Source organism: Pituophis catenifer, unplaced genomic scaffold (genome assembly GCF_029215685.1).
Source record: "Pituophis catenifer annectens isolate HBS135680 unplaced genomic scaffold, rPitCat1.0.hap2 SCAF_11, whole genome shotgun sequence".
Taxonomy (NCBI): Eukaryota; Metazoa; Chordata; class Lepidosauria; order Squamata; family Colubridae; genus Pituophis; species Pituophis catenifer.
In genome coordinates this window covers 26,169,757-26,241,162 of record NW_027256891.1, presented here as the reverse complement: position 1 = coordinate 26,241,162, position 71,406 = coordinate 26,169,757, and the positions used below count along the sequence as shown (strand labels likewise).

Below are 71,406 nucleotides of genomic sequence, written 5' to 3'. Positions count from 1 at the left end.
TGGAGCAAAGCTTCTGGGAAAGATATCACTGGGATATAATTCACTGGAAAAGATAGCTTTTTTTAAATGGTGATGGTATTTAGCTTCCTTTGTGATACTTGCCTTGGTCTGCTTCTGAAACCACAGGCAGATCCTAAGGTGGTCCACAGGAAGCCGAATGCTAATAACATGAAATTAGCACAAATCCCCGACCCGATAAGAAGAGAATCTATTTTGAGCGAAATGTGTGGGCAAACCCATTGCAAGATAGAGATGGAATTTGTGGGGGCAGCCAAGATATAATTACCATGGAGATAACATTTGTATCTCATTGAAAATTGGGTGGCCACAGGCATAACAACGTTCTGATTCTGTCTCACTTGTTATCTGTCTACATGGAGTCCCATGATCTTCATGCTCTACATGACATTTGAGTGCAGTAGGCAAAAGTCTATGCTTTTGGAGAAGGTTCTGCAGTTGGTTGCCACAAGGGTCTGGTGAGTTGTTGAGCTGTCTTTCAAAATGGATCAGTGTTGGCCAACGTCAAGCTATTTTCCAAAGCACCTGAAGGCCAGACGAGGAACAATGGATGGAAACTGACCAAGGAGAGATTCAACCTGGAAATAAGGAGGAACTTTCTGACAGTGAGAACAATCAACCCATGGAACAGAAGTTGCCTTCGGAAGTTGTGGGAGCTTCATCAACTTGAGACCTGGCGCAATCCCATCCTATATCGCTGTGTTTTTGATGCCACATGCATGTGTGGATGGTGCGCACGAGCGAATTGCCGTGTTGTTTGACATCGTACGCAGGCGCGGAGGGCGCGTGCATGAATTGCCATGTTTTGTGATGCTGCACACATGCGCAGATGGCGTGCGCCCTCACATTTCCGGTGCTGGGGGAACTAGTTGTAACAGAATGTGAATCCCACCTCTGGTTGCTGAAGCCCGAGTTTTCCATGAGCATAACTAACTTTTGCCAAAGAGTTGCATAACAGAAAGACTGCATTGGGTGTTAAACTTTCCTGTAGGATTAGCAAGAGTTCCGAACTAGCTCAGGAGCCTTCCGTGCAAGTTAAGCTTCCAGACAGGAGGAGGATTTGGGCTGGCAGCTGTAAGACAACTTTTATAACCCTATTCACAATTAAAATAATCAGGGTGCTCAGAAGGATGCTCAGTCAAACTATACCTCATCTCTTGATGTTGCAAGGCCCTCAGGTGGAACTAGCCCTAAAACGGTGTCCTATCTCCTGAGCTTTTGCTCCTGAGAGCGAGAGTTCTGATTTTTGGTCCACCGAGCATTCCAGGACCTCAGTAACTCTTCTTCTGAAAACGGGACTTCTGAACTCAGCCTCTACTTGATGGAACATCAGCTTGACAGGGTTAGCTGAGAAAGGTTAGCCTTCAGTACTTGCTTGTGAGCTTCTAAGAAGTGTTAGTTCAATCAGGAAAGGAAGCAGAACGTTGATGTAGACCAGGGATGTCCAACCTTCACAGGTTTTAAGACTTGTGGACTTCAGCTCCCAGAATTCTGGGAGTTGTGGCCCACAGGTCTTAGAGTTGTCAAGGTTGGACACCCCCTGATCTAGATTATAAATGAGCAACCTATGGCCTGCTGAACTGCATGTCTCTTCAAGATCCACAAATCTCATAACAATAACAATAACAATAACAATAACAATAAAAATAACAATAACAATAACAATAACAATAACAATAACAATAACAATAACAATAACAATAACAATAACAATAACAATAACAATAACTTTATCGTCGTTGTACGTGTATACACAGTATACCCATACAACGAAATTCACTTAACACCCAAAGACCAGGTCCAGCACACATAACAATCCCCAAACACACTCCCACCCACCACAAATTCCCCACCCCTAAACCACCCAAACATTCACACAACAGACCAAGTAATGCTGTCCAACAGCTCACCTATGGTGGCCCTTTAGTTCATTGTTGAGTGCAATTATAGCTCTGGGATAAAAACTATTCAGAAAACGTGTGGTCCGAATTTTAATTGTTCTGTATCTTCTGCCAGAAGGCAACAGTCCAAAAAGATTGTAAGCAGGATGGGAAGAGTCTCTGAGAATGTGATGCAACTTTCTCTCCCCCCACCCTCCTCACTGTCCGACTCGGCTGCCATCTCCACAACACCAAGGAAGAGAACTGCTGCTTCCAACTTTTAGAATTTGTGTTTGTGAGGGTTTTTTTTTTTTTGTGGAGTCCTTTGGTTGGTCTCCATGGATGCTTCATCTAATTTAGCAATGTTCTTCTTCAGATTACATAGAACATTTCATTATATTCAGGTGAATAAATATTCCCAAAGGGTTTTTTTCCCCCTTTTCCAGCTGCCATTTCTTCATTGACTTGAAGTCAAGAGAAAAAAAAAAAAAAGCTATATTCTATTGTGGGCAAAATTCTATTTATTTGTTACCTTCTATCTTATTATTTTAGATTAGCACATCTGAGCCCGGGGGACTGTCCTACATGGAATATTAAAGAAAAGTGGTGGATTTTGCAAAAAGAGATGGGACGAGATGGTTGAACTGTTTCTGTGAATTTTAACACATGGCAGACTGGTGCTTAATAATGCAAACGTTCAGAACTTCTGTAATATAAAAAGAACATTCAGAATATCCTATTAAAGGTTCCGGAATCTCATTTAAAACTCAATTATGTCTAATACAAAGCTACAGTAGGCTTGTCTTGAGATAAAGAGATGGAGTCGCCTAATGTTTCGCCTTCCTTCATTAAAATGGCCTCTCTCTCTCTTTTTTTGATAATTTTCCTTTTTTTTCTCTGAGCTAATGAGCATTAGATGAAAAAACATAAAATGCAATAATAATAGACACAGCCAGTCTCCTTTTAGATAAAGCATCTTTCAGCAATATTAAAAAGTGGGCACAGGTTACCATGTTTCCATTCTATCTGATACATAATTAATTCAGGATAACCCCAACCTTTACTAGATCACTCTCTGTCTCTGTTTCTCTGTCTCTGTCTCTCTCTGTCTCTCTTTCTCTCTCTCATTTCTCTCTCTGTTTATCATCTCTCTCTCTCTCTCTCCATCTCTTTCTCTCTCACACACACTATATCTATCTATCTATCTATCTATCTATCTATCTATCTATCTATCTATCTATCTATCTCCATCTCTCTCTCTCTCTCTCTCTCACACACACACACTATATCTATCTATCTATCTATCTATCTATCTATCTATCTATCTATCTATCTATCTATCTATCTCCATCTCTCTCTCTCTCTCTCTCTTCATCCCTCTCTCTCTCTCTCTCTCTCTCTCTCTCTCACTCACTCACTCACACACACACCCTGCTTCTTTATCTTTGTATGTTCCAGGTGTCGTGTGGCCTATTTTGGAAAAGATGTTTTCCCCTCAATCTAACTCCCTCAAACAACCACCCTGTGAGTTGAGTTGTGTTGAGTAGAAAGACTATGAATTCAACGAATTCCATGGATTTGAATCTAGATCTTCCCAGCCCTGCAAAACAGAAGTGATGGATTCTAGAAGACCAACGCCATCCAAATGGAATGCCATCTAGAAGACCAATGCCATCCTATCCCCTGGATGGGCTGTTGCCTGTGCCCAACGAAAATGGATCCTATTTGTCTTAGTTCCACAGCCACACCTTCTGTCATTTTGGTCTTCTATCTTCTGTAGGATTCTCAATCTACAACACTCTTATGAACTAACTGATTTGGTGTCTAATACAACGTCAGAATGAGTTTTAAATGACTTTCTTCTCCCCCACCAACCCGGATTCGTTGGGAAACTATAAGGGCATGGAATAAGCCTTGAGTATAAATACAACAGCGGGGTTTACACCCTTTCCTACAACTACAACTTTACAATCTAGCTGGACTTTTCTGCCTACATGGCTGGCTTCCATCCTTACGTGGGACTGTGTTCAGAAAAAAAATAATCAATATTTCTTGGCAATACTTATTTTCCAAAGAGGAAAGACAGATAATGTCTCCTTAAAAGGCTGATCCACCTGTCTTTTGATAGACTTAATTAGGACAGTTAATAACGATAATGAATGAACAAAATGACAAAGGAAGTCAACCTAAGACTTCTATCTATTGTGTGCCAATGACATGACCCAAGTTTTATTTTCTATATTTTCTTTGCTTTTGGCTCTTTGTGAATCCTCTCTACAAGTTTTTTCCTTCTATTTCTTTTTTCCATTCTTCGCTTTCCCCCCCTTTTTACCCTCTCTAGCTTCCATTTATCTACTTTTTGGATCAATGGGAAATGCAGCTATGGTTCCTTTTATGGCCTTACAGAATATGTGTCAGATAAAACCACAACACGGTAATTACGGAGACATTTTGAGCTGAGAGAAAAGAAAACCTATCCTTAAAAAAAAAAAAGAAACAATCAAACCTTCCTAGATTATTTGATTTGGTAGAGTGAGATTTAAGGTTTGTTTTATGCCTGAATTCTTCTGCATGCTGATGGAGCTAATTGAAATTTCAGAGAACTCCTTTCTAAGTTACACCATTAAGTGAGAAACAAGCTGGTTCTTGTTACTGGAATCAACAAGGAATCAAATCAACCAACCAACTATTTTTCTTTTAAATAAAAGCTTTAAGCTTTCCTCCCTCCCTTTTCCAAAAATGCTAAAAATGCCCCTGTCATTCCCAAGACGAATGGACTGACAAGTGAAAAAAAGATGGTTTTGAATTTGCAGAGGTTAACTTATTTTCTGATAGTGTGGAGCACATAAATAGTTACAGGCCCCCAAAATTGGATTGCTTGCCTTTCTGATAACCTCTTGAAGCAGCCCCTGGCAAATCTAGGACCTCCGTTAGATGCTTCTTCTCTCTCTTCTCATCTGTCCCTTCCAGATAAGGAAAACTGTTGCTATCTTCATCCTTCTCTGTCCTTACATAGACACGTCTACGTGGGCCTTTCTTTCCAGAGACAGATTTTGTCCATTTGTTCTGACAATCCAAAAGTCAACCTCGACAGAAGCCAGAACTTTTCTTGAGGGACTCATGCAGAACTTGAAAAGGCTTATGAGAGATTGTTTTGGCACGTGGTCACTGCAGTGTTGCATGCACGAAAGAAGGAAAGACTGAAAAACTCACCATGGAAGGAAAGCTGGATGAAGAGGACAGAGGTGGCAGAGATGGCAAAATGAGGTTGCTTGCTTATGAAGAAGACAATAGCTACAGTTGTGGTTTGCCAGCAGCCTGTGGAGCTAGCAGTGGAGTTGGATAGTGAGGAGGCTGGGGAGGACCATGGGCCAGTCCTGGAGTCTGGGGAAGACCCGGACGAGGGCTCTGTGTCGGAGGCAGAGATGGGGCCAGGGCCATCTGGGAGTGATACGCGGACTCCGGAGCCTCCAGAGGCTGACAGCAGAGAGGCAGAGGAACAGGAGGAGCCTGTTCCTAGTGCACGCATGTACAGACCTGCCAGAAGGCAAGAGCAGCTTCAATTTTTTTTCTCTCACAACTATGAGTTAGCTGGGTTTAGGGATCCAGTCACCGAAGGGACTTCTACGGCTAAGTCCTCAGTACCAACCCTCTCTAGCTGATTTTTGCATGTCCAGTTGTGTACACATTTCTATTTAACCGCTAATCTATAAGGTGGAGGTTGTGCGTTGCCTCACCTGATTTTTAAAACAGGCACTTGATGATCTGAAGATTTGTTATTTTTACAGCTACATTTTGAGCCCCAGAAATGGGATCAAGTAAATAAAATGAAAATGAATGAGAATGAGGATGAGGGGAGGGGAAAAGGGAAAGACAGACATTTGATCTTTTAAAAAATTCGCAATGTCATGATGTACCCATTAAGTGTCTCCTCACATTCTGTTCTCAGATTGAGTTGGAAGAATGTCAATACATTGTAAATGTCAAAGATGGAATGTAATCTGAATGAAGGAGAGTGAAATAAATACAGACACGTGGATACATGCATCGCAATGACAATGTTCAGTCAACTCCTGTTAGGGGTGGGAACATCGACATTCCTCAAACACAACTGACATTTCATCCCTGGTTGTTGATTTGTCTCATGTTAGGGGCTGATACAATACATGGATGGATGGATGGATGGATGGATGGACGGACAAACTGATTATGTGCCATCAAATCTCTCTCTGTCTTTCTCTCTTTCTGTCTCTCTCTCTCTCTCTCTCTGTCTCTCTCTCGCTGTCTCTGTTTTCTCTGTTTTCTTTCTTTCTCTCCTTTCTTTCTTTCTCTCTCTCTCTTTTCTCTCTTCTCTCTCTGTCTCTCTCTGACTGTCTCTGTTTTCTCTGTTTTCTTTCTTTTTTCTTTTTTCTTTCTTTCCTTTCTTTCCTTTCTTTCCTTCTCTCTTTTCCTCCTCTTTTATCTCTCTTTCTCTCTCCTTTTTCTTTTCTTTTCTTTTCTTTTCTTTTCTTTTCTTTTCTTTTCTTTTCTTTTCTTTCCTTCCTTCCTTCCCTCCCTCCCTCCCTCCTTTTCTCTCCCTCCCTCTTCCTCTCTCCATTTCTCTCTCTCTCTCTCTCTCTCTCTCCTGTTTAATAAACATGTCCTTGGGGTCGATCAGAGTATATAAGAAAAAAGCTGATCTAAATTTAAACAAGATCACGATTCTTGTCCCACTAGGACCAGTAGGCTGGAGGAAAGAACATAGATTTAAGGAAGGGACATTCTGGAAAGATTTCAGATCTTTCTCCTTTGTGTGTGTGTGTTTTCCATTGCGGTGTTCAGCTGCACATAACTTGGCAGCTAAAGACATTGCTGAAACTCTCCAGAGACTCATTAAAAACCTAGATAATTCTACAGTTGAGCAAAAGATGACTACTGCTTGGTTGAGTGTGCCAATTTTACAGATGCATGAAGGGTAAATCTGATTAGGATGTCGTGTAACAAAGAGCTGCTAAAACGTTCTGAATATATCTATCTGTTAAATTACATTTCTTGACATGTTAGTACATCCTACCTCTAAATGCATTTCAGCCCAACTTTAAATGAAGAAAAAAAAATCATTTTTCCATGTAGTGCAACTGGCCTTGGCTGTTATAAATGGATAAAACCGAAACTTGAGCCTAGCGTCTAATTACCGTGAATAGTCTTCTAGCAATCAATAATTACAAAGCTTTGGGAGAGGAACAGGAAGAAATAATCTATGGTGAAGGTGCTGGCCTAGAAATCAGGAGACCGTGAGTTCTAGAGCAGCCTTAGCATGAAAGCCAACTGGGTGACATGTCTTATCCCATCTCATCTCACATGTTGTTGGGGCAAAATAGGAGGAGGAAGACGTATTAGTATGTTCGTCACCTTGAGTTATTCATACAAATAATAAAGGTAAAGGAAGCACATATGTGCTAGGTGTTCCTGACTCTAGGGGGCGGTGCTCATCTCCGTTTCAAAGCTGAAGACAAAGCGCTGTCCGAAGATGTCTCCGTGGTCATGTGGCCAGCATGACTCAACGCCAAAGGCGCCACGAACGCTGTTTCCTTCCCACCAAAGGTGGTCCCTATTTTCCTACTTGCGTTTTTTACCTGCTTTCGAACTGCTAGGTTGGCAGAAGCTGGGACAAGGAACAGGAGCTCGCCCCATTATGCGGCACTAGGGATTCGAATCGCTGAACTACCGACCTTTCGATCGACAAGCTCAGCGTCTTAGCCACTGAGCCACCCCGTCCCCTTCCTTACAGTCCTCTGGTCATTAGCGCTCTCTCTGAGAGTTGCTGAGGCCACTTGCAGGTTTATCAGGATGCAATACTGAATAGTGCAAATGGCTGTGGAACCTTCTTGGAACTGCTGGAAGGATCGTGTTGTAGATAGGTAGCGTCATTGATCTTCCATGGTTTTTGCATGTTCATGGGGCTTGATTTCTCATGCCACCATGTTTTCCCCACATTCAGAACACTTGGTATCCCACGCCCCATGTTGCTCTGACCTAGGCTTCCCCAAGAAGCACGAAGCAGATCCTGGTCCCGACAAAACCCCTTCTTTTAAACGAACAGTGAATTCCTCTCATTCGCCTTCAGCAAAGTCTTTCAAGGGAGAATTTACAGTCACTGACCTTATCTGGCTTGGGGAGCTGCCAGGCTGATATCTTCAAAACTTGGCAAAGAGTCTCGGAGAGTCACGAACCAATTAAGCGAACTAATTGTCTCCTGCAAACTCCACTCCCCTGTCGCTCCTCTTTTATTCCCTCTGGGAGGGGCCATTCATCGTCCACCTATGGTTTTACTCCTGAGTCGACCCTTGTTCTTTAGCTGTTCCCTTCGTCTGGCAACTCTGCACATGCGCACACTGGGAACAGGATCCAGTTATTTGTCTGCCTCACTGATGTCTGACTCCAAAGGCAGCTGATAACTGGCATACGGCCCTGGCCCCCTCTCCGCCTCCGACGCACAGCCCTCATCAGAGCCCTCCCCAGACTCCAGGACTGGCCCATGTTCCTCCCCAACCTCCTCACTGTCCGAATCTGCTAGCAGCTCCGCTGGCTGCTGTCAGGCCACAACTCATGTTTCCCTATCTTCACGGTCCCTGATTTCTAGCTATCCTTTTCTTCCTCCCCTCTCCTTCTCTCCTTCCCCTTCTCAAACGGACCCCCAAAGAAAAATGTAAGACAAATCAGGTTTCCCACCTCTAATCATCATTAATCTCGTAAACCACGACAAGGCAGAGCTCAGTGTTGCTCTGCCATCCGCCCGCAGTTCCCTATCCGTGGAAACCATGCCAGAAGACTGCAGACTGTTTCTGTCTCCTCGGCCAGCTCCGTCGCTCCGTCTTTCTTCGAATGTCTGATCAAACAGACAAAATATTTAATTGCAACGGAGGGAAAGCAAATGGATTTTTCCCCTCCCCTCCCTCCTATTAGGAGCCCCCCCCTGATAGCCATCTGCTGCTTTCCTCCATCTGCAAGTGGATATCTGAGGTTCTAATTGGACTTCACTTTTGACACCTACCAAGAGGAAATGCGGTTTTCTACAGCCTATTTTAGACTGACACATTTCTGGCAGCTTCTCCTCCAGGCGCCTTGTGGAGGGGGTCATGGAGAGGTGAGGTGAGGGGACAGCTAATGAGGTTCCTGTTGGAGCCGAAAAGGAAGGGAAAAAAAAAAAAAGCAATTATCCCTCAAGTCTACGGGGTGCACCTCACTGCAAAGAAGACTTGCTTTGCTCTTGAAAGGGTGGAGGAGGACTCCGACGGCGTGGCCCAAATCCTTCTAAGATGGCCAAACGTGCTTTTCGACTTGTCAGTTGGCCTGAAGTTTTGGCTCTTCGCAAAACAAACCTGCCAGTCTGTGAAAAAGCCTTTTGGGAAGGGAAGGGATTTTGTGGGAAAGGAATGCCAGCACAGTTCAGATGTGGCCTCAGAACGGTTGTCCAGGCTACATAGTAGATTAGAACAGGGAACATAGAACAGGCATCCTCAAACTACAGCCCGCAGGCCGGATACGGCCCGCCAATGCAAAGTATCCGGCCCGCGGAGTGGTGTGATTAAGCCCCGCCCCTTGCCCTGGGCCTTATCATCCAGCGAGCCATCTGGAAGGCCAGCTGAGGGCCAGCTGAGTGGTGGTCTCGCCGGTGCAGCCTTGAAAAGCTGCTCTGGGCTTGTAAAGTACTGCTTTAAACTAAAAGTCTTCGAAAACAATTTAAACAGGAGCTTAGGAAGGAGAAAGGCAAAAAAATATGGACTGTTAAACTGGCCACGCCCACCCAGTCACATGACCGCCTAGCCACACCCACCCAGTCACATGACCGCCTAGCCACGCCCATCCAGCCACATGACCGCCTAGCCACGCCCATCCAGTCACATGACCGGATGGGCGTGTTTTAATGTTTGTATTATCTGTATTTTATCTTGGCTGTTCAGCGCTCTGAGTCCTCCGGGAGTAGGGCGGTATAGAAATTTGATAAATAAATAAAATAAATAAATAAATAAATAAATGACCGCCTAGCCACGCCCATCCAGTCACATGACCGCCTAGCCACGCCTGCCCACCCAGTCTGCCCCCCGCCCCAACAGTCTAAGGGACTGTGAATCAGCCCCCTGTTTAAAAAGTTTGAGGACCCCTGATCAGAGTTGGAAGGGACCTTGGAGGTCTCCCTGCTCAAATAGGAGACCCTATATCCGTGATGGCGAACCTAGGGCACGCGTGCCCGAAGTGGCACATGGAGCCATGTCAACTAGCATGCGCAGCGTTGCCCGTTCCTCTTCCGGGTTCCTGGCGCGCATGAGCACACGACGATCAGCTGGCCTTTGTACGTGCGGCAGTGACAGAAACCGGAATAAGTGGTCTTCTGTTTTTTGGTGTGAGCCAGCTGATTGGCATGTGCACACGCACGGCAGTAACCGGAAGACTTCCTGGCTGGCGTGCGTGCGTGCACCGGAAACAGGAAGTACCTTTACGGCACGCGCATGCCCCCTGGGCAGCTCCTCTTCCTGTTCACGGTCCTGATGAGCATGTACAAAGGGCTCCCTTTTTGGCACTTGGTGCTGGGCGTGTCCACGCATGCTCCCTTTTTGGCACTCAGTGCTGAAAGGTTTCACCATCACTGCCCTGTCCAGTTTCTTCTTAAAAATGGAGCACTCACAACTGGAAGAGGAAGAGGAAGGAGGAGGAGGAGGAAGAGGAGGAGGAGAAGGAGGAGGAGAAGGAGAAGGTGGTCCTTGGTGCTCTCTAAGATCAGATTCCATCTGTTGGGATGCAGAAGTCTACTAAGTAGAACAACCGTGGCCAAAGAAAGCAAATGTAATATTAATAGTAGTAGGTGCCTTGGGTGCAATCCCCAAACCTCTGGAGAACCACTTCAACGCCGTCGGCATTGACAAAATCCCCACCGGTCAATTGCAAAAGGCAGCTTTACTTGGAACAGCTTACATCCTGCAATGATACCTTTACAAGTATTCTCCTTTATCGGTACAATACCTTTAATATTATTGAACAATAGCTACTGCCTACTCCCAGGTCCTTGGGAATGACTCGAGAGGTGGATTAAAATGCCAAGTCCCGTCTAAACATCAGGCTGGCTGTGCGATGAACCACAATCATAATAAATCCGACCCGCCTGCACAATTTTGACCTAATCATTTATTTAAGTGATCCAGACTGCCGCTCTTTTGTACCGAAGGAGGAAAAGCTCATACGGGAGTTCAAAGAAGGAAAATGCACGCTTGCTGTGATTTGGTAAGTCATCCGGATCTTAGATGTTTTGTTTCTTCTTGTTCTCTCTGAAATCAGTGCCTGGAGGTGTTAGCAGGAGAGAGTGGAAGGAAGACAAAAACATTTGTGGGCCTCTTCAGTCTTCCTCTCGCAGCTTTGGGAAAGAAAAAAAAAAAGATTTGTTTTTGCAAGGAAGGGGGGGAAATTATTGATCAACCATTGGCCGCTCTAAATCATTACAGATTAACAGAGTTGGAAGGGACCTTGTAGGTCATCTAGTCCAACCCCCCACCCAAGCAGGAGACCCTACACCATTTCTGACAGATGGCAGTCCAGTCTCTTCTTGAAAGCTTCCAGGGATGAAGCTCCCACAACTTCTGAAGGCAACTTCTGTTCCATGGGTTGATGGTTCTCACTGTCAGAAAATTTCTCCTTATTTCCAGGTTGAATCTCTCCTTGGTCAGTTTCCATCCATTATTTGTTGTCTGGCCTTTGGATGCCTTGGAAAATAGCTTGACCCTCTCCTCTCTGTGGCAGCCCCTCAAATATTGGAAGACTGCTATCATCTCTCCCCTGGTCCTTCTCTTCAGTAGACTCTCTCCAGGTCATGGAGGACTGTGTCTCAGATTGCCCTCTTGGCCATCCTTCTTCCCTCCACTTCCCAAAGTCACAACATTTGAAGAACGCAAAGGCTATTTTTAAGTCAGAGCTCTCTGACTTTGAAGGAGAAGGTCCTTGAGACCGGGACCTTAGAAGATCATCATACAGGTAGTCCTTAACTTATGGCATTTCAGAGTTACAACAACACTGGAAAAATGACTTGCAACTGGTCCTCACGCTTATGACTGTTGCAGCATCCCCACTGCCATGTGATCAAAATTTCAGGACCTTGAGAATCGGTGTTGTGGTCTCTTGGCCGCCAGCCCCTCCAGCAGCCGAATCAGAGGAAGAGGAGGAGGATGTGTGGGAGTCAGGGCCAGAATCAAGGCAACCTGAGAGCTCCAAGGGGGAAGAGGGAATGGAGCTGTTAGAGAGAGAGAGAGAGAGAGAGAGAGAGAGAGAGAGAGAGAGAGAGAAAGAGAGAGAGAGGGAGAGAGAGAGAAGAGAAGAGAAGAGGAGAGGAGAGGAGAGGAGAGGAGAGGAGAGAGAAAGAAAGAAGAGAGAAGAGAAAGAGAGAAGAGGGGAGAGGAGAGAGGGAGAGGGAGGGAGGAAAGGAGGGAGAGAGGGAGAGAGAGAAAAGAGAGAGAAAAGGAAAGAGAGAGAGAGGAGAGAGAGAGGGAGGGAGGGAGGGAGGGAGGGAGAGACGCAGAGCCTGGGCCATCCGTCAGCCCTCAGATGGAGAGTCAACAACCCCCAGGTCTGGAGGTGGCTGATGAGGAAGAGGAGGAACAGCTGGGTCCAGTGCCTGACACGCGGATGCACAGAAGGCAGAGGAGAGGAGAGCAGTGGAAATCTATGGGCTGGTCCTTGGGACGGAAGAGCCACTGCTGCTAGCGAAGCCCCTAGCTCTGGGGATAAAAGGCAGGAGGTGGAGATGAATAGGTGTGGCAGACAACTATTCATCTCCCGGATAGACGGACTTGTTAGCCTGCGGTGAGAGAGAAACTTTTTGCCGGGGCTGCCGGCGCTCCTAATTAAAGGAATCATTGCTTCAACTTCTTTGCTGGGTTTGCTGTGTTTGGGAGCTGGGTCAGAACAACTGGCATATATATTTATGATCGTTCAGCATCCCAAAATGATGACATGGCCTGTTGCAATCTTCCAGCCAATGAGGGAAGCCAGAGCCATCCAGGGGATTCTTGCTGCGGCAAGACAAGGCACATCAAACTGGGCTCGACTCGCTGAAAAGCCCCCTTGCTCCACCATGGATGGACATCAGAGGTGGGTTTCAGCAGGTTCTGACCAGTTCTGGAGAACCAGTAGCGGAAATTTTGAGTAGTTCGGAGAACTGGTAGTAAAAATCCCCACCCCCATCTATTCTCTGCCTCCCGAGTCCCAGTTGATCAAAAGGAAATGGGATGAGAATGGAGATTTTGCAATATCCTTCCCCCAGGAATGGGGTGGGAATGGAGATTTTATAATATCCTTCCCCTGCCACGCCCACCAAGCCACAACCACAGAACCGATAGTAATTTTTTTTTTTGAAACCCACCACTGATGCACAGGGAGTTGCGAGATATGCAGATGCCCCCAAAAATACCCAGGAGAGGATGTCGTCCTTCTCCGCACCTTCCAGTCGTCAGCCTTTCAGAGGAGGCCCAGAAGCTGCCCTAGGCATTGGGGTGAAGAGCTTCCTGCCTGCCTGATGGCAAACCCCCTCCCCACCCCTCAGGAAACCAGCTTTTTAATTCCGTGTGCTTGGCTGATTTTCCCTTCATGCAATATTGAAAAGGCTGCGCCGAGACATGCATCAGCGGCTTGGCTGGGGGCCCATAATGGATTGCTGAACTCTCTTCGCTGTGACAACTCTGCTCCCACGATCTCTTACGCAGGGTGGCTTCACTCTCAGGCAGTTCAGGTTTCACCCCTTGGGCTTTAATGGCTGGTGGGGGGGGGGGGGCTGGGGTGTGTGTGAGCCGAAGCCAAAAGCAAGACCGGCTGGCATCGGGAGGGTTCTCGCGCCAAGCCAATAGTACGTGTTTAATTGATCGATCCGTTAATTCGGAGCCTGGGAGGGCACAAGGCTGTTTACCGAGGGTGCATTTCTCAAGCTGTCTACCTCTCTCCCTTTTCTGATCTCCTAAGACAGGGGTGTCAAACTCGACTTCATTGAGGGCCGCATCAAGGTTGTGTTTGACCTTGTGTGTGTGTGTGTGTGTGTTAGGCGTGGCCAGGGTGGGCGTGGCCGGGGTGGGCATGGTCAGCTCACTGTCACTCATGTCGGGGGGCACCTGTGGTGGCCAAATGCTAAGGCAGGACTTACTTCAGACCGTCCCTCACTCTCATTGTAGTCTCCCTCCCTTCCTCCCTCCCTCCCTCCCTCCCTTCCTTCCTTCCTTCCTTCCTTCCTTCCTTCCTTCCGTCCTTCCATCTCTTCCTCTAACCTTCCTTCCTTCCTTCCTTCCTTCCTTCCTTCCTTCCTTCCTTCCTTCCTTCCTTCCTTCCTTCCGTCCTTCCATTTCTTTCTCTAACCTTCCTTCCTTCTGTCCTTCCATCTCTTTCTCTATCTTTCCCTCCTTCCCTCCTTCCTTCCTTCCTTCCTTCCTTCCTTCCTTCCTTCTGTCTTTCCATCTCTTTCTCTAACCTTCCTTCCTTCCTTCCTTCCTTCCTTCCTTCCTTCCTTCCTTCCTTCCTTCCTTCTGTCCTTCCATCTCTTTCTCTAACCTTCCTTCCTTCAGTCCTTCCATCTCTTTCTCTATCCTTCCTTCCTTCCTTCCTTCCTTCCTTCCTTCCTTCCTTCCTTCCTTCCTTCCGACCTTCCATCTCTTTCTCTTGGTGGGCATGGCGTGGTCAGCAATAGGCTGACTCTGTAAACTGCTAAGAGAGGGTTGGAAAGCACTGTGAAACAGTATTTAAGTCTATTCCTTCCTTCCTTCCTTCCTTCCTTCCTTCCTTCCTTCCTTCCTTCCTTCCTTCCTTCCTTCCTTCCTTCCTTCCTCCCTCCCTCCCTCCCTCCCTCCCTTCCTTCCCCTTTCTTCTTCCTTCTCCTCTTTCCCTCTTTCCCCTTCCTTGCTCTCCTCCCATCTTTCCTTCCTTTTCTTTCCTTTTTCCCTTTCTCCTTTCCTGTCCCTTCCTGCATGCTCAAATGCGAAATGGGAAATATTTTTCCTTTTGTTTTCTTTTTAGTTTGTTTCACTAGCCCTCTGTTAGCAGAAAAAGGAACCAACCCGGGGGAGCTGCGCGCATGCCTTTCACGCATGCACCCAGCCTCAAAAATGTGGCAAATGTGGCTTAGTGCCAGGGCGGGTGGGTGGGTGATCTCCACTACCGTTTGGCCCGAACCAGTCCGAACTGGCTTAATACCACCCCTGGCTGAGATGCTGAACTTTAAAACGGGTAAAATCCAGCAGGTTCTGACAGGTTCTGGAGAACCGGTAGTGGAAATTTTGAGCAGTTCGGAGAACCGGCAAATATCACCTCTGGCTGGCCCCAGAGTGGGGTGGGAATGGGGATTTTGCAGTATCCTTCCCCTGGAGTGGGGAGGGAATGGGGATTTTTCAGTATCCTTCCCCTGGAGTCGGGAGGGAATGGGGATTTTGCAATATCCTTCCCCTGGAGTCGGGAGGGAATGAGGGTTTTGCAATATCCAGGAGTGGGGAGGGAATGGGGATTTTGCAATATCCTTCCCCCAGGAGTGGGGAGGGAATGGAGATGTTGCAATATCCTTCCCCTGCCACACCCACCAAGCCACGCCCACTAAGCCACACTACACCTACCAAGCCACGCCCACAGAACCAGTAGTAAAAAAAAATTGGATTTCACCACTGCTTTAAAGCCCCCCTATGCTAAATCAGGAGTCCATTAACTGACAAGGTTGGGAGGCTGCAAGCTGAAGCCTTCGGAGGTATAAAAAGCCATTTATTTCTTCTCCCTGGCAGTGGGCAATCAAACTGTTTAGCATGACTTCATTCTTGTCTGTAATAAAGATTCTAATCCAGCCAAATCATGTCTGGGAAGACTTCAGCCAAGCTGCTCTGGCTGTGAAGGGATCAGGAAAAGGGTGATTTACTGCTAAGTCCAGATCGGAGAAGCAGATGAATGGAGTTATAAAATTGGCCCGTTGTTTTGCACAGGAGGGAAAAAAAAAAGATTCGGGGATTGTAGAAAGCAAAACACGGAGGCCTTAACCCTGCCAAGCTTCAAAGCTTCTGTTTTATCTCCTGGGGAATTCATGACACCTCTCCAAACCAGCCTCCCTCCAGGGCTAACTCTGCCCCTTCGTAGAATACCCCCTGTCCCTTGACAGTTGTATATCCCAGCTCACATATATTGACACGATCCAGCTTGGCCTCAAAATAACGAAAACCAACATTGTCCCATGAAGGAGAAACTTCCTAACAGGGAGGACAATTAACCAGTGGAAAAAGCTTGCCACCAGAAATCGTGGGCTCTCCATCACTGGAGGTTTTAAAGAGGAGACTGGACAGTCACTTGTCTGACATACAGTAGTATAAGTTCTCCTGCTTAAGCAGGGGGCTGGACTAGAAGACCTCCAAGGTCCCTTCCATATCTGTTCTGTTCTGTTCTGTTCTGTTCTGTTCTGTTCTGTTCTGTTCTGTTCTGTTCTGTTCAATTCTTTCCCTATTGATTGCAGGAATTGGTTATGTCTAGTTTAATGAAAAGAAGGACTAAGGGTGATAGGGATAGCAGTGTTCCCATATCTCAGAAGTAAGGCCACACTTGGAATCCTGCATCCAGTTTTGGTTGCCACGATGTAAAAAAGATGTGGAGACTCTAGAAAGAGTGCAGAGAAGAGCAAAAAAGAGGATTAGGGGACTGGAGGCTAAAACATACGATGAACGGTTGCAGGAACTGGATATGTCAAGTTTAATGAAAAGAAGGACTAGGGGAGACATGATAGCAGTGTTGCAATATCTCAGGGGTTGCCACAAAGAAGAGGGAGTCAAGCTATTCTCCAAAGCACCTGAGGGCAGGACAAGAAGCAACGGGTGGAAACTCATCAAGAAGAGAAGCAACCTAGAATTAAGGAGAAATTTCCTGACAGTTATAACAATTAATCAATGGAACAACTTGCCTCCAGAAGTTGTGAATGCTCCAACACTGGAAGTTTTTATGAAGATGTTGGATAATCATTTGTCTGAGGTGGTGTAGGGTTTCCTGCCTGGACTAGAAGACCTCCAAGGTCCCTTCCAACTCCGTTTGGAAGGGCCATTGCATTAAATTCCCCTCTTCTCTGTCCCTGCCACTGATTTCAACCAACATCGAATTTATGGCCCGGATTTTCTCAGGACATTCTTGCTTGTGCATTCACGGGTGGGGGAGGGGATGAAGGAGAGAGAGAGAGAGAGAGAGAGAGAGAGAGAGAGAGAGAGAGAGAGAGAGAGAGAGAGAGAGAGATGCAAATAGTAAAGGATCAAATGCAGACCTGACACCCATCACCCAATAGAGAAGCTGCAAGAAATATTGATTTCCTAACCCCTGGAGCCTTGATCATTTTTGCAAGAAGGACAGTTAATCAGGTTGGCAGTGGCGTGAAGATCCTGGCAAAACAAATTAGAGTCCCATGCCGCACACGCACGTGTGCACAACACACAAACACACACACACAGAGTCGCTCGCAGAATGTCAGGCGTGCGTGGGCAGAGGAATGTTGAATTGCCACGAGACGGCTGGCTCCCCTCCTTCCTTTTTAGTTCGCTTACTTCTTCCTCTCCATTTGCTGATAAGGGCTGCGGGTTATTGGAAGCTCCCTGGTTCTTTCATTTTGGGGAGGGGCCAGGCAATATTTTCAGAGGTGGGGGTGGGGGAAATCAAGCAAGGCAAAGAAAGGAGATTTGGTCCCTTGGAAAAATCTATCTATTCTTATCTATCTATCTATCTTCTATCATCTATCTATCTCCATCTCTATCTATCTCTTTCTCTCTATCTATCATCATTATCTATCTACCCTGCCTATCATCTGTTTGTCTCATCTATCTATTTACCAATCTCCATCTCTCTCTTTCTCTCCATCTCTCCATCTCTCTCTCTCTCATCTCTCTCCCTTTCTATCTATCTACCTATCCATCCATCATCTATCCACCCACTCATCTATCCATCCATCGATCATCTACCCATCCATTCATTATCCATCTATCTATCCATCCATCCACCCATCCATCTATCCATTCATCTATCATCTACCCACCCATTAATTTATCCATCTATCCATTTATCCATCCATCCATCCATCCATCCATCCATCCATCCATCCATCCATCATCTATCCACCCATTCATTTATCCATCTACCCATCTACCCATCTATCCATCTACCCATCTATCCACCTATCCATCTATCCACCTATCCACCTATCCACCTATCCACCTATCCATCCATCCATCCATCCATCCATCCATCCATCCATCCATCATCTACCCACCCATTCATTTATCCATCTATCCATCTATCCCTCATCTACCCAGCCATTCATCCATCCATCCATCCATCCATCCATCCATCCATCCATCCATCCATCCATCCATCTATCTATCTATCTATCTATCTATCCATCCATCCATCCACCCATCTCTCTCTCTCTCTCTCTCTCTCTCTCTCTCTCTCTCTCTCTCTCTCTCTCTCTCTCTCTCTCTCTCTCTCTCTCTCCTCTCTATATCATCTCTCTTTCACATGTGAAAAACGTGCAAATGCTCTTTGGGGTTGGTTTCCTTGGGTGCCTTGATGTGTGTGTGATGGTGGGGGGGGGAGGCAATTCACCCAGAGATCCTCTGAAGGAGAAGCAGCTGCAACTGGGAAAAACACTCCTGCTTTTCCAAATCGTTTTCCCAGGAAAGCTGCAGGTAGGAACACCACAGAAAATAGCTTGTTATTATCCTCACCTTCCTAGCTTGTCTCTATTTTTGCACAATACCCTCTGACTGACCTTGTCTGATCTTGCAAAACAAAAATTACCAGAGTCGGGTCTGGTTGGTGCCTGAAAGCAAAGCCCGGAGGAAATGTTTGGTCTATTTGCTAACTTAGAAGTAAAAAAATAAAAACAAAATCTTGAAAACATGTAGCAGCAAACCCATTTCTGCATGGCTGAGGAGGAAACCCGTTCTATCCATTAACTCCTCAGGAGCTGAGCAAATCCCGGTGCTGGCATTCCTGTTTTTTCCTCCCTCCCAATTTGCGATGGCTTTTCTAAGAAAAGGAACAAATATATAATGTAGAAAGTTAACTCGGCCATGGCCAAAATCTTGGGGAACCAACCAGCTTTTCCTGCTGTCATTCCCTTTAATTCGGATCCTACAAAGCTCTTAATTAAGTGGAGGAAATATAGGATCTCCAATTATATCTGAGACCACACCGATCATCCTTAGACTTACAATAATTTGCTTAGTGACCGTTGAAAGGTTCAAAGGCACTGAAAAAAAATTGTGTCCTATGATTGTTTTTCGCAGTTGCAACTTTGATCTTGATTCAATCCCTCTGTTAATGCAATTTAGGTTTGCATTGGGTTTTTTGGCTGTGGCTGAACACTGCTGGTCCCATCCATGCAGCAATGGGGATAAACTTGAATAAACAAGCTTATTTGAAGCTTAGAACTAATCTAAACAGAGGGATAGAATCAAGATCACGTGAAGTGTTAATCCCACTTTATAATGCCTTGGTAAGGCCACGCTTGGAATCCTGCATTCAGTTTTGGTCACCACGGAGTAAAAAAGATATGGAGACTCTGGAAAGAGTGCAGAGAAGAGCAACAAAGAGGATTAGGGGACTGGAGGCTAAAACATATGAAGAACAGTTGCAGGAATTGGGTATGTCTAATTTGATGAAAAGAAGGACTAGGGGAGACATGATAGCAGTCTTCCAATATCTCAGGGGCTGCCCCAAAGAAGAGGGAGTCAAGCTGTTCTCCAAAGCACCTGAGGGCAGGACAAGAAGCAACAGGTGAAAACTAATCAAAGAGAAAAGCAACCTAGAACTAAGGAGAAATTTCCTGACAGTGAGAACAATTAATCAGTGGAACAACTTCCCTCCAGAAGTTGTAAATGCTCCAACAGTGGAAGTTTTTAAGAAGATGTTGGATAACCATTTGTCTGAAGTGATGTAGGGCATCCTGCCTAAGCAGGGGGTTGGACTAGAAGACCTCTAAGGTCCCTTCCAACTCTGTTATTCTATTCTATCTTTTCTTTAAAAAAAAAAATCTCAATCCTGATACTCAAATTAGAGCCAACACGAATGAGAGAGAACCTCTTCAGATGGGCTGTTCCTGAGTTTCCCCACTCACAGTTTGGCTACCGAATAGATCAAGACAAACAATATTTTTTTTTTAAAAAAAATCATTATTTGCTTAGAAGTACCAATGATATGAATAATATTTGACCAAAAGCCAAGAGCCCTGCTGTTTGGTTTATTGATTTCATTATGCTAATTAATTCCTTTGTTTTTTTTTAAAAGCTCCGCTTTGCCCCCTTTTCTGCTTCTCTGTAGATTTCTAAAAGAATTCTAGATCCTTCTTTTCCTGCCCAGAAAGTTCTAGGCATAAAAAAAGCAATTTGCTTTTGAGGAGGAAGGGAGAGAGAGAGGGAGGGAGGGAGGGAGGGAGAGAGAGAGAGAGAGAGAGAGAGAGAGAGAGAGAGAGAGAGAGAGAGAGAGAAGAGACAGAGAGAGAGACAGAGAGAGAGAAAGAAAGAAAGAACGAATTATAATTATGCTTTAAATATCCAATCTTTTGTCCCTGGCTGGATGAAAAATCTCCTTTGATAATAAGAGTTTGTTTTAGCTCCTCTTGATTTTTAAAGGCAGATCGGGGTGGAGTTTCCCCTCTTCCTTCCTAAACAGGCAGCTGAAACTGGGTGAAACATATGGGAGTTGCTCAGAAAGATTTCTCTTATTTTAACATCTGTTTCTACGGAAACTGCTTCTCTGGTGCCCTCTCAGCACTAACAGCTCAACTGCCAGGCAAAAATTTCCTCCCTGCGCTGGAACTCAAATTTAATGGACTTTTTTTTTGCTGGAAGATATCGATAGAGCAGATACAGAAAACAATTGCATTTTTTCCAAATGTTCATTTCTCTCTTCTTCCTCTTGTAATGCTTCCTAACCTTGGTGCAGCGTCAACTTCCCAAGGCAAGTTGGCTAGTCTCATCTACATCCCTTTCTCTTCAACCCAGGCATCTCTGCTTCCTGAAAGCACTGGACGAATCTCTTTGCTTAGCCATGAAAGCATGTTGGGGTGACTTTTAGGCCAATCACCAAGAGATGGTGAGTTCTAGTCCCACCCTAGGAATGAAAACCAACTGGGTGACTTTAGGCCACCAGGAAACCATGAGTTCTAGTCCCATCTTAGGCATGGAAGCCAACCAGGTGACTTTGGGCCGATCACCAGGAATCCGTGAGTTCTAGTCCCACCTTAGGCATGAAAACCAACTGGATGACTTTGAGCCGATCACCAGGAAACCATGAGTTCTAGTCCCATCTTAGGCATGGAAGCCAACCAGGTCACTTTGGGCCAATCACCAGGAATCCGTGAGTTCTAGTCCCAGTTTTAGGCATGAAAACCAACTGGATGACTTTGGGCTGATCACCAGGAAACCATGAGTTCTAGGTCCCATCTTAGACATGAAAGCCAACTAGGTCACTTTGGGCCAATCACCAGGAATCCGTGAGTTCTAGTCCCGTCTTAGACATGAAAGCCAACCAGGGTCACTTTGGGCTGATCACCAGGAAACCGTGAGTTCTAGTCCTACTTTTGGCATGAAATCTGGCTGGGTGTCTTCGGGCCAGGCATTCTCTCAGTCCAGCTCCACTCACAGGGTGGTTATAATAAAGAACAGGATACAAATAATGAATAAATAACTTTATGTACGTATATACCCATACAATGAAATTCACTTAACACCCAAAAGACCAGGTCCAACACACATAATAATCCCCAAACACTCTCCCACCCACCACAAATTCCCCACCCCTTCATCAAATAAAAATCGCCTCTTGTAGGTTTCTCTACAAGGGCCACAACCTAAAGAAGCAGATCGGCACCGGTCTGCCAATTGCGAAGGTCTTGACATGCAACCCGCCAGGGGCTTTGCAGCCGGTGCTTGTGAGGTTGCTGTTCAACCATGAGGAGCAACTGATGACAGTTGCCGTTCCGGTGGTCTGATCAACGTCCCCTCCAATGCCGGAGAACGGCTTTAATCCTCCCTGGGATTCAGCTGCGTCCTCTAAGCAACAGGGAGGGAAGACTTTGCCCAGACTTGCTCTCGGAAAGAGTCTTCCCCAGATCTGTGGCTGAAGATCCTCAGATGTTGACTGTTCAGATTCCCATGGATGGGAGAGACGTGGAAAGAATAGGGCCAGCTTCTCATATACAGATATACAGAGAAAAAGAAAGAAAGAAAGAAAGAAAGAAGGAAAGAAAGAAGGAAAGAAAGAAAGAGAAGAAAGAAAGAAAGAAAGAAAGAAGGAAAGAAAGAAGGAAGGAAGGAAGGAAGGAAAGAAAGAAAGAAAGAAGGAAAGAAAAGAAAGGAAGGAAGGAAGGAAGGAAGGAAAGAAAGAAAGAAAGAAGGAAAGAAAGACAGAAAGAAAGAAAGAAAGAAAGAAGAAGGAAGGAAGGAAAGAAAGAAAGAAAGAAAGAAAGAAAGAAAGACAGACAGAAAGAAAGAAAGAAAGAAAGAAGGAAGGAAGGAAGGAAAGGAAAAAAAGACAGAAAAGAAAGACAGACAGAAAGAAAGAAAGAAAGAAGGAAGGAAGGAAGGAAGGAAAGAAAGAAAGAAAGAAAGAAAAGAAAGAAAGAAAGAAAGAAAGAAAGAAAGACAGACCTGTATCTTTCCATCTCCCTCTGTTTCTCTACTGGTGGGCATCCAGTGATCCCATGCAGAGGTGGGTTTCGCATATTTTTACCACCGGTTTGCCACGCGTGCACACGCTCGTGCACCTTCCATGCCTGCGCCTAGCCTTTCGGGCATGCACTTTGCTCGCACATGCGCCTTCCACGCAAGTGCCCCGGCTTCAAAAACGTGGCTAAATAGGATGGCATAGTGATGGGGCGGGGGGGGGGGGGCGGCCCACCCACGATCTCCACTACCGGTTTTCCTGAACTGGTCTGAACCAGCTGAATACCATCACTGGCCAAAATCCCACGGCAAGGCCAAAATTCTCTGTGCATGGTGAGAAAGCAACCAAAACAGAGAGATGAGAGAGAAAGAGAGACATAGAGACAAAGAGAGACAGAGAGAGGGAGGGAGGGGAGGGAGAGAGGGACAGAGACAGAGGCAGAGACAGAGACAGAGACAGAGGCAGAGGCAGAGACAGAGAAGGAGGGAGGGAGGGAGGGGAGAGGGAGGGAGAGGGAGAGGGAGGGAGAGAGAGAGAGAGACAGAGAGAGAGAGAGACAGAGACAGAAACAGAGAGAGAGAGGGAGAGGGAGGGAGAGAGAGAGAGAGACAGAGAGAGAGATAGACAGAGGCAGAGACAGAGACAGTGAGAGAGGGAGGGAGGGAGAGGGAGAGGGAGAGGGAGAGGGAGAGGGAGAGAAATGGAATTATTGCTGTGCTATAGGATACATTTCCACCACTTCATTATTAACCATCACACAGCAAGCTAAATTACTCCACTTTGGGTTTTGCATACATAAGGAAGCTTACAGTAAATTCACCGGAGAGTTGAGTGCATCCAGGCTTGCTAAACTTAAGAAAGCAGGTTTAACACCAACCAAGCTTAGCCATCGTGTAGGATTGCAGCTTACAGCTCGTTCACCAGCTGTGGATTTCCTGCACTATATAAGAGACGAGTCCCTAAGGTGTAAATATTATCCAGATTTAAGCTTGCTTTGTTTGCGCCTTTCCTTCATCAAAAGAAAGAAAACTAGATGCTCACCATTTTGCGACACCTATAGAAGCTTCACCTTTGGACACAAAAGTACTTACCATGGATAGAATAGAATGAATGAGCTGGAAGGGACCTTTGAGGTCATCTAGTCCAGCCCCCCCTCAAGCAGGAGAACCTATACTATTTCAGATAAGTGACTGCCTAGTCCCGTGATGGCGAACCTATGGCATGCGTGCCACCTGTGGCACGCGGAGCCATATCGGTGGGCACGCAAGCATTGCCCTAGCTCAGCTGCAGCAGCCAAACTGATTTTCAGGCCATCCAGGCCTACCAGAAGTCAGGAAAAAGGCTGTTTCCGGCCTCCAGAAGGCCTCCGTGGGGGTGAGGAAGGCCCGTTTTTCGCCCTCCCCCAGGCTCCAGAAGCTTTCTAGGAGCCTGGGGGAGGGCAAAAATGTCCTTCCTCACCCCCTGGAGGCCTCTGGAGGCTGGAAACGGCCCAGGGCGCATTGAATTATGGGTGTGGACACGCATGTGCGTGACCTGCCCCCCGATTTTGGCACACGATGGCAAAAAGGTTAGCCTTCACTGGCCTAGTCTCTTCTTAGAAACATCTTATTGGAATGATTGCTTGATCATCTTTTCTTTGAATTTGTGTTGCTAATTCACTAAACTCTGGAGAAGCAGTCTGGGACTTCATCGTACGTGGTGGATCCCAGATTTTCTTTTTCTTTTGGTCCATCAAACCCACAAATGCCACAGCCAGAAGAAGTTTCTCTGTGCATTTCTCCCAGCTCCAGGAAGCGAAGATCAGAGGCAGAGGTCCTGCCAACTTGGCAGATCTGCTAAAATAAAAATGCACAGAAGTCCTTTATCTCTTACCACTGAGAAGTAACCGGCTCCTAGTTGGTTAGGGCAGTGGTGGGATTCAGATAATTTAACAACCGGTTCTCTGCCCTAATGACCAGCTGGGTAGGCGTGGTTGGGTGGTCATGTGACGGGGTGGGCGTGGCCACCTCGACATCACTCACGTCGAGGTGCACCTCATCTCGCCCAGCCTCTCCTCACCATGCCCAACCGCTTGCCTCATCCCTCCGCTCCCAGTCACTTCTTGTCACGCCCAGGTACTCGCCCTGCCACCCAGCCGGGCAATGGGCAGGTGAGCAGGTGGGTGGTGAGTTGAGGAGTGGCTTGGAGGGGAGGGGAGAGGTGTGGCAAGGCACGCTATTCAGCTGGTTCACCGAACTGCACAAAAAGTTAGCTACCAGTTTTACCGAACCTGTGCGAACCGGCTGAATCCCAGCTGAAGGGGACACGAGCAGAAGGAGATGTGGGAAGTGAAATCTGGGACCCCGCTACCTCTAAGGTTTACAGTGTGCAATTTTCTGCTTCTAATTAGGGCTTTTCCAGCATCTGTAATCAACTAGCTTACGGAAGAAACCATCCCTTTGAATCTTTGCCAACCTTTGAGTTTTAAATAAGAGGCTGGATGTAGCTCGTCTCAAGAGCCTTCTGACTTAACTGCCAGTTAGTGCATGAATAGAACTAAAGATCTGAATTGCTGTCACATGTTTTCTATCTTCTATCAGAGTCCTTCTTGAGTTGTTCTGGCCAATCTGCTCTTCCAGCATCAAAATTTGTGAGATGCAGTGAAATGCCACTGGGTGCAAACAAGTATTTGCCTTCTTCAGATATTTTCTTGAAGACCCCCTGAATCTTCACTTACTTCTGTAGGACAAAGGTAATGGCTCAGTGGATGTAAGTATTCTAATACTTGTGCTCTCCTTAGATTCAGCTCAACTGGTGACTGTATTTGCATCTCTATGTAGTTTATTTGGGACGATACATAGGAGTTTCCAGGAGTTTTGGAGAGTTTTCAACTAAACTATTACATTTGTATCGGTGGAGGGAATCAGCCCAAAATTGATTAGGGAGAGTTATTTGCTAATAAGGCTTGAACAGGAGCTAGGCAGAACAAGGAGAACATCTACTAATAACAGGCCTTCGTTCTAGATCTGAGGAACCAAAAGTTCTTCCCTCTAAAACAGCGGTCACCAACTGGGGGTCCGTGAGAAAATTTGGGTGGTCCGCAGAAAAATTATTTGCATTTTTTATATGGCACTAAATCAGGGGTCCTCAAACTACGGCCCCTGGGACGGATACGTGCAATGAATGTTTGTGTTGCTGCAGAGAGTATCTGTGTGTTTTGCTAAGCAACGTATCTATTCGCTGTCTGGTCCGTTGCACTACTTTGCAGAGGGCAGTTTTACCCTCAACACTAAGCTTCTTTAGATGAGAAGTGAAAACGTTTTCAAGGAATAAACCCAAGAAAATCCAGTTGCCTTTTGGGAAAAAAAGCTCCTTTGGGACAACCATGTCCTGGATGATTGAGAATCTCCATAGAAGATTCTTCATGCCACTCTTACTTCACCTTCTCCCAAGTCACCTATGAACGGGCTGGACTACAACTCCCAGATAATGTATCCTGCTAGCTGGGATTGGTGCTCGCCATAGCCTAACACCTCTAACTTGGGGGACGGCTCATTGAGGGAACATGATGATTTAATCGCATGTCAGTGGTTGAAAAGGAAAGCAAGCCATACTCTGCAAAACATATGCTGGGTTCCTGATGAGATATTGATTGATGGTGACTTGTGTAGGATTTTTTCCCCCCCTCTCTCAAAAGGCAAGAGAATAAAGTGATTAATCTTTCTCAGTTCTTCCCCTGCCCCCCCCAAAAGTGACTCATGGCTCATTCCAGGAGGCCCATGTTTTTGCTTTCACCAGCAACTTGTTCCAGCAAGCATGAAGATGTTCTTGGAAGTTGGTGGCCAAGAAATGAGAAAGAACTTGGCTTCTTCACCATTCTGCATCGGTGTCTCTTGACCTTGCTCTCCAGCCTACTCCTCTTAAATATGAATAGAATAGAATAAAAGAGTGGGAAGGGACCTTGGAGGTCATCTAGTCTAACCCCCTGCTTAGGCAGGAAACCCTACACCACTTCAGACAAAGGGTTATCCAACATCTTGTTAAAAACTTCCAGTGTTGGGGCATTCACAGCTTCTGCAAGCAAGTTGTTCCACCGATTAATTGTTCTCACTGTCAGGAAATTTCTCCTTAGTTCTAAGTTGCTTCTCTCCTTGATTAGTTTCCACCTGTTGCTTCTTGTCCTGCCCTCAAGTGCTTTGGAGAATAGCTCGACTCCCTCTTCTTTGTGGCAACCCCTGAGATATTGGAAGACTGCTATCATGTCACACCTAGTCCTTCTTTTCATTAAACTAGACCAGGAGTCTGCAACCTTAAACACTCAAAGAGCCATTTGGACCCATTTTCCACAGAAAAGAAAACACCGGGAGCCACAAAACCCTTCCCGTGCCTGACTATTTCTTGGGCGGCCATAAAACTAGCATATGTCGTCTAATTAAATGTTGTTTTCTTTTGAAACTTTTCTTTTCTTGGATTTATCCATGGTTGGCCTACCGGGGGTTGAAAAGCTCAATAAATCATGTGCCGGTGGGTGTCACACATTGGCGGTTGTGATGCATATGTTGAGTGACAGGGAGCCACAGCAGAGGGGCAAAAGAGCCACATGCGGCTCCAGAGCCGCAGGTTGCTGACCCCTGAACTAGACATATCCAGTTCCTGCAACCGTTCTTCATATGTTTTAGCCTCCAGTCCCCTAATCCTCTTTGTTGCTCTTCTCTGCACTCTTTCCAGAGTCTCCACATCATTATTACATCGTGGTGACCAAAACTGGATGCAGGATTCCAAGTGCGGCCTTACCAAGGCATTATAAAGTGGTATTAGCACTTCACGTGATCTTGATTCTATCCCTCTGTTTATGCAGCCTAGAACTGTGTTGGCTTTTTTTGGCAACTGCCTCACACGGCTGGCTCATATTTAATTAGTGATTGTCCACTAGGACTCCAAGATATGGTATTAGTATTCATGGAAACGTCTCCTTTGGATCTGGTGAAGGATGGGGATTTGGCATGGGAAGTCTTGAGCAGGTTTCCTTTTGGGAGGTTCTTCCACCTGCCATCCATTCACACTTTCCCCCTAACAGTTTCTTTAAAATGAAAGCCCCCCCCCCCCCCCCCCGCTCTATGGTTATTGACCCTGACTTGCCAAGAGGCTGTGCAAAGCCTTCTCGGGTACTTTTCCAGTCCTACCTGGAGATGTCTACCTGGATGGAATTAATCTGCAGACCTTCCGTCCTAAAGGTGAAGGTAAAGGTTCCCCTCACACATATGCGCTAGTCGTTCCAGACTCTAGGGGGCAGTGCTCATCTCCGTTTCAAAGCCGAAGAGCCAGCGCTGTCCGAAGATGTCTCTGTGGTCCTGTGGCCGGCATGAATAAATGCCAAAGGCGCACAGAACACTGTTACCTTCCCGCCAAAGGTAGTCCCTATTTTTTCTACTTGCCTTTTTTATGCACTTTTGAACTGCTAGGTTGGCAGAAGCTGGGACAAGTCACGGGAGCTCACCCCATTACGCGGCACTAGGGATTCGAACCGCTGAACGGCCGACCTTTCGATTCGACAAGCTCAGCGTCTTAGCCGCTGAGCCACCGCGTCCCTACCTTCTGTCCTACAGCTTTCTATTAGCATCTTGAAAAGATCCCAGGATTCCTTACAGGATTCAAAGAACCCAACCCACTCGAGCAGCAATGAAAGTTTGAGATTGAAGTTCTGTAATTTACAAGACTGGGGTTTTTTTTAAATCTCTGGTTTCTCCAGGTAAGAAGTTCTGAACCTGAATGAATCCACAAGGTAGGCTTTGTTATTCTTTGTTCTTTTTTTTTTTTTTTTTTAGAATGGACACCTTAATATAAATTCATTTATTCAGTGCGTGGTTGTATACAACAAATAATAAACATCTCCTTTGTACAAAGCGACCGGAAACAGCTCATCCTGGCCCCAGATCTGCTTTGTACACATTATCTTTGACAGAGAGCAATGCACAAAATCTTAAACAGTTCATGCAACTTCTGAAGCCGGTCTCCAACTTCCCTCTCATGCAAGAGATATGATGAACTAAACAGAAACTTAACTTTCTCTCTCTCCCTCCCTCCCTGGTTGCATTACTTCTGTTTCTTTAAAAAAAATAAAAAAAAAAAATCCAACAACAACAGAGAAGGAAAATACAATTCCAGCCTCTTGCAAATAGAAAATAAGGATTCAAGAAGGGGAATCCTTGGTGCTCTCGAAGATTTTCTTGCAAATGTTCCATAACCCAACTATCATCATCATCATCATTGATGTTGGATGATGGAGCTGGATCTGGCCTGGTTACCTAGTTGGGTCATGAAAGATCTACAAGAAAGCTCAGTGAGCACCAAGGATCCCACGGTTCAAGCCTGAACTACAAATATTCCTATCTATTGGATTCAGAAAGGTTCCCATGCGGTGATCGATCCTTGAACTTTTTCTTCTTCCACCAAGATCTACCCAATTTCCAGCCAGATTTTGGGGAACACCTCCCCCCCCATCCTTTCCTGTCTTAACAGCTTCTCCTCTCTCAAGGCAAGACCAGGAGAGATTAACCATCATCTCCCTTCTTTCAATCCCAGTCACTTCAACAGGCTGGATTGCAATTCCTTTCCGCGTTAAGACTTTTTTTCCCCCAACTTATCCGTGGATAACCTTCAACTCTCTCCACCCCCAAATTTTCAGGGAAGCAAAAAAAAGGAAAGATGTTTACAAATAAGATGTCATGATTTTCCCTTTTATAAAAATGGAGTTAAGTCACTTTAGTTCCACAGTTTCTGTCTTTAGAAAAATGAAGGTACGTTCCACAGGTTTTGCGTTCGTTTTTGTGGGTTTTTTAAAATATGATACACAAAATTAAGAGAAGAGCGGAAGGAAGAGGAGGAGGAGGAGGAGAAAAAAAGAAAAGAAAAGAAAAAAAGGACATCTACATTGTGGGAAGAACTCGATTCAGCCTGTTTTTTTAAAAAAATAATTATTTTCCACAGACGGGGAAATTAACACACACCTCGGTTCCTACAGACTGGGGGATTAGCATGAGGGCTTGGAAAGGATGACTACAAATCTATAAAAAAACAGTATATATCTCAGTGTGTGTTAAAATCACAAGAACACTTTTTGTTTTGTTTTGTTTGCTGGAGCCTGAGATTTACTGCGATCCGGCTCCAAAACCTGATTTATTGATTATTTTTTTTCCTCAAGATTACACTAGCATATTAGCAGGATTTTGCTTTGCTTGTAAAGACACAGCTCAAAACCCCTTCCAGAGAAGAGAGACCCCCCCAAAAAAAATTAAAAATAAAATAAACCCAAAGAAAAAAAAAGAAAAAAAGAGAGATATATTCAGATTTCTTTTCCTGACCAAGCTTTATGATATATAAAATGGTAAACTAAAAACAAAACAAAAAAAAAACAGAGGGCATATGGAGTCCTCCTTCCCCTTCCTGAACCACTGTTATATAAAACATTAAATATTGAAATTTCCCTCAAAGAGCAAAGGAAAAATGAAAGAAAGGAAGGAAGAGAAAGAAAGAAAGAAAGAAAGAAAGAAAGAAAGAAAGAAAGAAAGAAAGAAAGAAAGAAAGAAAGAAAGAAAGAAAGAAAGAAAGATATTTGACAGGATTTCTGTCTCGGTTAGAAAGCCAAAATGTGTTTTTAAATATTGTGGGATTTTTTAAATTTATTTTTTGTTCCCCCCCCCAAAAGAGGGTAGGTGAAGATAAGAAGTAAAGGCAAACTCAATGCGAGGTCATTGCTTCATATTTGTCTGGCTAGGCCCGTGTTTGCGTTTTACATCACTGGGGGGGGGAATCTTTCCTTCGACACGAATCATTGACGGTGATTTGGGGACCTCCGGAAAGTCCAAAAGTAGCTGATCAAAGGCCAAGAGACTTTATCCCAGTTTGTTGGCTTGTCGGGAAGGGCTGAATGGTAGGTGTGTTTGTTTGTTTGTTTGTTTTTGCAAAAATAAGGACTCCACAGCAGATCTAGAGGTAAAAAAAAGTCCCCAAGCGATGCTTCTTCTCTCCTCTAGCTTCTCCGTCCTGGCTACGTCGATTCGTTATGGCTCATAGATTTGCCGCCATTCAACGCTCCCGAAACGCTTCTGCTTTTCGTCGGGGTTCCACTGCCAGACCGTGAGAATTCGGTAAGGTCATGGAGGGAGGGTTCTTTGTACATGGCCACTGGGTGGAAGGAGGAGAAAGGAAAGTCAGAGAAGAATCACAGACGGGGTCTCCCGCTTAAGCAGAGGGTTGGGCTCGAAGACCTCCACGATCCCTTCCCACTCTTGTAATTCTATTCTATTCTATTCTATTCTATTCTATTCTATTCTATTCTATTCTATTCTATTCTACTCTACTCTACTCTACTCTACTCTACTCTACTCTACTCTACTCTACTCCACTCCACTCCACTCCACTCCATTTTTTCTTTTCTTTTCTTCTTTTCTTTTCTTTTCTTTTCTTTTCTTTTCTTTTCTTTTCTTTTCTTTTCTTTTCTTTTCTTTTCTTTTCTTTTCTTTTCTTTTCTTTTCTTTTCTTTTCTTTTCTTTTCTTTTCTTTTCTTTTCCATTCCATTCCATTCCATATTTTCTATTCTATTCTATTCTATTCTATTCTATTCTATTCTATTCTATTCTATTCTATTCTATTCTATTCTCTATTTATTCCAATCTCTCTTCTCTTGTCTTCTCTTGTCTTGTCTTGTCTTCGCCTCTATTCTATTCTATTCTATTCTATTCTATTCTATTCTATTCTATTCTATTCTATTCTATTCTATTCTATTCTATTCTATTCTCTATTTATTCCAATCTCTCTTCTCTTGTCTTCTCTTGTCTTGTCTTGTCTTCGCCTCTCCTCTATTCTATTCTATTCTATTCTATTCTATTCTATTCTATTCTATTCTATTCTATTCTATTCTATTCTATTCTATTCTATTCTATTCTCTATTTATTCCAATCTCTCTTCTCTTGTCTTCTCTTGTCTTGTCTTGTCTTCGCCTCTATTCTATTCTATTCTATTCTATTCTATTCTATTCTATTCTATTCTATTCTATTCTATTCTATTCTATTCTATTCTATTCTATTCTCTATTTATTCCAATCTCTCTTCTCTTGTCTTCTCTTGTCTTGTCTTGTCTTCGCCTCTCCTCTATTCTATTCTATTCTATTCTATTCTATTCTATTCTATTCTATTCTATTCTATTCTATTCTATTCTATTCTATTCTATTCTATTTATTCCAATCTCTCTTCTCTTGTCTTCGCCTCTATTCTATTCTATTCTATTCTATTCTATTCTATTCTATTCTATTCTATTCTATTCTATTCTATTCTATTCTATTCTATTCCATTCCATTCCATTCCATTCCATTCCATTCCATTCCATTCCACTCCACTCCACTCCACTCCACTCCATTCCACTCCATTTATGCTATGCTATGCTATGCTATGCTATGCTATGCTATGCTATGCTATGCTATGCTATGCTATGCTATACTATGCTATGCACACACACACACAGAGCCAAAGATAAACAAGATTCAATGGAGCAGAAGACAAAGGCCAAGCCTCCAATAAACTCCCAAAGCCCCTCTTAGAGAAATGCAAAAAGGATTCTCAAGCACCCCGAGATCAGGGGTCGTATTCACTTACTTTCCCTACTGGTTCGCACATGTGAGTGTACATGCGCTTTGCTCACGGAGGTGCCTTCCGTGCATGCACCCGTCTCAAAAATGTGCCTAAATAGGACAGCATAGAGCTGGGGTGGGGGTGGGGGTGGGTGGATGGGCCCACCTCCGATTTCCGCTACCAGTTCGGGTGAACCGGCTGAATACCACCTCTGCCCGAGATCAAAACAGCAGGAGGGAAAACAAACAAATTGTATTCAAAATTCTCTGCGAATAGCCGAGTAACATCGAAAGGGTGTTACCTTTTAGCGGTTTGGGAAGGAAGTGTGCCGCGGGCTTGTTTTTCTTCACGTGGTTTCCTTTCATGACTTCGCCTTCTTTGTTGAGACCTAAGTACCAACCTCTTCCCGATTGCATCTGCCGGTAGATCATGGAAGAATACGTGACGTAATAATTTTCGAAAACAGATTCTTTGAACTTGCATTCCGGTGTGAAGTGCTCCTGCAGGGAGAGGGTGGGGGACGGGAGCGGGGTGTCGGGGGTGGGAGAGGGAGGAGGAGGAGGAAAGGAAAGAAATGAAAAAAAAAAGAGAGATCAATATTTGCACAAAGTCCCATCTGTTAATGCAGAAATGATTCGATTTTTTGCTGGCCTCGGCCTCCGCCCCTCCCTGTTCTTGCTCTGCTTTCCTTTCTCCATAATGTAGTTTGGGAGCAGATGGGCCCGTTGCATCTCCAGGCCATCACAACATCTAAAGTGAAGAAATATCGATCGGCAGGAGAATTTTGCTACTCCATCACAATTGGCAGTTCTGTACGGAGATGGGTGGTGGTGGGGAAAGGCGTTTCGTATGGAGGTGGGGGAGGGAGAAATTAAGATCAAAGGATGGATGTCAAAAGCAAATGCTCTTTTTACCAAGTGGCTGATGTTAACGCAACATTTACCAGCTACCTCATTACGTTGCTATTATTTATTTATCATCTTTTATCGGACCGGCTGCAGACCAGGGTGCTTTTGAAAGCTTGCGAAGCTGACCGGGAGCCAATCTCAAATGAACCGTGATTGTTTGGCACCATGGACAGGGGTGAAATGCTCCCGGTTCGGGCTGGATCGTCCGGTCCGAGAGAAACCTCTTGTGGAATTGAAGACTTAGTGTCCTCATCCTCGTTGTGTGGTGATGGCAGAAGGGGTAGAATTAGATGGTCCATCAGAGCAAACAAGTCGATTGGCTGTCTTATCTATTTGGAAGCTTGGTTTTGGAGATCTAGATTGCAAAAATCCAAATAGACAGGCTAGATGGCCATAATACCACTTCTTCCTTCCTTTATTTATTTTCTTCCACCATAAAAACAACCCTACTCTATGTGGACTCTAGAAAGTTTAACTGCTCTCCAAATTGCTCAGTGAACTTTTGTGATAGTATTGGACATTGATCCGGGAGTCCTTGAAGCTAGTCTAGGGGTCGGCAACTTTAAACACTCAAAGGGCCACAAAGGTCTTAACCCAAAGCCCTCGTTCAATTCTGGAGCCAACCGGAAGACCGATTCCCCCACCATAGAGTCTCCTCCTAGCATGGCGTCCTTTTTCCTCTGCCAACTAGAAGTCGGTTCCCCCACCATAGAGTCTCCTCCTAGCGCGGCATCCTTTTTCCTCTACCTGTCCTAACCGAAAGTCCTATCAATTGTGGAGCCAATCAGCAACAGGGAGCCACAGCAGAGGGATGAAAGAGCCACATGCGGCTCCAGAGCCGCAGGCTGCTGACCCTTGACCTAGTCCAACAGCCTAACTATACTCCACAAACATTTTAATTTGATAACATTTTAGATCCAGGGGGAAAATCACGTTGGTATTACAGGTTCAGATTCTGATCGGCCAGTCACAGAATTGGTTTCCAGCAATACGGAATGTTGACTGGGAGTGGTGCGGTGGCCTAGAGGTGGAGCTCTCACCTCACAATCAGGAGGCTGTGAGTTCGATCCTAGGTAGAGGCAGATATTTCTCTCTCTGGGCACAGCGAGAATATTATCTGCTGAAGAAAACTCCACATTGGCAACAGGAAGAGCATCCGGCCAGTAAACACTCTGCTAGCTCCATTCAGTAGCCCAGACTCCACCCCACAAGGGATTATGGGGTCGTTAAAAGAAGATGACGAATACGGAATATTGACTAGTCAGATGGATTCTGAATTGGGATTTATATGTGCATAGTGTGTCGTGGATGTCCATCTATTTCAAATGCTTGCAGGTAAATATTTCTTTAAGACACAGCATAAGGAGGCGACGGCGGTATTCTTCGAGTCGCAAAAAAACAACAACAACAGAAAAACCACACACTGAAGTAAACTGGTGGGAAGGAGATGGGACACCATGGAGCTCATCATCCAATTAAGAGCACTAAAAGAGAAGCCTGGAGCGTGTGGAGAAGGTGATTATAGCTTCAGTACAGTAATTTGCTGTGTTTGGGGACTACACAACTTGCTGCATTCAAAGATGGATGTTCAAATTAGGAGCCGAGCCACTCTGCTGTCACCGAGCCAATTTCTTTCCGAGGGCAACAATCTCAGCCCAAAGAACCATTTCTGTAGACTGTGGCATCCTTCTGAGTTTCATTCACGCCCAGAAGTCAAAGGCTTGAATGCAAAACTACCCGAGGACATAGACAATCCTGACCACTTGGACTGGACGTCCAGAGGAACTTTGGAGGAACGGACCCTATGAACTGTCATCTGGTAGATGTCAGGGTTCCAAGTAACACCCCCAACGAAATCAAATTCCGAGGCTTGAAGTTCCTCAAAGCTCACTTGTCAGAGCTCCAAACTATGATTTCCCAAGCGCTGACATGAATGAGTGGGAAAGAGCCTGTTAGAAGTAGTAGCTTGACTTTTTCACCCAGTTCTTTCCCCCGGCAGATAACGTCACTTAGGTGATGGGAGGAGGGGGAAATTCCTGTGATTTGAAGTAACTGAGATGAAAGATGGACTTGGAAGATGGCCAATGTGACACTGAGATTTGAGGAACGGAAAGGGAGGGGTTTGGGATCAGAGGATCAGTTTCGGCTGCAAATGAGTTCAGGACTAGATCGTTATTCTTCAATAAATAAGAGATTTCATCAAAGACTTTATGTTTGAGAATGAAATTTATTTGAGATAATATCGGAACCTGACATCACTTTTATTAGAGATGTCATATTGGCACATCTGGGAAAACCCGAATCTGAGAGCTTCCGGGTTTTCCTCGCCCAAAAGAAAGTTCAAGTCCTTGCCCTTCACCCACATGTCCATCACATGAACCGATCAGGTACCCTCTGGTACAGAAGATACCTCCTCATTCTTCTCAGCACAGCTGCAGGGCACAATGGCCTTGACTTTCTAGAAAGAATGTTATTTTGACTACATATCCTCTTCACTCTATACAATCCCCCCTCCCAGTTTCCCACAGTTGAATTGGTGGCAGGCCCGAAGCCTGAAGTTTCAAAGATATAAAGATGGCTTCCAGGTCTGACAGTAGAACAGCTTGCCACACAAAGAGGTGCTTTCTTCTCAGTTGGGGATCGTCAGTCAGAAGACACTGGATGGTCATCCCTCAGAAGTCTTCTACCGACCCTGGTATTGAGCTGGAAGTTATACAAGATGAGCTCCAAGAATATTTATGAGAAGAAAGGGAAGAGAGGTCAAAGGTAATGGTCTTGATATTGGATACCTTTGAAAAATAAGGCCACTGATAATTAAATCTTCAAAAGCAACCAAGATGATGAGGGGACTGGAGGCTAAAATATACGATGAACGGTTGCAGGAACTGAGCATGGCTAGTCTAGTGAAGAGAAGGACCAGGGGAGACAGGATAGCAGTCTTCCAAAATTTGAAGGGCTGCCACAGAGAGGAAGAAGAGGGTCAAGCTATTTTCCAAAGCACCTGAAGGCCAGACAAGGAATAATGAATGGAAACTGAACAAGGAGAGATTCAACCTGGAAATTTATTTATTATTTATTAATCAAATTTCTATACCGCCCTACTCCCGAAGGACTCAGGGCGGTGAACAGCCAAGATAAAATACAGATAATACAAATATTAAAAAGTCCCTTAAAATTATTAAATATTTCGGCCGAAACACAGATTAAAACACCCAATTTGTAAAATCACGAATTAAAAAATTTAAAAATTTAAAAGATGGGAGTTAGGCCAGGCCAGCTTGCTGAAATAAGGAGAAATTTCCTGACAGTGAGAACCATCAATCCATGGAAGAGAAGTTGCCTTCAGAAGTTGTGGGAGCTTCATCAATGGAAACTTTCAAGAAGAGATTGGATTGCCATCTGTCAGAAATGGTATAGGGCAGTGATGGCTAACCTTTTTTTTGCCGTTGTGTGCCAAAAGCAGGGGGAGTGCGGGCAGGTCAAGCCCTCCCCTTGCTTTTGGCACGCGATGGCATGGTGGGCATGTTAGGCCTGTTTTTTCGCCCTCCCCAGGCTCGAGATGCTTTCTTGAAGCCTGAGGAAGGCGAAAATGGCCTTCTGGAAGCCGGAAACGGCCCATTTCCTGACTTTTGGTGGGACCGGAAGGCCCGTTTTTCGCCCTCCCCAGGTTCCAGAGGCTTTCTAGGAGCCTGGGGAGGGTATAAACGGCCTTCCCCACCCCCTGGAAGCTGGTAACGGCCCGTTTCCCAACTTCCGGTAGGCCCGGAAGGCCCAAAAATCAGCTGGCCAGCGCGTTCATATGTGCTGGAGCTGAGCTAGGGCATTGCTTGCATGCCCACAGATATGGCTCTGTGTGCCACCTGTGGCACGCGTGCCATAGGTTTGCCATCACGGGTATAGGGTCTCCTGCTTGGGCAGGGGGTTGGACTAGATGACCTCCAAGATCCCTTCCGACTCTGTTAATCTGTAAAAAAAAAAAAGGAGGTAAATCACCGTGGCTTGCGAATTTGCAAAGGAGGCTAATCCGAATCGGGGAAGATCTGCTCGCCCTCATCCCAGCCTGTGAAAATCACCTTAAAAAAACACCGATTTCACCAAATTCATTTGCACTTGTTCAAGAAGACGTGGTTCTTTCTCCAACCTCTTTGGAAAAACCCAACGTGGCTCAGTCTGTTGCACAGTTCACGTGGCTTATTAAGACAGGCTCCCGGCTCTTTATTCATCAGAAATCAGACAAGAGCTTTAATTTAAAACGTCACAACATTTGAGTAATGCTTTTGACAGAACGGATAACAAAGCTGCGAGGTTAATGAGGAATTGGTTAATTTCCTACGGCAACAAAGCCGCCACATGATCCATTCTCCTCCCCCCCCCAAAGTGATCAATCCCAAATTAAATCAAGTGTGAGTGATAAGCTCACACCAAGAAGTGAAATTGGCAGTGAAGAAAAATGAACAATGGAAGAGGCAACACAAACAGAAAGTGAAGGTGTGACAATACGTACGCAGCAATCAGTCAGAGGGAAAAAACAACCAGTTTAAACCAGGGGTGAAATGCTCCCGGTTCGGACCGGATCACCCGATCCGGTAGCGATGGAGGCGGGTGGTTCGGAGAACCGGTAGCAAAAATCCCTGCCCCCCCCCATGCCCAGCTGAGCCGCGCAATCATCAGAGGCTTTTTTTAAAAAAATTTTTAAAAGCATTTTTTCTACAACCTCTTTGGCTGAAAAAATGCTTTTAAATGTAAAAAAAAAAGCCTCTGATGATCGCGCGGCTCAGCTGGGATCGTCAGAGGCTTTTAAAAGCATTTTTTCTACAACCTCTTCGGCCAAAGAGGTTATAGAAAAAATGTTTTTAAAAGGAAAAGAAAAGCCTCTGCCGATCAGGCAACTCAGCTGGGATCGTCAGAGGCTTTTAAAAGCATTTTTTCTACAACCTCTTCGGCCAAAGAGGTTATAGAAAAAATGTTTTTAAAAGGAAAAAAAAAAGCCTCTGCCGATCAGGCAACTCAGCTGGGATCGTCAGAGGCTTTTAAAAGCATTTTTTTACAATCAAGAGGTTGTAGAAAAAATGGTTTTAAAAGTAAAAAAAAAAAAGTTGGCCACGCCCACTTAGTCATATAACCCCTCAACAAGCCACACCCACAGGACCGGTAGTAACAAATTTTACATTTCACCAATAGTTTAAACCATCAAAAATGAAAAAAATAAATAAAGACAAAAATACCCTGTCTTGGGTGTTCATTTTCCTTCCATTTTTCTTGGCAATCTTCTTGTCATCTCAAAATCCTATTTTCTTGAAAATAAAAACTTTGCATTGAGCTGGATTCCTGGTATCTTAAACAACCCAGCAGCCGTACAGAAATGGTTTGTTATTCTCTTTTGTCCGAGATTATTTATTTTTTTAAAATTGTATTCTTGTCTGTCAGAAGGATCTGAAATTTCTAGTAAATTCTCATCCAAGATCTCGAATCAAGGGTGAAGATCTTGGAACGGAAGACACGCTCAAGATCTGGAGACCCTTCTTCTCTTCAGGATTGCGAACCAGAAGACAACAAAACTATTCATTTAAGGAGCCCTTTCTTATTTCGTGGGCCATTACACAGCAATCTATGAGATTCTCCTTTTAAAAATTAGGCCTGTCTTTTGTCTCCGTGATATTTTAATTTCAGTTGTTCGGTTCTATTCTAAACGAGGGTCCTGGACAATCGAAGCTCACAGCTGGGCTCCAGTGCAGAGACTTCGAGGTAAAACTGGCTGAGGACCATTTGCCCAGTTGGACGTTAAAGAAGTGATTAGCAGATTCTGATGGAAAACGAACTATTTAATACTTTGAGAAAGCAGAAAAACCCTCCCTCCCTCCCTCTCTTCTTTCCTTCCTTCCTTGATTTCCTTCCTTGATTTCCTTCCTTTCCTTCTTTCTTTGATTTCTTACTTCCTTGATTTTCTTCCTTCCTTCCTTCCTCTCTCCCTTTCTTTCCCTCCCTCCCCTCCCTTGATTTCCTTTTTTCCTTCCTTCCTTCCTTCCTTCCTTCCTTCCTTCCTCATTCATTCATTTCCTTCCTTCTTTGATTTCTTTCTCCTTCCTTCCTTCCTTCTTTCCCTTTCTTCCTCTCTCCCTCTTTCTTTCCCTCCCTCCCCTCCCTTGATTTCCTTCCTTCCTTCCTTCTTTGATTTATTCCTTCCTTCCTTCCTTCCTTCCTTCCTTCCTTCCTTCCTTCCTCATTCATTCATTCATTTTCCTTCCTTCTTGATTTCCTTCCTTCCCTCCTTCCCTTTCTTCCTCTCTCCCTCTTTCCTTCCCTCCCTCCCCTTCCTTGATTTCCTTTTTCCTTCCTTCCTTCCTTCCTTCCTTCCTTCCTTCCTTCCTTCCTTCCATCCATCCATTCATCCATCCATCCATCCACTATTCCCTTCTACTGACTCTGTCCCCCGATATGCAATTGGGGTTAAAATCGTACGCATCGTCTTGGAAACAACATCTACACCATCTTTCCATAAAATGGCCCAAAACAATCCATTGGCATGAGGGGTTGCCACAACAGTCTAGCTCCCAAGCAACTTGATGAAATAACTATGTTTTTATCTGTTTCCTAAAAAAATAAATAAAAATAAAACAACAACAACCCAAAACAGAAGGATGGACTTTCTTCCCTTCCTCCTGCCCCAGGCGGTCAGCCTCTGCCTGGTTAACTCCATCCCACAATTTTCTTCGGTCTCCTTCTGCCTTAATCGCCGTCTAATGTCTTCCATCATTCGATTTCTGCACGCTAAATTATAAGTTTGGCGGGCGACTGTTGTTAGGAACGCCAGGGGTACAGCAGCAAAGGAACAATAACAGTAATAAATGCCAAGAAAAAGGGGGAATTTGTTATTGAAATGGTGGACTGTGGCAACTGAAGCATCATTTCAGTCAAACAAGATTAAATGAAGAGGAGATGCAGGCACGCCAACCAAAAAGGGGGGGGAAAGAAGATCAATAGGATGTCATTTGAAAATATAAAAAGATGGTGCCACCCCCACCCCCTTTAATTGAGCCAATCTGCATTATTAAATTAAGGCTTTCTCGAGATGAAAACGTACCAATTCTTTCTGTCTTGCTGTTCTCCTCATCCCAAGTGCCAAGGTGCAGTTATAAAATTACAGGGGTGAATGAACTTTCAAGATCTCTTTTTAAAGCCACCTCTGGACAAAAAGACACCAGCATCTCCAAACCAATGTCTCTTAGTGGTACGATTGTCAACCTGTCTCAGGCTGCTGGCATTAATAGGACTCCACCGTGGACAAGAGGAGTTGGCACAGTCAGAGCAATGGGCATTATATGCCAAAGCAGAGGTGGGTTTCAGCAGGTTCTGACCAGTTCTGGAGAACCGGTAGCGGAATTTTTTTTTTTTAAATTTGATTTATATGCCGCCCTTCTCTGGAGACTCAGGGCGGCTTACAGTGCGTTAAGCAATAGCCTTCATACTTTTGTATATTTTATACAAAGTCAGCTTATTGCCCCCACAAACTGGGTCCTCAATTTATCTACCTTAGAAAGGATGGAAGGCTGAGTCAACCTTGAGCCTGGCAAGATTCGAACTTACTTTAATTGCAGACAGCTGGTGTTAAATTACAGTGCCTTGTCTGCAGAGCTATCCAGGCTCTGTAGTTCTTGATTTTGAGTAGTTCGGAGAACCGGTAGTAAAAATTCTGACTGGCCCCGTCCCCATCTATTCTCTGCTTCCCAAGTCCCAGCCAATAGGGAGGAAATGGAGATTTTGCAGTATTTTCCCCCTGGATTGGGGTGGAAATGGAGATTTTAAAATATCCTTCCCCTGCCATGCCCACCAAGACATGCCATGCCCACCAAACCACACCCACAGAACCGGTAGTAATTTTTTTTAATCAATTGACTATCAATTTTGGAGCCAACCAGCAACAGGGAGCCACAGCAGAGGGATGAAAGAGCCACATATGGAGAACTTCAGGAGAACCGGTTGTTAACTTTCTGAGCAGTTTGGTGAACTGGTTGTTGGAAGAAATCATTAGGGCAGAGAACCGGTTTGCTAAATTATTTGAATCCCACCACTGGTTATAGCTGAATTTTGGACTGAATGAATCATCGATGGATGTTCTACTTCAAGATCATGAACTTAGTACATGCATTCCTTTTCTACCCCTCTGCTCGCATCTCTCGCCGTTCTCTGGAGGATCTTAAGAAGATGTTCTGCACCCTTCCAGCTTAATAGAGACTTTCAGGGTCCTGCAAAGACCCCACCCAACCACAAGGCGAAAGTTTTGCACATGGGAAATTTCCGCACCTGTATCATTCCGACCTCCCGAGAACAAATTGTGATAAAGCAATGAGAATATATCCGTTGAACAAAACTCCTCAAGGGTAACAGGAAGGGCATCTGGCCATTAAACACTCTGCTAGCTCCATTCAGTTGCCCAGTCTTCACCCCGCAAGGGATTATGGAGTCGTTAAATTGGTTAGAAACATAAATCATGTTTCAAATCAACAACTGTGTTCTTGTTATTTTGTTGGCTCTGCTTCTGGTTTTTCAAACCTCTCTGAGCTTCCCTGAGGTTCAGTTGTCTACTTGGACAATCCTATCGATTGATATAATAATAATAATAATAATAATAATAATAATAATAATAATAATAATAATAATAATAATAATAAAATCCTGGAAAATTTAAAGCAAATAAACCCTTTTGCTTTTCTACCTTCTTCTGGAGGCATTTAGGAATATTTTTCAGGTCTCCCTTGCTTGTGTTTCCCAGTTTTCTTGGTGATTGGAGGTGTTGGGTGTGGGAGAGGATGGTGACAGCTGCTGCGTGACTATTTTCTGTGATGTCTCTTCCCAGTTTTGCCCAAACTTTTCAATCTGAAAAGGCCCCTCCCCCCCTTAGCTGCTGAAGTTGAGAAACACTCAACTCCCGTTGGCTTCGAGACATCTGGGATTAAGGGAATTGGCCAGGAAACCTGGAGAGGATCCAGTTAGGAAAGGCTAGCCAAAGCCATCTCATTTTAAAGGAGAGGTGGTGCCCTCATTTCACCCCTGCCCCCATCCCTCAAACATACCCCTTCTAATCAGAAACCCCTCCCTTACAAAACAGCTACGTTGCGTTGGACATCAATTAATCTCACATTATCTCAGCTATCTCTCTTAATGTCCCCTTCTCCAAACAACTTTTGGCAGCTACAGAAAAATAGGGGTGCATCTAGAATTCAAGATGTGGGCTTGTTCTCGCTCATTGAGGAATCTCGATTTGCCTTTATGCAAGTTTCTTGTTTTGGAGGAACCATTTCATAGCCAGCCGTCTTCCGTCTTGGAGTGACAACAGGAATGGGTGGAAGAGTGATTGATTAATTTGAAGCTGTCCTTTGCTTTTCATTTCCTGTTCTGAATGAGTAACATCAAGGGCGAGGTGGGAAGGGAACGCAACTTGAAATTCTCAGATTAAGCTGGCAGCAGAAAAGAGAGGGGGAAGAGCCTCCTGGCAGAGCTTCTTTTCTTCAAGCCCCGTGCAAGGAATCGTCCTCATCCTCATTGTCACAAAAGGCCACACTGCTTGGATTGGCACATAAATTACGCTGATACATTAGAACAGCGGTCACCAACTGGTGGTCCGTGAGAAAATTTTGGTGACTGCTGCTGGTCCGCAGAAAAATTATTTGCATTTTTAATATTGCACTAAATCAGGGGTCCTCAAACTACGGCCCCTGGGCCGGATATGTGCAATCAATGTTTGTGTTACTGTAGAGAGTCTCCCCCTTCGGGGTCTTTTTGTGTGCAGGTCGGAGGTCTTCCCTCTGCTTGAAAAGCCTATGCTCCTAGTCCTCAGTGAGGTGCTTCTGCTGAGCCTCCTCCTCGGTCAGATCCAATTTGAACTGAGCTGTTTTGCCAACTCTTTCTCATGGTGGCTGCTGAGTTCCAACAACTGCTTCCTGTTGGGGTCCTAAGGAGCCCAGTGGACAGGCGAGGAGTGGCTGGGAGGGAAGGGGTGAGTAGAGGCTGGCAAGGTGCCCCTCGATGTGAGTGACATCAAGTTGGCCATGCCCACCCAATCACATGATCACCTAGCCACGCCCACCCAGCAGGTCATTAGGCAGATCGTATTAGTAGTTCGCGGGATTTAAAATTATGAACTTAGTGGTCCCTGAGGTCTGAAAGGTTGGTGACTCCTGCATTAGAACATCCTAAATTGTTGGAAAGAATTTGACACCAGATTGGTTCTTGGGAAGAATTTGAAGGCCAACATCCGCTAAAGAACTAGTGTTGATGATTTCACCTTGTTGTGTATACAGATAATGACAAGACTGGGCAACCGCTAAGAGCAGGAACATCGAAGAATGTCACAAAAGGGCTGATTCGGCATCTTAAGAACAAATGCCTACAAAGCGAGAGTTAAGACAACCACATACGCCACTTCCGCAAAGAAGCTGGAGAAACAATGGATCACCCGGTTAGCTGCTGCAACAGAAGATCACCCAGACTGACTACAAGCAGCGGCATGACAAAGTAGCAGCAATGGTGCATTACAATGTCTGCAAGAAGTACCGTTTGCCTACAAGCAAGAACGGGTGGGACCACAAAATAGACACAGTAAGTGAAAATGAAAAAGCGAAGGCGCTCTGGGATTTTGGAATTCAAATGAACAGGCACCTGCCACATCACACCCCAGCCTTAACAATTGTTGATAAGGAAGACAAAAAAGTCTGGATAATGGACAACCAGTACTTGGACACAACAGAAGAGAAAGAATTGGAGAAAATCACAAACTTTAAAGACCCACAAACAGAAGTAAAACAACTGTGGCTAAAAAAGGGCAAAGATTTAACCAACGGTAATTAGAGCCTTGGATGCCAAGAAAGACTATTTTTATAAGCACCAAGAAAGAAGTAATTTTGCATTTGTACTTATAATTGCTATAAAGAAAAACCGGAAGGTACTTCTTTCTATTTTTTCTTTCTTTCTGTCTTTTTGGCATTTCCTTTGTTCTTTTCTCCTGTTCCGTTTCCCCTTGTTTTTGTTCATTTTTAATCTTCTGTTGAACATTCTTAATGAAAATGATATATATATATAAAAGACAGCAATACGGTAGCAAATAAGTAACACATAAAGCCTGAAGAACATAAAACTAGAAATGAAAAACATGAAACGGCAACCGAGGGCAAACTCATCAGCCATCCCTGAACACATTTCACAAACTCACTTAAATTCAGAGACACACAAAATTCAGAGATTTTTCCATTCAGGCACCTTCTGTCTTCCTTTCTCCCTCCCTCCTGCTTCAATCTCTTAGACATTGGCAGCATCTTAAGTTATGAATCAATCTCCATCCAGATCTTGTCACATCACAGGGATATATTCATTAGTCAATTTCATCTAACTTTCTCCAAGCTTGCAAAAGGCCTGGCAGGCGTATTTCTCTGAAGCTGCAATTATTTTTTTTCCCCCAACAAAACTTTCTTCCAGGGGTTTTTATTTTCCATCCTCAGATCAACCCGTTTTTTCCCCCTCTTCCTCTCGTTTTCTGTAGGCTGGCCTGATGTTAAACTTGCAAGATCTCAACATCACTTTCCAAAAGATGGAATGATGACTTCCCTCTGATAACTTTGATAAATGGAGCCATTGAAAAGAATCCAAGCAGCTGTACAATTAGTTGTAAGCCCCGCTCCCACCTTCTCGTGATATGACATTCTATACATTAAACACAACGCTTTCTCTGATTTGTTTATAACAGGTGACGATGCTTCATTGACCTTGACTCGGATGGGGATACCGCCAGGAAAATTTGAACGAGGAAGTTAGAAAAAAACAATATTCTAAACAAGGCAGTAACAATCTCTCTTATTGGTGTTACATCATGGTGACTATGAAGTTAGGAGTTCAGCTTGAATGGAAGCAGGAGTTGACTTGCAATCTCCAGCCCATTAGTTGTGAGCTGGTGAGTCACGGAGCTAGGACAGAAGAAGTAAAAAAAAAAATCTACTTTTTTCTTTACGTCGGCTATATGTTCTGCATTTTTCTCATTCTTCCAAACTCCTTTTTTAAAATAAATAAATAAATAAATAATCCTCAATTAAAAAGCAGAACTGGACAGAATTTGGAGGAGGAGGAGGAAGAGCAGGAGGAGGAGGAGGAGAAGGAAAACGGGGTTCTGATTGTATTTGTGTTCCAACATTTTATAACATTTCAGAGGGCGTAAATTTGTCCACTCATCTTGCCTTCATTAAACTGAAGATGTCTTACCTGGATGGATATCAATCTCACCAGAAGAGAAGAAGGAGAAGGAGGAAGAGGAGAAGGAAGAAAATAGAAGGGAAGAAGAGGAAAAAGGAAGAAGAAGAAAGCAAAAGAGAGAACAACATATAGACTCAACACGGATAAAAAAGATTGAGAAAGAAGGGAGGATTAAAAAGGAAATGCTTTCCTAGAGGAATGTTTCTCTTTAAAAAAAAAATCACCTGTATTTGCAAACTTCACAATCTCTACTCTACTATGATGGGGAAATCCCCTTCCCCCAAAAGATTTCCCTAATCTAATGTCTGGAGATAATGGGAGATGTAGTCCTGGGAGAGGGAGGGGAAAATATATCTACCTAAACTGTTAATTTACTACAGTCATCACACATACTTTTCAGAAAAAGTCAGAATTAGGAAAAAAAATCAAACGAGTAAGCAAAGCAGAGGTAGGCTAAAACATACAAAGAACGGTTGCAGGAACTGGGTATGTCTAGTTTGATGAAGAGAAGGACTAGGGGAGACATGATAGCAGTCTTCCAATATCTCAGGGGCTGCCCCAAAGAAAAGGGAGTCAAGCTCTTCTCCAAAGCACCTGAAGGCAGGACAAGAAGCAACATATGGAAACTCATCAAGGAGAGAAGCAACCTAGAACTAAGGAGAAATTTCCTGACAGTGAGAACAATTAACCAGTGGAACAACTTGCCTCCAGAAGTTGTAAATGCTCCAACACTGGAAGTTTTTAAGAAGATGTTAGATAACCATTTGTCTGAAGTGTTGTAGGGTTTCCTGCCTAAGCAGAGGGTTGGACTAGAAGACCTCCAAGGTCCCTTCCGACTCTTATTCTGTTGTTCTGTTAGATATATTTGGTCTGAGGTTCTCTCTTTCTCTCTCCCTTTCTTCTTTTCTGCCCCCACAAAGTCCATCCTGAAAGAAATGTTATGGTTCTACTTGTAAACAGCAGGCAGAATCAATTCCACCCTTCCATCACAAAATTGCTCAACGGTGAAAAAGGAACACAAGTCAACCTTAGGGTCACTTGAGGCAAGGAGAGGTTCTCTAAAAGTCCTTTTAGCAACTTCTCTTACCGCACACCGAAATGAGGATGGAGAACAGCAGGTTGCGTTGAGTAGCATTTCCTGGAGCCAACCTGATTTCGCAACATCCGGTCTCCCTCCTTTTCTTTTGGTCTTTCTCTTCCTGTAAATTATCCTGAGTCTAATCGATCCCACTTCCTCCCACCCTTCTGCTAGGTTCCCCTCACACATATGTGCTAGTCGTTCCCGACTCTAGGGGGCGGTGCTCATCTCTGTTTCAAAGCCGAAGAGCCAGCGCTGTCCGAAGACATCTCCGTGGTCATGTGGCCGGCATGACTCAACGCCAAAGGCGCACGGAAAGTTCTTGACAGCAGCAAGACTGTTGTATGCACAAAAATGGACGAATGGTTGCAGAAGTTGGAGTTGGCTGAACTGTCAAAATTGACTATTTTGATTAAAGAAAAGAATGTACTTTTGTTTCCACATGGAAACCGCTTCTGAACTTTGTGCTTGAAGTGTAAAAGACGCTAGCCAGGAGGACAATCTGAGACACAATTCTCCATGACCTGGAGAGAGTCTAGTGAAGAAAAGGATCAGGGGAGACATGATAGCAGTCTTCCAATATTTGAGGGGCTGCCACAGAGAGGAGGAAGGGGGTCAAGCTATTTTCCAAAGCACCTGAAGGCCAGACAAGGAATAATGGATGGAAACTGACCAAGGAGAGATTCAACTTAGCAATGAGGAGGAACTTTCTGACAGTGAGAACCATCAACCCATGGAACAGAAGTTGCCTTCGGATGTTGTGGGAGCTTCATTACTTGAGACTTTCAAGAAGAGACTGGACTGCCCTATGTCAGAAATGGTGTAGAGTCTCCTGCTTGGGTGAGTGGGGGCTATTTGGACTAGATGACCTACAAGATCCCTTCCAACGCTGTTATTCTGATTGTGCTACTACAACTTTACAATAAAAAGTAGTTTTGAACACATGGCATTGGTTTCTAGATCTGCTCTACCCTACAGGGTTGCTATCTGCTCTTTTTTCTCCCAGTCAGCTCTTTCTCCAACTATGTGGCCCCTGAGTTTTGCTTCCCCGCCCCCAAATCTCCCAGTGGGCCACCCCAACTAGGAGTTCTGGGAGTTGTAGTCTACCCATCCCCAGGCAACCAAGAGGGGGAAAATCTATTCTGTCTCCAAATGTGAGTAGAAACATCCCTGATTTTCCCTCGGCTTTTAGACTGATTAGTAAAACTGAAGTCAAGTCAAGGGCCAACGGGGAATTTTCAGCGCTGGCAATTACATTCCATGTCATGGGTATTATTATTTTTTTAATTGACTCAAGGGAATGGCACAAAACACAACAACTTCTGCATTGCTAGTCCTCTTGGGACCTCTCTGCGGATGGATAGCTGCTGTTGGCCTAGGGTGGAGAGGCAACACACAATCTTCACAACTATACTAACAAGGGTCCAAAGATTATCTGAGTTATCCAGAGAGTTCTGGATTTCCAATTAGGAGTTGGACTCTGTTTCTCCCAGAGTCAAGAAGTAAAGTTTTGTGTGTGTGTGTGTGGAAAAATTTGGTCTACTGATAAAGGTACCTGGCTAGAAACCAGGAAACTGTGAGTTCTAGTCCTGCCTCAGGCGTGAAAGACAGCTGGGTGACTTTGAGTTACTCCCTCTTTCTCAGCCCAACCCAATTGACAGGGTTTTGTTGTGGGGAAAACAGGAGGAAGAAGGAGGCTTAGGTGTGTTCACTGCCTTGAGTTAATCAAGTAATAAAGGCTGGATTAAAAGAAAAGTCTAAAAAGAGAAAGGTAGACTCTTTGCACTGCAGATGGTTACATTATTGTTTTATTGTCTACCTGTAAGATGTTAAGAGGTATTGTGATAGAGCATAAGAAAAAAGAATAGAATAGAATAGAATAGAATAGAATAGAATAGAATAGAATGGAATGGAATGGAATGGAATGGAATGGAAGGGAAGGGAAGGGAAGGGAAGGGAAGGGAAGGGAAGGGAAGGGAAGGGAATGGAATGTAGAATAGACAAGACAAGAATAGAATAGGATTCAGAATAGAATAGAATAGAATAGAATAGAATAGAATAGAATAGAATGGAATGGAATGGAATGGAATGGAATGGAATGGAATGGAAGGGAAGGGAAGGGAAGGGAAGGGAAGGGAAGGGAAGGGAAGGGAAGGGAAGGGAAGGGAAGGGAAGGGAAAGAAAGAGAAGGAAAGAGAATGTAGAATAGAATGTAGAAGAATAGAATAGAATGGAATGGAATGGAATGGAATGGAATGGAATAGAATAGAATAGAATGGAATGGAATGGAATGGAAGGGAAGGGAAGGGAAGGGAAGGGAAGGGAAGGGAAGGGAAGGGAAGGGAAGGGAAAGAAAGAGAAGGAAAGAGAATGTAGAATAGAATAGAATTTAGAAGAATAGAATAGAATGGAATAGAATAGAATAATAGAATAGAATAGAATAATAATAGAATAAAATAAAATAGAATAGAATAGAGCAGAAGAGAAGTAGAGACGAGAAGAGAAAAAAAGAGAGAAGAGAAGAGGAAGAGGAAGAGGAAGAGGAGAGGAGAAGGGAGTCAATCAGGGAGAAGTTTCTATTAAAATTGTCTTCCTTGTGGACCGCTTAATTACAGATCAGACAGGTTTTTCTTTTTCTTTTTCAATGCAGCGAAGCACGGAGCAACAAACAACACAACCCTCAATCCACACTGCAGAGGTGCTTCAATGGATGCTTTGCTGCCTCCGTCCACTTCTCCTGCATGAAAAATCACCCTTGGGGTTTGCCACGTGCGGCAAAGGGAGAAATTTCTAGCCAACCGAAAGGTCAAGAGACCGATTCCTCCGGCCACCCACCACCCACCCACGCATCCATCCATCCGATCGCATGCTTGCCGCAGCTTCTTCCTCCAGCCTGTTTAGAGATCAGCAATTCCGGGGATGGCTGTTTTCGATTGCCTGCCCCACCCTCCCAGACACCCCCCCCCAGTGCGAAGAAGGCTCGTAATTGTGATGCATTGGAGGCGAGGCGCAAGCAAAGCAAAGCAAAGCAAAGCAAAGCATCGGAACGGAACCGAATGGAGAAATTCTTCCAATTAGCCAACTCGGCAGCCGTTTCCTTCGGAGTCTCCAAAAGCTGGGTCACTCCTGAGATCTTTTATTTATTAGGATGCTTTTCTGCAAGACAGCCGGCTTACAAGGTTAGGGCAGGAAAAGCCAGCTCTTGCATCTCCCTGGAGGTTTGAGAACCTCAGCCTTGTTGGGGGTAGCTGAGGTCAACTCTCGGGCCTTTGGGGAGGTCACAAGCAAGATTCAAAAGAGAAACCCAGCACTTTCCTTCATGGTCGGCTTCAAAATCCGGGGCTGGAGTCACTCATTTGAATGATGGGGACATCCCCTGTCTTGGGCCACTTCTGATCACAGATTAACAAGAGTTGGAAGGGACCTTGGAGGTCATCTAGTCCAACCCCCTGCCCATGCAGGAGGCCCTACACCATTTCTGACAGATGGCAGTCCAACCTTTTCTTGAAAGCCTCCAGTGATAAATCACCCACAACTTCCAAAGGCAACTTCTGTTCCACGGGTTGATTGTTCTCACGGTCTCAGAAAGTTCCTCCTTATTTCCAGGCTGAATTTCTCCTTGATCAGTTTCCATCCATTATTCCTTGTCTGGTCTTCGGGCGCTTTGGAAAACAGCCTGACCCCTTCTGAGGAACATCTGAACATCACAGCCCAAGGCAGGATCCAAAGCATTGATAGTACAGTGGTCTAAGCACCCTGTTATTAAGAGCAGCTGCCTGCAATTTACTGCAGGTTCGAATCTCTCCAAGGCTCAAGGTTGACTCAGCCTTCCATCCTTTCTAAGGTTGGTAAATTGAGGACCCAGTTCGTGGGGGCAATAAGCTGACTTTGTATAAATATACAAAAGGATGAAGGCTATTGCTTAACGCATTGTGAGCCGCCCTGAGTCTCCGGAGAAGGGCGGCATATAAATTAAAGCAAAAAAATAATAATAAAAAGAATTCTCTGAACTTCCCTCGGTGGCCCCAATTCTATTCCCCCGTATGCGGGATTCACACGTGTCTCTAAGCCCAATTCAAGCTCTCATTTTTACCCCTAAAAGCTCATTTGAAGCCAGGTTTCTAGGAGAGAACGTCTGCTGTCCAACAATCCCGTTGGCTCTTTCTTCGGAGATCTCACGACAAAGAGAGACGGCCTAGACGGGGACGATCAGTTTTATTTTAACCTGTTTATTAATGAGAGTTGAGCCTGTCTTTTGTGTTCAGGGTGATTTTGGTTGAGCCGAGAAGACAGTCGGTCGTTGGCCCAAAATCACCCGGGGAATTGCGTAGCTAAAGATAGCTTAGGTTTCCTGGAGGCTAGTCCAACACGTTAACTCTACGCCACCAGCTTTCATATTTACTGGTTGTAATTTAATGCTAGCTTCTTCTCCAGAAACGAAAAGATGCCATGAATAATTCATCCCAAACCTGCCCTGCCGTCTTCTTTATAACACCGCAAGCTAGATCAGGGTGGGCGAGGCTGAAGAGCCAATGGTCAGCCGGGCATGGCCGAGTGGGCGACAAACAGCAAACATTAAACCAAATTTCTTTTTTTAAACAGACGTTTGCAACATCCAGATTTACTGGCTTCAGGCTTCGGCCCTTCATTGTGTGTGTGTTTTTTTTCCTTCTAGAAGTCACCCATAAAATGAATGAATGAAATTGAATATCTCAAGAAAGGCAACCCTTTAAAGATGTTTCCTTCCTTCCTTCCTTCCTTCCTTCCTTCCTTCCTTCCTTCCTTCCTTCCTTCCTTCCTTCCTTCATTCTTTCCTTCCTTCCTTCCTCCCTCCCTCTCTTTTTCTCTCTTTTTCTTTTTTCTTTCTTTCCTTCCATCCTCCTTCCGTCCTTCCTTTTTCTGTTTCCCTCCCTCTTTCTTTCTTTCTTTCCTTCCTTCCTCCCTCTCCCTCTCTCTTTTTCTTCCTTCTTTCTTTTTTCTTTCTTTCTTTCCTTCCTTTTTCTGTTTCCCTCCCTCCCTCTTTCTTTCTTTCCTCCCTCCTCCCTCCCTCTCTTTCTCTCTTTTTCTTTTTTCTTTCTTTCCTTCCTTCCTCTTCCTTCCTTCCTTTTTCTGTTTCCCTCCCTCCCTCCCTCTTTCTTTCTTCTTTCTTTCTTTCCTTCCTTTCTTTTTCTTTCTCCCTCCCTCCCTCTTTCTTTCCTTCCTCCTTCTTTCCCTTTTCTTTCTCGCTCCCTCGCTCTTCCTTCCTTCCTTCCTTCCTTCCTTCCTTCCTTCCTTCCTTCCTTCCTTCCTTCTTTCTTTCTTTTTCTTTCTTTCTTTTCTTCCTTCCTTCCTTCCTTCCTCCCTTTCCCTCTCTCTTTTTCTTCTTTCTTTCTTCTTTCTTTCTTTCCTTCCTTTCTTTTTCTTTCTCCCTCCCTCCCTCCCCCTTTCTTTCCTTCCTCCTTCTTTCCCTTTTCTTTCTCGCTCCCTCGCTCTTTCTTCTTTCTTTCTTTCTTTCTTTCTTTCTTTCTTTCTTTCTTTCTTTCTTTCTTTCTTTCTTTCTTTCTTTCTTCTTTCTTTCTTTCTCCTTCCTTCCTTCCTTCCTTCCTTCCTTCCTTCCTTCCCTTCCCTTCCTCCCTCCCTCCCTCCTTCCTCCCTTCCTTCCCTTCTACCTTTTCCTCCATCCTCAAGTAAAAATGATTGAACGTTCTTTATTAAAGATATAAGAAGAAAGATCTCAAGATCAAACGCCACACAAAATATCCTCTGAACATCAGATCAGAAGCAAACCACGAATCTGCTTATTGCCTGTCTGGATGAAGCCTGTCAGAGCCTTATCGGACAAATCTCTTTAATATCTCATATGCCTCCTTCCGACCACGGCAGACGCTTATTTAAGTCCTAACTCGCAGCCATAAAAAAGTGGAAATAATATTCGTATGAGCTTATGACATTTTCCTGCTTTGTTACTTTTAAACTGCCGCAGTTCAGCCAAGGTGAGCAGAGAAGTCAACCTCACGGCAAAGGATTCAACATTAATTCAATATATTCCTTGGCATTCTCCAGATAAATATACTTGAATAAACTAAGATTTAGAGGCACGGTCTAAATCTTCTAAAAGAAACATGGAATTTAGAGTGCAGAACATTTAATCCTAGGGCTGCCAGGGACCTTAGAGGTCTACTAGTCCAACCCAACTGCCCAAGGCAAGACACCTTATAGAGCTTATACCATCCTGGTCAAATGGTTGGCCAATTTCTACAGGTAGTCCTCGACTTATGATGATTCATTTAGTGACAACACACTGAAAAAAGGAACCTATAACCCTTTTCCCCCCACACTTTAGGACCATTGCTGCATCCCCAATGATCACGTGATGAAAATTCAGACACTCAGCCACCGATTCACATTTACGACGGTCGCAGTGTCCCGGGAGGTGTGTGTGTGTCACACAATCCCCTTTTGCGACCTTCTGACCGACAAACTCAATAGGGAAGCCAGAGTCCCTTAACAATTGAGTCATGCTGCTGACTTAACATCTGCAGTGCAAGGGTGAAATCCAGCAGGTTCAGACAGGTTCGGAAGAACTGGCAGCGGAAATTTTGAGTAGTTCGGAGAACCGGCAAATACCACCTCTGGCTGGTCCCAGGAGTGGGGAGGGAATGGGGATTTTGCAGTATCCTTCCCCCAGGAGTGGGGAGGGAATGGAGATTTTGCAGTATCCTTCCCCCAGGAGTGGGGAGGGAATGGGGATTTTGCAGTATCCTTCCCCCAGGAGTGGGGAGGGAATGGAGATTTTGCAATATCCTTCCCCCAGGAATGGGGAGGGAATGGGGATTTTGCAGTATCCTTCCCCTGGAATGGGGAGGGAATGGAGATTTTGCAGTATCCTTCCCCCAGGAGTGGGGAGGGAATGGAGATTTTGCAGTATCCTTCCCCCAGGAGTGGGGAGGGAATGGAGATGTTGCAGTATCCTTCCCCCAGGAGTGGGGAGGGAATGGAGATTTTGCAGTATCCTTCCCCCAGGAGTGGGGTGGGAATGGAGATTTTGCAGTATCCTTCCCCTGCCATGCCCACCATGCCACACCACACCACACCACACCACGCCCACCAAGCCACACCCACAGAACCGGTAGTAAAAAAATTTGGATTTCACCACTGCTGCAGTGACTCATTTAACGACGATGGCAAGAAAGGTCCTAAAAATGGGGCAAAACACACTTAACAAATGTCTCACTTAGCAACAGAAATTTTGGGGTCGTAAGCCAAGGGATGCCTGTATTCTTTCAGGGTCCAATGCAAGGCAGACAATCCCATTTGGGGGAAAACAACAACAACACAAAAGAGACACTTACTGATGTGTACAGGTAGCCTTCACTGTTCATCGCTAAATACAGCTTTGTCTGAACGCCTTGGATAGCCACAACTCGTAAACCAACCGGTATGAGGTTAAACAAAGCTAGGAGAAAAAGGAAAAGGAAAAAAAAAAGTTAGTCCCTCGGTCTGAATTGCGGAAACAAAACCAGATTTTCCCATCAACGGGAAATGCTGTCATGCTTGTAGAAGAAAAAAGAAAGAAAAGGATATTTTTTTTTTTTGGGTGCGTGTTGCAAAGTTCACACGGTCTTGACAAGCATGTCAAGCATTTCCTTGGGAATTGAACCAGAATTTTTCTGGATCAAGTTAACTATAGAATACATCTTGTGTTTCCTAACTAATCGGCCGGCTTTCAGGATATTTTGGACTACAACTCCCAGTGTCCTCAGCCAAGGCTCCCAAGAAACCACAAAGAAGGTTTATGAGGGTGTTGTGGTCTGCCAGCAGACCTGGCAGTGGAGTCGGACAGTGAGGAGGCTGGGGAGGAACATGGGCCAGTCCTGGAGGCTGGGGAAGCCCCGGATGATGGCTCCGCATCGGAGGCAGAGATGGGGCCAGGGCCATCGGGGAGCGATGCGCGGACTCCGGAGCCTCCAGAGGCTGACAACAGAGAGGCAGAGGAACAGGAGGAGCCTGTTCCTAGTACACGCATGTGAAGAGCTGCCAGAAGGCAAGAGCAGCTGAAGCAAAAGGGACAACTCTGGAGTAAGGCCAGGAGATGATTGGCCACTCTCATAAGGCTTAAAAGAGCAGCAACGAGCTGTTGGGTTCTTTGTAGAAAAGCAACGTTGATTCCAGTGCTTCTTGTCAGCATCTCTTGAACTTTGAGGGTTTTTTGCCAAGAAAAGCCTTTGGCCGGTTGCCAAAGACATCAAAGGTTGGTGATAAGGCCGACCGACTGGTTATGAAGAATTTGTTTTGGACTAAGCTGAGAATGAATTCATTCTCAGTTGTTTTAATAAAATAAGTTTGTTCAGGACTGAATTGTGTTTGGTAATCACTATTTGGGCCTCAGTCACAACAAAGGGGTCCTTGGTGCTCTCTGAGCTTGCTAGTTTTCTTGCAAACGAGGTAACATCACCAGTTCTAGTAAGGAGGGCTGTTTGCTGTCAATAACCGACAGCAAACAACACTCCTTACTACGCAGAACTGATGATGTTACCTAGGAAGGGTCATGAAATGTCTGCAAGGAAACTAGCCAGCTGGGAGAGCACCAAGGACACCTCATTTCAACCCTGAGCTACAAATATTCTCCTTTAAAGAAGATTTACAGCAGAGTCTTCCATTTGGGGGCATTATCTGAGGGACCATCTCTTGCCGGTCACATCTACCTGACCTACTAGAACGGGGAGGCAAGGAATGTTCTGGGTCCCGTCTCCTAAGGAGATACAGCTGGCGGAACCCAGAAGAAGAGCCTTCTCCATGGTGGCTCTGGAACATCATCCCCCTGGAGATTAGACTGGCCCTCACTCTTTTGGAAGGCCCTGAAGATGTGGCTCTGCCAGTGGGCCTGGGGAACCCAGAGCGGGATGGAGCCCCTTAAATGGCTGGTATGAGTGTGCGTTGTCAGGTGCAGTGGCTTAGAGGTGGAGTTTTCATCTCACAATCAGGAGGCTGTGAGTTCGATCCTAGGTAGAAGCAGATATTTCTCTCTCTGATATGCACGATGAGTGTATATCTGCCGAACAAAACTCCGCATTTTTTAAAAAAATTTAATTTATATGCTGCCCTTCTCCGGAGACTCAGGGCGGCTTACAATGTGCTCAGCAATAGCCTTCATCCTTTTGTATACAAAGTCAGCTTATTGCCCCCACAACTGGGTCCTCAATTTACCAACCTTAGAAAGGATGGAAGGCTGAGTCAACCTTGAGCCTTGGCGAGATTCGAACCTGCAATAATTGCAGGCAGCTGGTCTTAATAACCAGCTTAATAACAGGGTGCCTTAGACCACTGTACTACCAAGGCTCTTGGCGCACTGGTGACAGGAAGGGCATTAAACAATCTGCTAGCTCCATTCAGTTGCCCAGGCTAAACCCCGCAAGGGATTCTGGGGTCATTAAAAAGAGGATGACGATGAGTGTGTGGTGTCACCAGGATGGGAGGCTGTTATTTTATTATTTTATATTTTTTATTCCCATCAACCCCAAGCTACCAGCACGAAAGAGAGGCGGAAGTCAACCAAACAATATTAGAATCCGTGTAACAATCTGAGCATTCTCTTCTACTCTATGGAGATCCATATATATATATTAATTAATTTAGAGAACAGATTGAATCTCCAACAGATTTTAGTGGAAGAGAATGGCCGTTAGTTACATTGGACTCTAACATTGTAGAAAGAGCAGCGCCAGAAGGATAGAATAACAGAACAAGCCTTCCCAGTTTTCCTACATCAAAAAAAACCGGACACCTAAGCCAACACAGAAAGGTTCTTTAACCAATTCAAAGCCAATATTTCACAGGATGTATCTTAAAGGAATGTCCTTTCTGCAGAAATCGATTGCTTTGGCTGGTTCATTCCCAGGCACCACGTAGCTGTCCAAACTAACAGTTCCACCCTACAAAATTCCTTGCCATACTGCAAACCTTTCAGCAGTATTTCATACTGATGGGCAGGGGAAGCGATGTTGGCTGGTGAAGCTCATGTAACATCAAGACCTATTATTTAGCAGTTGCCAAAGTTGCGTACGTTGCTGTCAAACTTTCCGGAGAAGCTGTAGATAAAGACCAAGAATTTTCAGCAGAAACTCCTCCAGTGCCAAAACTGAGCAGCTAAAAATTAGGAACGTTTGAAGTCGTATTTGATGGGGGGTATGGCTTCCCATCCAACGGTACTGTCAAAATTGCAGTGACTGGGCACACACTACAAGGGGCAAGATCAAAGGCCTGGACTCAGTTTTCTGCATTTCTCCAAGATTTTTGGAGGTATTTTAAAACTTTTTTTGGGCTGTGTGCGTGTTAGACTTTTAAAATTGTGTTCAAACCCTATTTTAAGGCTTTTGGTTCCATTTGCTGCCTATTTCCTGCTTCAGATTGTTAGGAAATCATTCCATAAACTTTAGAGTGGTTTCTTGTTCTACAAATGGACCGATGGATGGATGGATGGATGGATCAATGGGTGGATGGATAGAAGGATGGATGGATCAATGGATTAATGGATGGAACAATGGATGGATCAATAGATGGATGGATGGAGGGAGGGATGGATAGGTGCATGGATGGATTGCAGGCAGATCTGAGATTCCAGGTTGCCCTTTGACAGCCATAGCTCTTCAACCTTTCATGAGATGATTCCTCATCCTTTCCACAGGAGTAGGAACTAAAGATGAAACCTTCAGCATTGAATCAGCCATTCTCTGTCACCGAATCTTCTGAAAATCCTTAAAGGTAGCCGAGAAGGCATTTTGCCTAAAGTCCCCACAAATCTGGTGGCTCTTTACTTTCTACTGGAACATGCAACCCCCTAATACCCTGTTTCCCCAAAAAGAAGACCCAACCGGAAAATAAGCCCTAGCAGGATGCTCATAATATAAGTCCTACCCCCAAAATAAGCCCCAGTTAAGATTGTCAGCCAGATAGATGCATTTAGTACCGTATTTCCCTTCCCAAATAAGACCTAATCAGAAAATAAGCCCTAATGCATCTTTTTGAGCAAAATTTACTATAAAACCCGGTCTTATTTTTGGGGAAACACGGTAAAAACTGAAGATGTTCCCCTAATCTCAGTTTGGGATACAGACTTCTGTTGGGCCTCTTAGAAATCCCACTGTCATCTTTACCAGAGAAGAGGAAAAAAAAAGATTTGAAACATTTTTTTGTGTGTGCAGAAGAGATGGCCATCTTATCTCTGTTCTGAATTTTAGAAGCCAGAATAGACTGTTCTATTTCAAGCCATGTATTATTTGGGGGTGAGAACGATAATCTCCTCTTTTTGAAACCCGTAAATGAAGGTTTGCATCGGAGGGGAAGAATTGAAATAGTTTCCTAATCTGTGCACCGCCACACTCAAAAGGTTATTTCCCCCCAATTCATACACGTCCTATTTACTGAAATGTACGAATGCTCCGTTGCACACCGTAACACGGCGGAAGGGGAAGGGAGACAAATGGAACGGAACCTCAGGATTTATGGAAACAAAATGGCCCCCAGGATTAATTGCTTCCACCATCATCACCACCACCACAGAAGTGGGAGCATTGAATTCTCCTGATTCTGAAATGACAATAGCCGTAGGGTTTTAAGTCAGGTAAAAATGAAACGGGAAAGGAACGCTTCCTAATCGGATCGTTAAAAAGCCCAACCCAAAATAAACTGATGGTGAACTCATCCAGATATATCCATGGAGATAACATTTGAGCCAGTTTTGCAGGAAGCAGAAGTACTTCTGCAGTTTTATCTAGCATCTAAGTGTTTCTCTCCTTCGGCAGGTTGAACAGCAAACAAGAACGCAGCGATGACGTCCCTCCCAAATGAGCCCAGCCTTCGAAAAACACCCGTGCATATGGACTCTTAGCAGATTGTGCAAACAAACCACACGGGCTCTTGTGTGTCTAACAATATAACTCACTGTATGTGCTTTCTTCCTCTTTCGTTCCATCAATGGTTCCATCTGCTTGCATCTGCAAATGATATCCTTGCCGGCTGTAAAGTTTTGTGACGATGCCTTTCAGCTGTGGTTCTGTCAAAACAAAACAAACAAGCAGGAAAGGTTAGAAGCCGGAATCCTTTGTCGTATTCATGTCGGGTTCAAGCAGACCAAAAGCTTTGCCTCGGTTTCCCCCCCTCCCACCCAAAAGAAGAAAGAAATGGGATTAGAAACTTTCCTACGATTTGAGATAGATGATAGATAGGTAGGTAGGTAAGTAAGTAATAAAGAAAGGAAGGACCAGCAGATAGATAAATGGACAAGATAGATAGATAAAGACAATAGATAGGTAGGTAGGTAGGTAGGTAGGTAGGGAAGGAAGGAAGGAAGGAAGGAAGGAAGGAAGGAAGGAAGGAAGGAAGGAAGGAAAGAAGGACAGGCAGGTAAATAAATGGACAAGATAGATAGATATGATAGATAGATAGGTAGGTAGATAAGGAAGGAAGGAAGGAAGGAAAGGCAGATAGATAAATGGACAAGATAGATATGATAGGTAGGTAGGTAGATAGGTAGGTAGATAAGGAAGGAAGGAAGGAAGGAAGGACAGGCAGGTAAATAAATGGACAAGATAGATAGATATGGTAGGTAGGTAGGTAGGTAGGTAGGTAAGGAAGGAAGGAAGGAAGGAAGGAAAGACAGGCAGGTAGATAAATGGACAAGATAGATAGATAGATAGATAGATAGATAGATAGATAGATAGATAGATAGATAGATAGATATTGTAGATAGATAGACAGACAAGGATAGAGAGAGATGTTTTTTTCTCTCTCTCTGGTGTGTGTGTGTGTGTGTGTGTGTGTGTGTGTGTGTGTGTGAGGGGGAGAGGGAGGGAAGGAGAGAGGGAAGGAGAGAGAGAGAGAGAGAGAGAGAGAGAGAGAGAGAGAGAGAGAGAGAGAGAGAGAGAGAGATGACATCAGCACCTTGGACAGCAACCGCTCTGCAGGCTATGAAGTTCTGTGGCTGACATTAAATCCTGAAAAACTTCATAGAGGATCAAAATTCCAACATATTACTTGACCGAAGGAACAAAACCTAGATTTCTGTTAAAATTAGAACGGCATCAGCTAGAAGGAAACATACTTTTTTAAAAATGATCTGAGATTCTTTAAGAGAGGAACAGGCTTGCTAAAATGGTTGCTAGTTGATCACCTATGGCCTGCCAGCTTATGAATAGGTGATGGCACCTATAGGCACCTGAGGCATAGAGCATTGTATGAATCTAACCATTTGGGTTAATAACCTTCATTTATACGGTAGCTGTGAACCCCGCTAATTATTGCCTGGGCAATAAAATCTTAAGAACCACTATGATTTTAGTAAGGTTGGTTATGTCCAAAAACTCAAGGGTCGCGACTTTGAAGAATTTTAGGAATGTCCACAAAATATGATTGTTACTATTGGTCAGGAAACATGCTAATCTTCTAAATATTTTTTGGCTGTTGACCACATTCAACTCAGAGTCTCAACATTTGCACGCAACCTCCCCCAAGCTGGGGAAATTCATCCAGGCTCCAGTATTTTGCACGGTCCTTCTAAGATGGAAACCACTTAATGGCGCAATCACAAAACCTCTTCACACACACCACCACGGAGGTTAATCCTGCTGGAACAAGCATCTGAAGTTAAAGACAGGTCCTCCTTGAACCAAATCCCATAGAAATACCCCAAAGACCTCAGAGGGCTGAAATCAAAATTTAGACTCACCCTCATGTAAAACATCAAAGGAAATCTCCTTCCAGAAAATACCCCCAAGACATACATCATAGTTAGTTTGACATCTGGCTTTCTTAGATCAAAACTCAAGCCCAATTAGGAAAGCACAAGTTAACTCCAATCAAAAGGAATTGCGGGTTCCATTCTCAAACCACTGAAAATAATCTTTTCCCCATATCGCCTAACCAAGATCTGAATAGACACAACCTGCTTTGTGAAAATTGCGCACTGACCAAGCGATCCTGTTAACCTGATTTCCACCCCAGAATACAACTCACTTTAGCTGTACATTTAAGGAAGAGGGCAGGGTCAAGACATACATATCTATGATAGAGATATAGAGTGTGTAAGAGCTTCTGGAAACCATACCCCCCCCCCGCCAAGACTCCTAAAAGTTGTTTCGCAGGACCAAAAGGACAAATAATAAAATACATGCCAGGGATGTTAACTATATCACATCTCTTTAAGTTGCAATCCACTTAAAATGACAATGAATTGACAGCCAATCTGGTTGTCTAGGTAGATTCTCAGTCATCCAGGTCATGGTTGTCCAAAAGCTGTTTTTCCAAACGACAACTGGACTTTCATAGGTTGTTTTTCCTTTGAAAACATTTTGCTTCTCACCCCAGAAGTTCTAATTGACTGGCGGGGAATGGAAAGATTTATATTCTCTGCAGTCATGTTTGCAGAACATAAATCCTTCCATTCCCCACCAGTCAATTAGAAGCTTCTGGGATGAGAAGCGGAACATTTGCAAAGAAAGAAAGTCCAGTTGTATTTTTTTTGGGGGGGGGGGAAAAACCCACAAACCTTTGAGATAACCAACCTGGTCCTTTACCTGGAGTTAGGTCTACTTTTCCAAGTAGGGCTGTTTTGAAAGAAAGACACAAGTTGTGTATCCTTTAGTCAGTGGCAAACAAGGATTTGAAGACACTTGTGTTACGTAGCTATTCTCCTTGGAGGGCAGCCGTGTAGGAGCTCCAGGATGCCTGTTCCCTGGATAGCAAATTGCGTTGCTGCGTAACAATTAAAACAGCCTGTAATTTCCATCAAACCTAGAATCGCCTCTTCTGTGCGTGCAGGCTGATGGGGGTCAGACCTACAGGAAGCCAGATTTATCTTCCTTGTACCCCTTGCTCTTTTCCAATCCCTTTTCAAAGCCCAGTGTATTTATTTATTTTAAAGAATCTTTAAAATAACATTTTTTTTACAAGAATGTTACCAGAAAAATGTACAAGAATGCTTTTCTTTGCAAGATCTCTTAAAGACAGGTGAGAGGCATCTGTGGTGGCACCTGCCCTCTGGAACGACCTACCCCCAGAGATACGCACGATACCAGACCTCCAGACTTTTCGTCGAGCCCTGAAAACACATCTTTTTCACCTAGCCGGGCTGGCTTGATCCCATCCCTTCGGTTTTAATTTGTAATTGGTTTTAATCCGGGTTGTTTTAAATGGATAGCCAAAATTATTTAATGTTTTTTAAATTGCTTTTAAATTTTATATGTTATGTTTTTACCATGGCTGTTCACCACCCTGAGTCCTGTTGGAGAAGGGCGGTATACAAATTAATTAAATAAATAAATAAATCATCATCATCATCATCATCATCATCATCATCATCATCATCTGTCTGTGTGTGTATCTCCGTGTAGGGATGGCATACCAATAAATCAAATAAATCCATCATGGGTTTACTTTGTTTATTTTGGGACAAATTTGGAATATGCAAATCCTTTGAATATGCAAAGCCACCTCATTTTTCAGATTTTTCTTTCCCCTGAGGAAAATGTTTCAGAAATGTTTGCGTTGGGCGTTTTCTTCTTTAAAAGGAAAAGGAAAAAAGGCTGATTTACGGATGCTTTCACAGCAAACCTGCTCCCCTCTAGCTTTTATATTTTAATCCTGCAATAGGGTTGGGTGATGGAGACCATTGGGGTTTGACTTCTGTTAAAGCGCAGAACATCGAAATCCTTGCTGATCCTCTGCAAAATTTGATGGTTTTCCCTTGGTTAAATCATGTTATTCCCACCTCAAAATATAAAAGTAAGGCGTCTTTTTGTTAATTTTTTTCTTTTCTTCCTCTCCCTCCAAAATGAAATTACTTTGGTCAGCAGCAGAAGAGGGAAGAAGATGTTTAGGAACAAAAAGAGAATAATATCTTTCTTTTTTAAAAAAATTAATACCATATAAAACCACCAACAGAAGGGATCGAAGTTCTACTTGTCCGCCTGGTTTTTAAACCCTGTGCTTGTTTGAAATGCGATGCAAAAAAAATAAAAATAAAATAAAAATCCCCCCTTAGTCTTCTTGCTGAATTCTGAACAGCAAAGAAGAGGAAATTTGAATGTAATTTCTCCACACAGGTCATTTGTCAATATGGCTAGAAGTCTGGCATTTTGTGAAAATTGACATACACAAAGTTAACACCGATGCCAATCTAGGTATCCAGTAAAAGGCACCATTATATTATGCCGGTAGCAAAACCATCACGCAAATAATACCACAGTGAAATGTGGTATTATTCCCCTCCTGTGAAGGCAAGCTTTAAAAGCTCGCATGTGAGATATAACAAGAAGAGTGACCTCCTGGTTGTATGTTCTTGAGGTTCTGCACCCAAAGTTCCTTGTTTCTGAACATGAGTCCCATGGATCATCTCATCCACAGTCTGGGCTAACCTTTCCTGTCTTTTGAGTCTTCTCCAAAGCCATCAATCAGCTGTCCCCCTCCATTTCTTATGACGGTCCCATGACATAAACCGACCACCGGGCTTCCTATAATTTCTCCAAGAGATCTCACCAAGAGATCTCTTTAGAGATCCACCATTGTATGGCTACGGGACTATCACCTGCTCAGTTCCATCCAACATCGCAACTGTTACAAAGATGGCTCACCTTGATTTTGGGAAAGGAAGACCATTGAGAAAGGAGACACACAGGTATGACCTGTGTCCAATCTTTTGCACTTTCAGACCTAAAGAAGAAGAATTGGAATAGCCTCACCATCTCCCCAGCTCAGATAAATTGGACTACGGCCTCCATAGCCAGCCAATAGTCCAGACAAACAATGGCAGAAGGCGTCCCTCACAATTTGGCTCACATTTGAATGAGAGAAGAAACCAAATCATCAAGGAACATCCTTCTGCCAGAGTCCAACAAATGTTTCATGACTCTGCACCTGAAGGAGAAGACCTCTTAGAAGTCCCCTGTGCTTCCCATCTTAGAACACACTTCTGCAACACGTAAGCGTTCGTGTTGACTCCAACCTTCTTCAACCTCTGGTTTCTCCATCTGAGAGGTGATCTGGAGATGCCACGGAAGGTCCCATCTCCTCCTGCTCCTGCAGCTCAGGATAGACCATATCTATCCAATTTGGCAGTTCAAATCTCGCCTGGCTCAAGGTTGACTCAACCTCCCATCCTTCCGAGGTGGGAAAAATGAGAACCCAAATTGTTGGGGGCAAGAGGCTGACTCTGTAAACCGCTTAGAGAGGGCTGTAAAGCACTGTGAAGCAGGATATAAGTCTAAGTGCTATTTCTATTTTCCTTCCTTCCTTCCTTCCTTCCTTCCTTCCTTCCTTCCTTCCTTCCTTCCTAATGCAGTATTTCAGGCTAATTCCGTTCACTGCCAGGAGTTCAAATCTCAACAGGCTCAAGGTTGACTCAGCCTTCCATCCTTCCGAGGTCAGTAAAATGAGGACTCAGATTGTTGGGGGGCAATGAGCTGACTCTGTAAACTGCTTAGAGAAGGCAGTAAAGCACTGTAAAGCAGTATATAAGTCTAAGGGCTGCTGCTATTGCTATCCTTGCCTCATTCACCACTGAAAGAGCCTTCCACCCAAAGGACTGATGGACCAGCTTTCTCCAAGAACTAACTCTGGTAAGACCCCCAGGGGGAGTTGCTTACCCTCAAGATATGCTGGTGGCTTTCTTGGCATGAACCCTCACCCCCCCCCAAGGCTCAAGGCACCCCCATTAAAACGCAGCCAGCTCCTTTGGGTCAGGTGAACTCATCTCAATGTTTGAGACTGCAGCCCTTCCAACTTGAGCCACCTGGCCAAAGCTTGGAGTGAAGGAAGACAAGACCCCCCCCATGTCCACTACTCCAGGGAAGCAACAGTCTCGCCGGGACACCCCCCCCCCGCCCCCGCCCCACTCCTGCAGCCTCCACACCGCCTCTCAGCCCCCCTCCCACCGCCCCAGGCTGGGTCCAGGCGCATCCTCACCTGGTTTCCTCCTCCGCCTTTTCTTGGAACCGAAAAGCTTGACCCTGGAGAAGACGCTGAGCTTCTTCTTGTCGGCGCAGCTGGTCTTGGACTTGCTGGGGCTGCTGACACATTTGCAGGCGTTGGATTTCTCGCGCTCCCTCGCTTGTCTCTTCTGGCGGATCAGGGAGCTGGCGATGGCTGCCGCCATAGCCGCCACCCTGGAGGGTCACTCGGCGAGGCTGCGGGCGCTGCCTGCGGGGGAGGCCCCCAGCATGCTGCTCTCGCCGCCCCTCGGGATTTAGGAAGAGGAAGCGGCGGGACGACGGGCTAGGCCGTCTTCCCCGCTCCCGGTGTGCCCGCCGACGGACGCTGGCGGAGGAGGGCAAGGCGTGCGCCCTTGGGCGACGGAGGGACGGGAGGAAAGGATGCTTTCCCCCTTCCCAAAAGGCGGTGCCCCGGGCCGCTGCAACGCAAGAAGCTCCCGCAACTTCGATCCCGGGACGCCAAGTTCTTTTTGCCTTCAGCGAAACCGGAGCTGGACACCCAACAAGTCCCCGGACGGCTCCAAAGGCGCACGGGCGCCCTGGCGCAGCACCGGCGCCGGCGCCTCTCCCCGGTTGAGTCGGCTCTTCCTTGCGCCTCTCTCCGTCCGGCCAACAGACAACCTGTTAGAGACCCTGCGACCCGGAGAAGGGGGCTCCGGGTGAGTTCCGGACGGGCGCCTTAGCGTCCCTGCTCCTGGAGAGAGGCTCCTTAAGGAGGTTGGTGGTGTCCTCCCCCGGGAAGGCGAGCTTGGTTGGAGTCCTGCTCACCGGGTCAGCCTTCGCCGCAGCATCTCCCGAAAGCTGCCGGACGGAGCGAGGCTTTGGCGTCCTTTTTTGGGGGGGAAGGCGAGCGCGCACTCTGCAACGGGAGAGGAGGAGAGGAGGAGGAGGAGAGGAGGAGGAGAAGGCGGCGACAAGCGAGCCAACGAGCGGGCGGTTCGGTCGGGATTTTCCTTCGACAGCAGCAGTAGCAACAGCAGCGTCGAACGACCGAGGCTGCGCTCCCCCTCCAGGCGATGCGCGGCGGTGAAGGGAGGAGAAGAAAGGAGGGAGGAGGAGGAGGAGGAGGAGGAGGAAGAGGCGACGCGGCAAAAGCCCCGGGCGGCTCTGCTCCCTCCTCCCCCCCTCTGGCATGAATGCAGAAGCCGGGATCGGTGCGCAGGGAGGAGGAGAGGAGAGAAGAGGGAGCGCACGGTCGGGGTCTTCCTTCTGCCCCCCCTCCCCCGAGACACCTCCCGAAAAAGAGGAAAGGGGCAAATAAAGAAAGTCTGTAGCCAAACCGAGATAGGCGCCCCAAACTAACGTGGTTTGATCGGGACGGCTTTGAAACCCCCGGGTATGGCGAGGCCGGGTGACCCCTCGGTCGTGAGAAGCCCCAGGCAAACGCCGGTAGGAGGGGGAGGGGGGAGGAGAAGAAGGAGAGAAGCCGGAGAAAGGAACGAGAGCTAGAGGAAGGATCGGAGTTTCTGGCCTCCCTGCTGGGCTTGGGAAAAATCCGGAGAAGGAGGTGATCTGGAGAATACTAGTAGGAAAAGCCACTGAAGATGGCATGGCATGGGCCCGGGGGCCCGTGTCAAGGTTGACTCAGCCTTCCATCCTTCCGAGGTGGGTAAAATGAGGACCCAGATTGTTAGGGGGCAAGATGCTATTTAGTATACTGTCTTTGGTGTGAGCCCTCCAGAGTCCTTGGAGAGTGGGCGGCATAGAAATATGAATAATAAAAATAAATGAGCTGGAAGGGACCTTGGAGGTCTTCTAGTCCAGCCCCCTGCTCAAAGAGGAGAACCTATAATATTTCAGACAAATCGGTGTCGAATCTTTTCTTAAAATCCTCCAGTGATGGAGAATCCACAACTTCTGGTGACAAGCTGTTCCACTGGTTAATTGATCTCCTACGGACGTCTATGAGCTGAAAGATCTTCCTCATGTTTAGTCTACATCCCTTGTCTTGTCATGTCATGCCTCCAACGCCATTGTGAGTCCTACGGTCATCCAACATTGATTGTCCTACAATCCAGAATCAGAATAGAGCTGGAAAGTTCCTTGGAGGTCTTCTGGTCCAGCCACTTGCTCAAGCAGGAGACCCTAGACCATTTCAGACAATGGTTGTCCAATCTCTTCTTAAAAAATCTCCAGTGATGGAGCTCCCACAACTTCTGAAGGCAATTTCTGTTCCTCTGGTTAATTGTCCTCACGGTTAGGAAGTTTCTCCTTAATCCTAGGTTGTTTCTCTTCTTGATTAACTTCCATCCACTGTTTCTTGTCTCGCCCTTCGGTGCTCTGCTAAATAAATTGACTGCCTCTTCTTTGTGGCAGCCCCTCAAATACTGGAAGTCCTTCTTTCTCTAGACTGGCCATACTCAAACCCTGCAACCGTTCTTCATACATTTTAGTCCAATTGTCTTTTTTTTTTATTATTATTTGATTTATATGCCGCCCTTCTCCAGAGACTCAGGGCGGCTTACAGTGCGTTAAGCAATAGCCTTCATACTTTTGTATATTTTTATACAAAGTCAGCTTATTGCCCCCACAAACTGGGTCCTCATTTCACCTACATTTGAAAGGATGGAAGGCTGAGTCAACCTTGAGCCTGGTGAGATTTGAACTTGCAGTAATTGCAGGCAGCTGGTGTTACTTAACAGAACTTTAGTCTGCTGCACCACCAGGGCTCTTCACCAGGGTTCTTCTGAAAGCAGGAATCCAGACCATATCAATACAAGAGAAGGTTGCCAAAGGGAGCCCAATTCTACCAGTTCCTGCATCCTGCATTGAGAAGGCGCTAACAACACTTATCTGGGTATTGTTGTATTTCAGGCTGGCGAGGTTCTCTACAGCAGATGGGAATTCAGCTGTGAATTCAACAATGTTACAGGACTTGGGACTCTGGAAATATAGCCATCTGTCTGCCTCTTGCAAGAACACATCCCTGATGAAAAATTCAACAGAAGGTCGTTGGTTCCCTACCTCTGCTCTAGCACAACAAAAACTCCTTTTGGGCAGGGTTGAGCTTCAGGCTTTTTATTTTTTTTAATTTGATTTATATGCCGCCCTTCTCCGGAGACTCAGGGCGGCTTACAATGCATTAAGCAATAGCCTTCATACTTTTTGTATATTTTATACAAAGTCAGCTTATTGCCCCCACAATCTGGGTCCTCATTTAACCTACCTTAGAAAGGATGGAAGGCTGAGTCAACCTTGAGCCTGGTGAGATTCGAACTTACAGTAATTGCAGACAGCTGGTGTTAATCACAATGCTATCAGTCTGCTGAGCCACCAGGCCCTTTGGGACTGTGGACCAGAAGAGCAGATTTCCTTCTGTTTCACCAGCAACAATGATGGATATCTGCTCTCTAGAACATAGTCACTAATAGCAATTAGATTTATATACTGCTTCACAGTGCTTTTACAGCCCTCTTTAAGCTGTTTACAGAGTCAGCCTCTTGTCCCCAACATTCTGGGTCCTCATTTTTACCCATCTCGGAAGGATGGAAGGCTGAATCAACTTTGAGCCGGTCAGGATTGAACTCCTGGCAGTGGGCAGAGTTAGTGTGCAATACTGCATTCTAACAACTGGGAAGGAAGGAAGGAAGGAAGGAAGGAAGGAAGGAAGGAAGGAAGGAAGGAAGGAAGGAAGGAAGGAAGGAAAATAGCCATAGCACTTAGACTTATATCCCGCTTCACAGTGCTTTACAGCCCTCTCTAAGCGGCTTACAGAGTCAGCCTCTTGCCCCCAACATTCTGGGTCCTCATTTGACCGATGAAGAATGGAAGCCTGAGTCAACCTTGAGCTGATCAGGATCGAACTGCTGGCAGTGGGCAGAATTAGCATGCAATACTGCATTCTAACCACTGAGCCACCATTGTCCTTCCTTCCTTCCTTCCTTCCTTCCTTCCTTCCTTCCTTCCTTCCTTCCTTCCTTCCTTCCTTCCTTCCTTCCTTCCTTCCTTCCTATCACTTAGACTTATATACCTCTTCACAGTGTTTTCCAGCCCCCTCTAAGCAGTTTACAGAGTCAGCCTCTTGCCCCCCAACAATCTGGCTCCTCATTTTATCAACCTTGGAAGGATGGAAGGCTGAGTCAACCTTGTGCCGGTCAGAATCGAACTGCTGGCAGCGGCAGTCAGCAAAATTAGCCTACAATACTGCATTTCACCACCATTAAACCCTGAAACTCAACAGTAACCAACAGATACCAGCCATGGACGTCTACAACAAAGGCCCAGTTAGCTGTTTTGTCTGTGGGACAATCCTCCACATCTTTGAGGATGGCAACCCTCAGCAACCAGCTGTGACTCCCTTAGTTAACACACCTCTCATCCTTCTGGTTTCTTTCTAAAACAGCTCCATGCTATGTATATGAGAGTCATGTCCAAAGTCAAACACAACTAGGATCTTGCTTGTTAGTTGCTCCTGATGCTTCTTTCTAGTTATGCAACCTAAAGTCACATTATACCCATAGAAGAGAATAGTTGTAGCTGAAGGTTGAATTATGGGGTCCTTGGTACTCTCTGGGCTTGATGGTTTTCTTGCAGATATTTCGTTAATCAACTAAATGATGTTACCTAGTAATTAAATGTCTGCAAGAAAGCAAGCAATCTCAGAAATCATCCCACAGTCGTCGTCGTCGTCCTCCTCCTCCTCCTCCTCCTCCTCCTCCTCCTCCTCCTCTCCCTACTGTACACCCCACCCCTAGCACCCCTAGCATTATCTAGTTGGGGTAATGCGACGTCCAAACTTAAGAGAGCCCCAAAGACCTCACAATCATATTACACTTCTATTTATGGATCCTAGAGCTACCCAACCACACTACGGATAAATCACAGTTGTTGGTACTGATACATGCATTTAATTGATGGTTTACAAGCTGTTTCATGAGTACAGATCCCCAAATCCCTCTCTTTTAGAGTATTCTCCCAACTCCCCCAACGAAGAGCAACACCCATAAAAGTTTTTAGACCGCAGAAAACACTTAAATGCCACCGAAAGCGGTCAATTCCACGTTGCAATGGAACACTGAACAAAACCTTACACCCAGGGGTGGGCTTCCAAAATTTTACCAAGGGGTTCTCTGCCTGATTGCTGGGTGGGCATGGCGATGGTGGGTGTGGCCTAGTCGGCCTCCTGCACCACAGCGGGGGGAGGGGGGGTTGCTCTCCCCGGGCTCCGGAGACTTTCCTTGAGCCTCCAGGAGAGTGAAAACGGCCTCCCCAGGCTCCAGAGGCACTCCGGAGGCCAGAAACGGTTGCATTTCCAGCCTTCCCAAACTTCTGGTAGGCCCATTTTTCACCCTCCCCGAGACTCCAGACGCGCCCCGAACTTACCTGCATCCAAAACGGGCCGTGTGGGGACTCCTGGGAGGGGAGGGGCAGGGTGGGCGGGGCCAGCCAGGAGTGGGATTTGGGGGGTTCTCCGAACTGCACAGAATCTTAGTTAGAGGTTTTCCCGAACCCCTGCGAACCTCCGGCAACGCACCCCTGCTTACACCCACTAAGGAATTAAGACCACAATGATTTGGAGCCAAATGCAGGAGGGAATGCAACGAAGGCCATTCACACATTTGCTGAATTCTGGGTCATGGCAAAAAAACCCCACAAAAACAAAAACAAAACAAAAAAAAACCCACTTCCTTGCAGATTTGGAACAGGATCAAAAGGAGGTGGATTTCCACCCAGCATTCTCGAGCCGTGGGCCCCGATGAGCCTTTTTTAAAAAAAAAAAAAAGAAGACATTTTTTGGAGCACTTTGAAAGAGAGGCCTTGTGTTCCTCTCTATTATGTTCTTTTTGGGGAAAAAAAAAAAAGAGAAATCTCTTCCAAGTTCAGAACAGCTGCTCCACTGCCTGAGTCTCCGGCAATGCCGACAAAAAGAGGGAAAATTTGGTTTGACATCCGGCAAAAAAAAAAAAAAAAAAAGTCGCAAAACCCCTCTTTTCTCCTATTTTTGGCTCATCTCAAAAGAGCTGAGCGGACCTGATTAGGGATTGGATGGATGGGGCACCACAAGGTAATCCCAAGGACAAATGTGCGGTTTTGTGGTTGACAAGCTCCACCCTCCCCCAGAGTCTGTTTAATGCGTACAGATCGCTGGATCCGTCTCGTTTCGAATTTAAAATTCTCGTTTCGAATTTTCACCCAACCTCAATGGAACAATAGAACGAATGAGCTGGAAGGGACCTCGGAGGTCTTCTAGTCCAGCCCCCTACTCAAGCAGGAGAACCTATACTATTTCAGATAAGTGACTGTCTAGTCTCTTCTTAAAAAACCTCCAGTGATGGAGCACCCACAACTTCTGGTGGCAAGCTGTTCCACTGGTTAATTGTCTTCACTGTTAGGAAGTTTCTCCTCAATTCCAGAGAAGAGGTTGAACACCAAACTAGGGTGTTTGCAAAAGCCATTATTTCTCACGTATAAGTATTGTGGACAAGGGAACGCAGGACTTTTTCAGCTGAATTTTCCTATCCTGACACGTCTATCATCGAACCCAGAACAAAACACCCCTAACAGCTCCCAACCACAACATTGCTTTCTTGTTTAATGCCGTTTATCTTGTCATGTTTTTTAAAATTTTATAAATTTATGTGTTTTAATATGGCTGTACACTGCCCTGAGTCCCCTGGGAGAAGGGCGGTATAGAAATCTAATAAACTTTCATGTGTCTTTGATGCCCAGTATAAGCTGCTTTAGCCACACCATTGGGCACCAGCCTTCCATTTTTATCGCACCTTTCCTTTCCTTTCCTTTTCCTTTCCTTTCCTTTCCTTTCCTTTCCTTTCCTTTCCTTTCCTTTCCTTTCCTTTCCTTTCCTTTTTCCTTTCCTTTCCTTTCCTTCCCAATAGTCTTCCTTTCCTTTCCTTCCCTTCCCTTCTCAATAGTCTTCCTTTCCCTTTCCTTTCCTTTCCTTTCCTTTCCTTTCCTTTCCTTTCCTTTCCTTTCCTTTCCTTTCCTTTCCTTTCCTTTCCTTTCCTTTCCTTTCCTTTCCTTTCCTTCTTTCCTTCCAATAGTCTTCCTTTCCTTTCCTTCCCTTCCCTTCTCAATAGTCTTCCT

At 45.0% G+C, this 71,406-nt stretch overlaps 1 protein-coding gene across 1 annotated transcript; it reads right to left on the bottom strand.

Moving 5' to 3' along the window:
- Window positions 1-28,392: 28,392 nt before the first annotated feature.
- FGF13 (fibroblast growth factor 13) lies at window positions 28,393-64,526 on the bottom strand. The gene is made up of 5 exons (XM_070951895.1): window positions 64,337-64,526; window positions 58,323-58,433; window positions 53,734-53,837; window positions 32,481-32,679; window positions 28,393-30,737 (listed from the first exon to the last, which is right to left on the bottom strand). The coding sequence occupies exons 1-5, from the start codon at window positions 64,524-64,526 to the stop codon at window positions 30,601-30,603; spliced, it is 741 nt and encodes a 246-aa protein (XP_070807996.1). The 3' UTR covers window positions 28,393-30,600.
- Window positions 64,527-71,406: the final 6,880 nt, after the last annotated feature.

What these genes read in the sequence shown, in the direction of transcription:
- FGF13 (XM_070951895.1), bottom strand. Translation starts at nt 64,526, where the DNA reads ATGGCGGCAGCCATCGCCAGCTCCCTGATCCGCCAGAAGAGACAAGCG. An exon ending in AAGGCGGAGGAGGAAACCAG is followed by an intron (nt 58,434 to 64,336) that starts GTGAGGATGCGC and finishes TTGTTTTGACAG; the next exon opens with AACCACAGCTGAAAGGCATC. An exon ending in CCTTCCCAAACCGCTAAAAG is followed by an intron (nt 30,738 to 32,480) that starts GTAACACCCTTT and finishes CCTTCCACCCAG; the next exon opens with TGGCCATGTACAAAGAACCC.